The sequence below is a fragment of the Rhea pennata genome, chromosome 3, assembly GCF_028389875.1.
Source record: "Rhea pennata isolate bPtePen1 chromosome 3, bPtePen1.pri, whole genome shotgun sequence".
In the NCBI taxonomy this organism is placed as follows: domain Eukaryota; kingdom Metazoa; phylum Chordata; class Aves; order Rheiformes; family Rheidae; genus Rhea; species Rhea pennata.
The window spans coordinates 23,137,094-23,209,182 of record NC_084665.1 but is presented as its reverse complement, the minus strand read 5'-3'; the positions used below and the strand labels follow the sequence as shown (position 1 = coordinate 23,209,182).

The 72,089-nt window shown below is 37.3% G+C and overlaps 1 protein-coding gene across 2 annotated transcripts; it reads left to right on the top strand.

Annotated features, from left to right (window-relative positions):
- The first annotated feature begins 29,134 nt into the window (after positions 1-29,134).
- Positions 29,135-56,421, top strand: LYPLAL1 (lysophospholipase like 1). Of its 2 annotated transcripts, none has more exons than XM_062573563.1 (5): positions 29,135-29,254; positions 33,242-33,341; positions 43,797-43,966; positions 55,421-55,536; positions 56,171-56,421. In XM_062573563.1, exons 1-5 carry the CDS (start codon positions 29,170-29,172, stop codon positions 56,396-56,398), a joined length of 699 nt encoding a protein of 232 aa, XP_062429547.1. In that variant the 5' UTR covers positions 29,135-29,169; the 3' UTR covers positions 56,399-56,421. The 2 variants fall into 2 exon arrangements, with proteins under 2 accessions (XP_062429547.1, XP_062429546.1); XM_062573562.1 differs by having other exon boundaries at positions 56,153-56,421.
- Positions 56,422-72,089: the final 15,668 nt, after the last annotated feature.

Below are 72,089 nucleotides of genomic sequence, written 5' to 3'. Positions count from 1 at the left end.
AAAGCATTCCAGCCCTGGAAAACTTCACAAGGAATGTCTCTCTGAAAGTATTTTTAAAGAATAGTTCATCTCTGGGTCGGTGCTTGTTTAGCTTAAAAAGACAACTGTTGAAGCAAGATGGATTATATGCATTTTCCTTTACCACCTTTTTCTGTACCCTAATGTATTCACTGAGTGTGGCCACACACAAGTACCTGTGGAGTTCTGCTAGCGGATGGTAGACTTAAATTCCAAAGAGGACACCCAGATACATGTTTAATAGAAGTCAGCTGAGCATATGTGAAATCAGTCCAGAGCTGGGCACCTAGGGCTTCCACACTGCAGATCTTCAGACAGAAGGGAACAAACAGGCAGCATATCCCACTAATTTGGTCACCCCAGGCACTAGCCACCCATGTACACCACTAGCCCCTGAAGCACATCTTAGGTAAAATTCACACTTGGATTTCAAAGCAATCTCTTGAAGAATCTTTACCCACATATCTTCTCTCAACTTATATCAGGAAGAATTTGTAGCACTAGGTGCAGTTTCTGAAAGTGAAATTCTGGACAGCTACCTCCCGGACCAGATCTCCTCAATGAACTCATGTTTTTCACTCTCACATCTATCAGAATTTCTTTCTATCAGAGAATTTCTCCTATATCACAAGAAATTCTTTCCTTCTCTCAGAAATATTTATAGAAGGATGGATAGGATACACCGCAGGATCATTGTAGGTATGTGAAAAAATATCTAAAACTTAACTTAAGCCTGCATTCTTTCAGGGCTGAGCTTAAGGCTGTTGTGTTGTGGCTTTTAGATCTTCATACATGCTTGCGTGTTGTCACTTAATGAAACTATAGCATGAATTTGCGAAAGGCCACACTTAACAGATTGTGTCACTAGCTGAAGAGTTTCCAAGAGTATATTCCCTGTTTCTGCCTGGAAATTTCTCTGGGCAGTAAAAGATAATTTTTCCCATTTGTAAGTCAGCCTAGAGAAAAGGTAGCTCTCTGGCTGCCAGATGTCCAGCAGCCCCAGGCAAGAGCATGTGCAGATCACCAGGTGGATGTGTAGCTTAATGCAGTAAGTCAGATGGACCTAAAATGCACCAACTCTATTGTGCATAGTATCTGTGCTACTCTCCAGTTTGGGAAATCTAGGACAGAAATATGGGAGTCATATTAGCTAAAATTCCTTGATTTGGCATGAAATAGCAGTATCAGGAAGTTACATCCAGGAATTTCTCCAATTAAAACACTTGTGCCTGATTTTCTGCATTGCCAGCACCTCTCTTCCACCTAAAACTATCAGCCTTAGTGCTCCCTACTGCAACAATTGTTTTACACTAGTCTGATGATAAATAATAGATTTAAGAGATCTCAAGAGCGGGAAAATCCCAGCCCATGTGTTAGGGAATAAGGGGATTCTGGTAGTGTATTGCTGCTGGGGTGGCTCCTATAGCACCACCTAATCAATTCCATCAATTTTTGGCTGTTTGAACAGCCTGAGGTTGTTGGGCACCAGGCCAGTGGCTGAACAACCGAAGGCTGAAGGGTGGATCAGCAACATGTGCTCCTGACCTCTAAGCTTAATGAAAAGCAGTTCAGATGTTGATCCAGGGTCTGTGGATGTATAGAGGGAGAACCTGTCTGCTGAATTTGTGATTCTAACTATCTGTAAGGTTTGCCTATCTATTTGACATATTGCCATAAACTGACTTAACTTGCATTCCTAGTTTTGGTCACAAAGTCCTCAGTAAGAAATTGGCTAAGTGCATGTGGAAATGATGGCTCAAAGGGCACATAAAAGGACAGAAATGCAAAATGGATACAAGCAATATGGAAAATGAAACCTAAGATGTGATGTCCTAAACAGTTCTTTACGCTTCACTATGAGTGCTATTTCACCCTGCAGGGTGACAGGGAGGTGCCTGGTATCACTGCCTTGTAACTGCTGTAATAAAATCTTGAATTTTCTGTGTTTTGTCCTACACAATTCAGCTAAATTCTGGCTATTATATACTTTTTCTAGTGAAAAAGACTAAAAGTCCTTCTTTTCTTTAAAGTAATAGCTACAGAATCTACCCTACTTTGTTATCCGATGTTTTCCTTGAAGCTGTAAATTAGCCTCACAAATTTTATTTGTGCACCAGGAGCTAAAATGAGCTAACCTCCTGTCAAGCAATGAACTCTGGGACTTTTTTTTAACTTTTGCAAACATTAGCCTGTGTAAGTGAATCAAGTACTTACCATGGCATGATGAGGAGGAACCCAGGGGAAAAACCAGTGAGCTCATAGTCCAAAACTGATGCAGTCATAGTACTCAAAGAAAAAGAAAGAAAAAAGAACACTCAAATTTTCCACTATGATAAAACCAGAAGCAAGCACTAGAATAAGTAGGTTTTGATATCCATTGTTCAGTGTCACTAGACACTATTTTTTTCTATATAGCAGGACGGTGGTTAATTCATAGCTCTTGGGATTTTTAAAAAACATAAATCACTATAGTTTTTTTTCCTACATCAATCAGTGGTTTGTAAAAATCCGCAGGGAGAAATAAACCATACAAGCTGGCAAGTATCTTTAGTGGCATTTAAAACAACTGTGGTAGTTATAAACAGTAAACAAAACATAGTAACCAATTTAAACACTAGAGATTGTTGTATCATAGGAGCATAAATCATTAACTTAGTAATTTCAACAGTAGTGACTCAAATACAAAATTAAGCCAACAGTACCCCCTGTGGCAATAATGAAGTACTGTATTCCTTACAGAAAACAACTGACACAATTCGTGGTTGCAGCTTGGAAATCCTCTGAAGTTGAAGCTTTGGAAGAGGTATCTCCAAGTAGCTTTAGCACATAGTATTTTTGTAAGGAATTGTATTCCAAACACATTTTTGTAAATACAAAAATAAACCTATGCACAGTGGAGATGAGGTTAGAGGGTTTTAGAGAAGATTTAGATAATATGTTTTAGATAACATCATTAATTATTTTTCTGGAGAACCTAGTAATATATCAATTTTATGCAGTAGGAGATTAAAATATAGAATGGTCTCAGGCTAAATTTATCTTATGGTAGGACTGAAGTTCCAAGAACCCAGATAGTCATTCAAGAAACATTGAAGCATATTTTAAATGAACCTACTTTCTCCTCTCTTCAGGCCAAATCCATCCTACATCTCTTCCTACTGTCTGTAAATGAAGCTTAGAGTGACTAGTCTTTTCTCTGGCATTAGTCATGGGTCTGAAAGTAATCTCAGCTTTAATTCCCTTTAATTTACAAGAAGAATTATAGAACTTCTAAGGTACATGAACACTGCTCAGCAGGAATTTCTTTTAATTATCATTTTCAGATTTTGATATCTCTTCAAAGAGATGAGGATATTTGTAAATTGTTGTTCTTTTTCTTATGACTTTCTGCTTTTACTCCTTCCAGTACAGCAAGAACAGGTCTTACATTTCTGATAATGTGAGATGCTATTACAGGAAAAAAGTAATGGGCTAATACTTCAGAAGAACCTTTCAACTACGGATCTCAAAATTCTTGTTCCATTCCTCACATCTGGATTATGAAAATATATAGAAATATTATGAAAATAATACCCTTAGTCAAATCTCAGGAAAAATAAATTAGGAAATTTCCTGTTGAAGAACAGGAAATTTTCAGGTGGAAGAGACAAAGGGAATACGGGTTCATGTTCACCTTTCAACTAGCAGTTGGAATCCCACAATGTTTTCTGTCAGTTTTAGCTCAAAAAGAAGACAGATATGAGTGGGTCTTAACGCTGAAATATTTAAAAAGGCAAGATAAGGAGTGAAATGTAAGCATTCACATAGGAAAAGAAACAACAATAGGAATCAGGCTGAAGTTCTGATCTTTGTTGTCTGCATGCTTAACTCGTGGCCCAGAGTAAGTGCTGTCTTCTGTTTGCTGAAATGTCTAAGAATCCCAGTTATAGAGCAGGGCCCTTGTACAATGTGGAAGATGATAATCCATGTTGTAGTGAAATTATGATCTAAGTTAAAGAGATTAAAAATGGAACTAGAGGGGTGCAAAGATGCCTGCTACTTGTGTATATATGTACAATAACAATTCTTCAGTAAATACTTGAGTATACTGTTTTTCTTCATTAAAATCACCCAAGTCAAGCCTACCTTCCTCAGCTGTCCTTTGTGATTTTGCTGGGTGGAGATCTGTATTTTCAGCTTAGTCCCTTTTTAAAAATAACTAGACTTTTATTCTGTATGCGTCATGACATACATTACTGATCATAAAAATATGAAGTACTTCTATGTACTCTAGGGAAAATACAAACTGAAAAGTATGGGACTGATTGCAAACATTCCTGGATATGGATCCAGACTATTGATTCGGGCCTACATATCACATATAATGCATACATTAGCAAATAAAGCTGATGAAAAGAATCTGCCAAAATGACAGGCTGCAGTGCTGTGTACTGCAGAATTTCCCCTCTAATTTCTGAGATTTAATAACTATCCTAAAGGAATCATTTAAGAAAGGAACATTGTCCACAGTATTTTTAACAATACTGCATTATCCTCTTAAAACATGGCTAAAAGCTGTGGAGCAACTCATATTGTCTTTAACATGGTGTCATTTACATACTAATAGGTCACAGATTAGAATCCTTCAGCTTCAATACCCCAGATTAAATTCTCAGCTTTAAATACAAATGCAGAATGATCATTCAGATTTATATCTGTTTACTACTACTTACAGGATAACCAGTTGCTGTATGTCTTTCCAGTTGTTTCTAAAGCTAAATTGTATATGAACTGTGGGACTGAGATGTGTCAAACTTTGAAAGGGATGAATCCAGGCCATATGCAAACATCTATCCACTATATCAAGCAATAGTATGTAGAATAATTATCAAGTACCTTGGTTGGGTTGAGATTTTCTCTTTCCAAATGTGCCCTAGTGTTTGATTTATTTCTGCAGCAGCATTAGCCAAGAAAATCCTGACAATGGCCAACTATCATTGCTGTGTAGCCAGAATTAGAATTAATAACATATTTAGTCAAAACCAGAAGGTTTAAGGATATTTCACAGATGAAATATTTTTCAGGTAGGGTGCATACTCATAGCAAAAAAAGGCTATAGGTCTTTATATACAGAAGAATTCAGCATCATTCACCAGTAGAAATTCCATCATTACGAAAATTTCTTGGAGGAGACTCAAAACTAAATACATGACCTGGCCAATTACTGAGCTCTAGCTACTATTAAAAAGCTACTTTAAAGGAAGAGGTGATTTGTGGAATATTTTTATTGAACAACACATCCCGGGCTTGGACTTTTCTACCCTGAGACTATTAGAATGACTGAATCATTCGTAATTATCTGAAAAATCATAAATATTGATCAAGATTCCAGCTGGGAGAGACGATTTTGGGAGACACTTCAGGAGACGCTGGAAAGAAGGAACAATTCACAATTGAGTGCTCTACCATAGGGTAAGTAGGACTTTTCTCACCAGTGGAAACTAGCTGAAGCTAGCTCAGACCCAAAGCCATCACTAATGAGCCCTGAGGTGGCCCATTATTATTATTATATACACAGCCATTCATCAAAAAAACATTAAGAGCTTCCTTGAGCTGCAGAGTTCACAAGTTTGTAAAGCAAATCTCTGTTATAAAATAAAAATTTCTCTTCAAAATGTAGGCTAATGCTGTTGATCATAGAGAACTATGGAGGCCTTGTTTTGCTGTAAATGAACAGCAAACATCTTCCTAGTCTGGGTCTAGTTTAATATACATGCCTGGAAGAAAATAATTAGGTTGTTAAGTGTGAGTCAACTGTCACGTTATGAAAAGTGCATGTCTGTGTGATGAAGAAATGCTGACTGCATATGAGTTCAGTCTCTCAGCTAAATTTTTTGCCAAAATTGCTAGAAGTTACTTAATATGTGTGAACAACATAAACTGTAAACAAACCTAAAGAGGGAAATTTAGTCCCTGAAATACACCCTTTTAGGTTCCAGGGATTATTAATCCAGCAAGTTAGCTCTACCATTAGCCTTTCTTGAACAAAAGCAGTCTATTGGTGTCTAAGTATATGTTACTATTAAATAATGTCCTATCAAGAAACAGCAATCACTTTTAAGAAGGTTTATTTTGTAAACATTGTGTGAGATTTTTAACAAAATAGAGAGATAAGTTAAAGTCATAAAGATGGTACCGGATAAGAGGCAATGTATTATCATTCACAAAATTCTTTATAAACTCCCATAAATCATGTTAATTTATTTTTAGAAATCCAAAATGCACTGTATGTGCCATATTACTTAGTCACTATGACAATGTACAAACTGGGAAGCAGGTCATTATTTAATAAGAACCTTCCTGAAATCACATCCACACTTCTCTTCCAAATTTTCATCCCAGATGATATTTTACTGCAAAGTAATTCTTTTTTTCCCCTTTCTTCACCATGATCTCCTTTCTCCCTTTCATCTTTCTAAAGACAACCTAAAGAAAATTTCATCTACAATGACAAGTCTACTTTATGATTATTCCACTGATGAACTACTAGCAAGGACCTTCGCAAGCACTTACTCTTGGTTGCTAAGAACATTGTTCTGAGCATCTCAAAACACAGCTCACCACCAGGAGGAGGTAGAAAAAATCCTATTGTAATTAACATGCTATCATTATTTTGGTCACATGAACACCCTGTTGCAATGCAGCTTGCTTTTATGCCTATCAACCCATTAACTGCCATTACTGTAACTCCAAGTGTATCACTAAAACTCACACAACCCTTTTTCGGTATCTCTGTAACAGATAAAATTTGATATTTTTATATGCCATAATTTTTGTGTCATATTATGTGCCATATTTTAATGGCTCATACAAAATGAAACTCCAAAAGCCTGGTATGCTTACAGTGATAAAGGGAAATGTGGCTACCGATACTTTCAGGATTATTAGAATGGGAAGATCTTTAGCTTGCAAAAATTTCCTTATGAGGAATGTTACACTTTTAAAATATGAGTTTTCTTTCTTTCTTTTTCTTACAACTTACAGACAAAATTCTGGGATGGCAGCATCAGAGGTTGTACCGTGACGCATACTTAGGAATAGCATTTCAGTATATATATAATGTGTTTGAACCCTGTGAATAGCCAATAAGGTAAAACATACCACCCTTCCAGGCAAAGAGAAGCTAGTTGTGATCCTTATTTGTCACTCCAAATTTCAAGTAAAAAAAAAACTATGCTCTATATCAAAATGCAAGGACAAGCCACAAATAGAGATCACTTCAGCATAATTTTCGAAAGTCCTGCATGAAACCAGGAGTAATTGTAAAAAAGATGTAATCAATAGTTAATGCTATCTTTTGATGTTGTTTTGAAATGTCAGATATGTCCAATACAATCAAAATGAAAAAACATAATTGCGTCTAGAGGTGTTACAGGTAATCTTTTTTTTGAACGCTATAATCCACATGGTTGAACACTCAGCATTTTAAACTCGCCTGCTCTGTTGAAACATTCATGAAATACATCACAAATATACAGTGTAATCATTTATTATCAACATCCAGATATGTTATGATAGCATTTGTGCTGAGGTAATACCTGAAAGTCCCCATCAAAGTCAGACTGCACACAAGGCAATATTCAAAGAACACAGGAAAAAAATGCCTTTGCACTGTCTTAATAAGACTAATTGATATTTCATGCTCAAAATGGTTATTTTGTGTAATTGGAAAGAACTGATGGGGACTGTATGGTTTGGAGCTCACGTAAAATTTCTCCTTGAGGTCACTCCTCGGTTCAAGTCTAGTCTGGGTAGATTCTAACCGATACTTTAAAGCATGATGCCAACACAGGGCCTGCCATACGATCTTTAAAGGACTGGTAATGGCAATACTCATCACAAACACAGTGTCTGCTACGAGATGGTCCTGCTACTCACTTCAAGCCATCTCTTTGCATACATCAGTCTCAACCAGCTCAGGCCTGGGACACAGGGTGTATCAACACTACAAGATGTGCTCTCTGCCATGTTCCCCTGCATGGAACGGGAATGCCTGGAGCTGTTTGAAGAAGTCAGTCAGTCAGCAGTCAGTCAATCATCCCACTCAGGGCAACATGGAATGATTTTACAATATCAAAAAGTGCAAAGTGAATAAATCTTTGCTAAACCTTCTCATCTATTCAGCACTCTTGAGACTGCGTTTGGAGTACTGTGTCTAGTTTTGCCCCCTTCTCCATATAAGAAATACATTGACAAACTGGAGTGAGTCCAATGGAGAGCCACCAAGATGGCTAGACTGGAGCACATGATGTACAAGGAGAAACTGAGCCTGTGATGTTTGTCCAGACTGGAGAAAAGGAGGCAAGGGGGGGATTTAACTGCTGTCCTCCACTCCCTTAAGAAAGGGTGACCATGGATAAGACAGCCCCAGACTCTTCTCAAGGTGCTCAGCAGATGCGCAAGAGGCAACAGTCATAACTTATAGGAAGAAAAATTCTGGTTGGACATTAGAAAAAAAAATTCACAGGGAAGGTAGTGCAGCACTGAAACAAGTTGCCCAGAGAGGCAGTGGTATTTCCATCCTTGGAGTAATTTGAAATTGAACTGGACAAGGTTCTGAGCAGCTTAATGCAATTTTGAAGCTAATCCTCTTTTCAGTAGGACTAGAAGACTGCCCACAATCCCCTCCAGCTGACATTACTCTATGGGCCTGTGATACAACTACTAAAGTTGTAGGTCAACTCAATCACTGGTGCAAAAGTATACACTTCTTCTCTTTTGAGAAGAGCCTGGTCAAATTCCACTAGCAGAGGTTTTAGTCTGTATGGCCTGATTTTTCAGAGGGAGTAAACATCAGTGGTTTCCACCAAAGTCCATGTCAGTTGTTATTATTTTGAGGGAAATAAAGGTAGGTCACAAAAGACTGAAGGACGAGATTTTGAAACTTCCTTTATGGAAGCTACTGAGCATTGAGGGCACTGATAGACACATCTATTTCATTTAGGTAGCCTAAAATTGTTACTATGGCTCCACAGAGAGTCAGGTCCTCGTTGTTTCACATTGATGTGTCTCCTTTATTAGTTATACAGGTCACATTTTGTTTGATATCCCACAGTGCTATCTGCGGTGCTGTGTTTATTTTCCAGGTCAAGTAGTTTCTTGCACTGGAAATTGAACTTTGAAGAAATCATGAGAAAAAAAAAAGATAATCTTAAATCTACGAAGTTTAAAGGGAAGAGAAAAAAAATTCAGTTCACATGATTAACTGTCATAAGCACAGTACATACCATCAGAGGTGCCAAAGCCCAACTTGAAAGGTTTTAAATGTTTCAAGCTGTGCAAGCATGCGTTTCTTCAAACAGGCAGAACTGATTATGATGATCACAGGCAAAACCTTAGTTAAACAGAGGATGTGCAATTTTTGTAAATCATTATACAGCGATTACTAACTATTGAAATAAATGGCTTGAATGTTTATTAGTATTGGACTTTTTTTCCCCCTCTGTATCCATGTAAAGAATAAGGAATGTTGCAGGTGATGAAGACAATTTTTGTTATCTACAAAGGCTAGGCAATGAGTTCTGAGAAAATCAGACCTGATCCTAACCCATCAAGTGCTCTTTGGCTTTCAAAGTTTGGTAAACTTAGGGATATTTTTCATTTCTGAATAACTTTTTTTCTAACAGCTGAGATCAAAATACCACAAAACAATGCTATATTTGAGATATTTCTTACTCATTTGTTTTTTGAAATATATACATTCTGATAGTACCGAAAGGCTGAAATGACCATCTGCTCCCCATTGTGTCCGGAGCTGTGCATACTCCTGTACACCCTCCACATTAGATGAATGGATGGAAAGAAGCACTGAAAAGAAGCACAGGAAATGCTGAAAGTAAAGACAGCATTATGAAGTTCATATTATATTTGTAGTTCCTGTTCCTAACTCTAAACATAACTTTAATCAGCCAAACAGTTTCTGTTGTTGTTAAAATCATCTTATTTCAACTGTTACAGGTCATTATTTAAATATTTCTAAATCTTTTAACCTGCACAACAGATTTAATTGACAGTAAGAAGGTATGAACTAAACTAAGTATTTAAACAAGGTTCTGTAATGCATCAGTTTTGTCAATTCGAAACATAAGTTAAGCTCATATCACTAAAAATTAATGTGCATACTATTCTAGTATTATTCTAGCTATGTTGTATTTGTTAAACAGTTAGCTGCTCCCAGCCCACTTCCAAAACATTATCTTCACCATTCACCAGCGGATCAGACAGGTGAAAACCTCTGGAGGTGGACGAGGCAAACATCGAGGGTGCAAAACTCTAGCTTCAGAAATGTATGTAGATGACGGGCCATCAACATCTTCAGTTTAAAGGACACACTTCTGAAGGGGTAATTCTGCCCCTTGCTGGCAGGCTCCTCCCATCATACAGCCAATTTCATCAGCAGTTCATAGGAATGGAAAGGTCTGTCTGTGGAGACCAGATTGCAACCTGAGATTTAAACATATGCTTGGTATGTTGTGCCTGTCATAGCCAGAAAATTCAGGAACAGCGTTGTGAACTCCAACCTGCCAATATGACAAATGATCTATATTCCTTATTTTCCACAGAAAGACGAGACATTTTTTAAAATGACCAATTTCAAAGTCCAATCATTTGCTCTCCCAAATGGAGATACTTGAAAGGGTCTGATTTTCAATAAATGGTGAGCACTTGCCCTTTGAACGTCTTCTTCTTTTTCAAATGTTGCAAATGTTCCTCTTCCAGAATAAAAAATAGCATTCAGATTGTGATTCACAAAAGTGTCAGTTTTTTGGGCAGACCATGCTTAAGTCCCACTAAAATAATAAGGTGTTCAAACACAATCCTCACTCAGATGTCCATAATAATTTCCTGGCTTACGTTCCTGACCAGGTAGATTCAGAGTTCCTGCAGTAAGACGAAATTACTTGCTCTATTTTTTGGAGTAAGAGTAATTTAAGTTTGTTCATGTTGACATAAAAATTCTGACTCCTGTGCCTGGATCTTACTCATAGTTTCTCTTTTCTTCCATTTTATGATCTATTACGTGAAACAAGATATGTAACCAGCAATAAAAGATTTAAGTTTTGTTTATTTCCTTTAAACTGAGCATCTCATAAAGAACTGAGGCACCAGTTTTCCAGCATCTCTCTTCCTCTCTACATACACTTCCATCTATGTCTATTTAGCTATGTATTTCTCATAAATATTTGCAGTCTTTATGAATATGTACCAATTTCTGACTGTGTTACTCAGAAGGATAATATATTCAAACTATAGTATATTGAGGTTGTCATTCTAAAATATCTTTAAATTTGTAATGGAAAAAAAATCCAGAGGGAAATCTAAAAGGTTGATTAATACCAGAAAAGGAATAAATAAGATTGGAAACAGAGTGGATGCCTGAAAATCTTACTTGTTTCTACCTAGGGTCACTAATTTAATTTTCTCCTACCGTCCATGTGGTTTTTGTTTTTCAATTTCCAGGAATTCCTGACTGTTTATTCTATACAGCAAACCAATGGGATTTTGAGGCCATGGTATGTTGTGGGAAATGTCTCAGTAGTATGTGTTCTTTGTTAAGAGTTGCTGTGGAGCTGTGTTGGTGTAATTGAATAAACACTAACTATCCCACTTTCAAAAGGAAGTATAATCTGCACAGCAATTAAAGCCAAATGTCTGCTTAATGGTTAAGACACTGCTGTGTGTCATCCTCCCAAAATTCGGCAAAGAAGTGTCCCATAAGTGCCTTGAAATCAAATTTTCAGTGTCAAAAAAAAAAAAAAAAAAAAAAAAGTCTTCAGATAGATGTGTGAAGGCAGATGGCTTGTTTATGCAGGCTTTTAAAAAGAACAATGTTTTTCTAATAAAATCGTGTGTGATTCATCTGCCATGTAAAGCACAACAAAGGAAAACAAGGGGCAGGCTAAACACACACACACACATACCAGGTTCTCATTCTGAACACGGCTCTGAAGCCATCCCCAAGCCTGGCTCGCCCTGCGCTCCCTCCCTCCAAGCCTCATGCCTGCGCTGCCTCAGTGAGGGTGGGGAGGCTGCACGGAGCCCAGCGGAGAGTAAAGGTGTTTGTCACCCTACTCAGTTTCCTCTCTGACACATCTCTCCCCACTTCTAACAGAACCTTGACACTAAATATAGATGCAATCATGAAAGAAGTAGCATAGGGGCTGCCACTGGCACCGGGTAGATGCCTGTCCCTGATCTACTTCCAACCTCATTTGTCCTTCCTTGCCTCCTCCCATCACTAATATTCTTCCCAGAATTTCACAGATGTTTTCTTATCATGCTACTGAGTGGTTATTTTTCAAGTGGTTTCTTAGAGCAGATGTTTTATGGGCAAGTGCTCTTTAGTCTTCTGTTGACATTATTTTTCTTTCAAAAAAGCACACTGCTGTGCTACTTAGAAAAAAGAAAAAAAAATAGAACTTCAAATAAACAAACAAATCATTGGTGTTTTTAAATACCTACATATATTACAAAACATCCCCGATCAGTGTGGATACTGCAGTTTTTGTAGCATACTTCCCAGAACAGTTCTTCCCAAATGCCTCTTGCTCCAAAAGCTCTAGCCCCCTACCTTGATGCAGGACAATTCCATTGCATGACAAATAAAATGTTATGGTGAGCACACATATACCCTTCAGACATACGCTTTTTTTATGGCTGTGCTCTGTTATTTGCTTTATCAAAAGAAGTCCCCAAATAAAACATGCCTCATTTGGTTTTATGACAGCAAGTGAATTAATTTGCAGTTAGTGAATCTTGCCTCTTCTCCCTCCACAGAGTTTATATATTGGGGCTCGGTCTTTGCTGAAGGTGATGTTTGTTCTTTTATTTAGACCTACCATCTTCTATTCCATTTTTAATCCAGCATTTCATTCGAGTTACTCATGCAGGTATATGCAGTAGCTACAATTGTGCTCCAGTTTTCACATGGCGTTTGGAGGTTCTGCACTTACACCCCACTGGTTCTCATGTCAACACTTCAAAATTAATGAGAAAGAACTCATTGGAGGCTAGATTTCAAAAAGAAATGTGCAATAAAGTAGTCATGTGGAAATAAAACTGGGTTGGAGGCACTATCTGGGTGGAGAAAATAAACAAATGTAATATGAGTTTGGGAGTTTCAGCCAGCAACCAGGTTTCTCGGCTGGTCTAAACTGAAATTGCTCCGTGAATTAAAACTTGATTTCTTGGGAACTGTGCCAGCTAAAACCAGCTGAAGAGCTAGCCCACAGCCTTTAGCTTTGAGAAATTCTGCACAACCCAGAATATGCCCTTGCTGCAGACGGCCTTCAAGAATGAGTAATAAAATAGAAAATCTTTACCCAAGTCACCTCATGCCTCTGTTCCAACTGGTCTTCCTATACAAGTTGTTTAATAATCAATACTTAGAGTGTCTGATTCATCCTCATCCTCTTTTGTGCCAGTGAAACCATTGGATCTGAACCAGCAAAAACCCAGAACCACATAGTGCTGAATTAGGCCCACGGATTTTGAAAGGATTGATTACCTAATGCTTTTTCAGCTCTTGTTAGTATAAAACACCAAGTGTTATTACTACTTTGAGAGACTTCTTAAACTTTCAGAAACTTAGAATTTGGGGTGTGTGTGTGTGGGGGGGGGGAACTATAGTTTCATAATGATGAATAATTAGGGAATAAGTTTTCAGGACATGCTCTCTACTGGGTAACCTTCTCTGGTTTTCTCAGACTTCTGCTCTGAAATGTAGCTTCAGTGCTGAACACAACAGTTTAGGAAAAAGGGAACCAGCATTTTCTGTTTACAGTCTGTCTCCCCTCAGCCTAATATCACTCCTTTTGCATAGTCCTACACACCACCAAAACATCTGGGGTGGCGGCCTGTGCCAGAACTCACACCAAGATGTCCAACTGGTCAGATGTCCCGAAGGATAGGTCATATGCCTCATATCATACGTGTCTCCATCCCACTAATAGCTTTGTCACACCAGGAAAAACACAAGAGCCCAAAGACTTAAAAAACACACTAAAAAAACCACAAAAGATGAGACAGAAGGATATAAGCAGTTTGGAAGCTGAGATAAAGAAAGAAAGAGAAGGTAAATATAGTAAACAAGTGCGTGTGAGCATGTGTGTGTGTGTGTGTGCGCGTACTTACACATAGATATAAAAATATATAAATATAAATATATACATATATATAAAATGTATAAAATGGCTGAACAATTTCAAGAGTGAGCACTGAATATTACCAGAAAGAATAAGAGAAATGAAGTAGCTGACTTTGAAAGAAGTGGAAACTCCTTTCGATTGGATTTCTACTGAAAGAAGTGGAAACTCCTTTCGATTGGATTTCTACTAACTGTGGGAAAGCTACTAGGGGGAAAGTGGGAAATGTTTAAGCAATTGTTGGAAAGAGTGCAATTGAAATTCTTCCCACTTCAATCTAAACAGGGAAAAGTGCAACACAGGCCATTGTGGTTAGGTAAGGAATGAAATGCAAAGAGTTTTACAAGCAGAGAGCTGAAAGCTTTTAAAAAAGATAAACAAATCTAGTGCAGAGGATTTGGAGGCACTGTATGTAAAAATAAGCAGAAGTAAGTTAAAGGATCAAATTAAAGGAGCAAATGGAATTACTGAATGCTAAACTACATAAATATTTCAACTGACAACAATGGACTCTTTAGATATATTCACGTCAAGGAAAAAGGAAAATATAATAGTGCTCTCCTAAAAACGCACAAAAAAATGAGAAACAGGGACAACGGAAATGATCTAATAATAATATAGGGAAAGAAGGGAAAAGTGAGGATTATATTACCATTCTTGATTTAGAGCCCGGTCCTACAAGGAACCGAAATGTGTCTCTACTGTTCAGTGACAGATGTTCATCTGTACCAGGCGGAGGCAAAGACAGAAACGGAAGGAAAGTGCGCGCCACTTTGACCTTTTCTCTCACTTCAGACTCTAGGACTAGTTCAGGCTGCTGTGCAGTTTAGAGGCATGAAGCTCCTGTAAACTTCACCTGGCTGCAGTGATCCTGAGGGCATCCCTGTGAATCACTGGGAGTCAGCCGTTTTCCAAATACTTGCTAAATATAGCCCTAGGTTGATGCTTGAGAGCAGGGCTGCTATAAAGCCATTGTGACAACTTTTGTCACCTTTTACTTTAGGGAAATCCCAGGCAGCTCAGCAACACTTACATTAACTTCCTATCTATTTTGTTTAAACCTTATGTCCCTGAAAGGAAAAAATGGATATTTTAAGACAGTATTAAATCTCAGTATAGCATAAAAAAACTGAGAGCACTATGAATGACTTTCAAATAGTCAGTGACCTAAAATTTTTGGACCTGGAAGACTTGTGTGCCTAGCACTGCTCACTTCTATCATATGGACCTATAAACACAGGTTCTTAGGGCATGCAGAGGAGGATTTACAGAAGGAGTCAGCTACGAAAGCAATATCCCCCTTCGCTTTACTGTATGTTCATGTTGTTTGATGGAGAGGCCTCTGCATTGCACTGCTATGGATATACTAGCACTGTTCTTTTGAGCTCCCTCTCCCCATCTGGCTCCACACCTGTTATATGTTAAGCTTATTTTCAATGAAGAAGAAAAACATTTAAGATGACCTAATAGATGTATACAAAATAATGAAGGAAGTGATAATGATGCACATGCTAAAACATCCTCCTATCCAAGAGGCTCAACAACCATGAAATATGGCAGAAGCATTCTAAACATAAACATGAATAAAATACAGGAAGAACCTTTTTCACAAAGAAAAATAAACACCTCGAAGAAGTGGTCACACTGGGCAATAAAAAAAATTGCAATAGTGATTTAAGTATTCTCATACAGCAAATGGATACATAAAAAGTTGGAAAGCAGGAACAAGATAAATATAACAACGAAACAGAAAGAAGACACTTGGATATGTCCAAGTGCAGGCTACATATGGAATAAAAGTAATTGTAAAAGAGTGACTGTTTATTATTATTAGAGTTATCATTATTTATTTGTTTGAAGCCAAAAGTCTACAAAGCCAAAGCCATATACCTACAGTGTAATTAAAGTACATACTTGCTTGCAAGGTTCACAAGAACAAATCTTGACTTCTTACTTTGGGCTATCACTGCTCAAGCTGTTAGCAGTGACATAGCAGGTAGGACTACTCATGAAGGATGTTAACTTTCCAGAGTTAAGCCCATTGTTATTAACTCTATTTTTTGACTTGAAGAAGGGTCCTCGCCTTTCAAATCAATTTACTCTATTTAAAGTTAGATCTGAACCTGAACTCCAAATCTAAAACCATAAAGGTCTGGAACTGTCCCTAAATTTAACACTTCGCTCCTTCTCTGCACCAGATCTTCATCAGCTTTATTGGTGCCACATTAATTTATGCCTGCTGAGTATTTGTTCCTATATGTTTATTTCCTAAAGACTGAGCTGAAAAATACATATATCCAATACTCACGCATGTTTTGACACAGGCTTTGAAAGTGGTGTTAAACTTACCACATTGTTAAAAATAGGGAAGTAGAATTCAGTCTCTTCTTCAAGGGCTCTACTTTCTCTCAATTCTGCTAATTCTTGCCCTAAGGCACCGCGCTCACATGTTCATATGCTACACATATGCACGGTGGATGACGACCGTCTGTTGAAATACAAGGCTGCTATCAGCCCAAGTTTCTCTTTTCAGTCCTCGCAAGATGTTGTTCTTGACAGACTGACTTGGTGCAAGAAGCAGCACGGTTTCGCTATCGCTTTGCCTGGATGATTGTTGATTATTGGCCTTGAGGGATGTGGGGGCTCTGTGATGGGCTTAGTCCGGAGTGTGTTGAAGCTCCCACCTCACTTCCCAGAACCAATCCACCAGAGAGCAGGGAGGGCTCTCACTCCCCACTGCCCTTTGCTGCCTTGGGAAACAGCCACCTAGAAGCTGTATCTCATTACCAGCCCCTAGACAGTGCTGAATCATGTTAGCATACAATGATTAATTCAATGAATTTCGCACGCAGGAAAGAAATGTATCAAAATTGCATTATTCCAGTGAAAACACCTGGATACCCTTAGGAAATAAATATAACAACTCTATTATTGAGAAAAAGAATTGCTAGGAATTTTAAAAGGGGGAAATAATTTGAAGTCATAGCTTTTATATATCAGAACCAGCTTCATAAAACATAACCTTTTGAAGTGTTATCAAATATTCTGACACAAGGATGACACATAAAGTACACGTTTCCTGTTCTGCTAAAATATTAGGGCAGGAGTTTGTTCATTGAACAAATAGATTTTGTTTTAAAATTGAAAGCTTTGATAAATATTTCTTTCTATGATGGCATAGAATAAAATTATATCAGAAAGAATAATGTCTCATAAATTAGATCAAATCTGCAATTCTGATTCACAATAAATAATGTCTATCTCCTCCTTCCTCTCCCAGCTATTTGACAAAAGAAGAGGTTGAAGAATTGGGGCCTCACTCAGTTTTCTTGCTCCTCTTTTAATAAACATAGTACTATTGGCAGCTTCAATAAAGTCCATAAACCTCATCCTTGTATACCAAGATTGAAAGGTACTAGCCAAATTCACAATTCAAGCTGCCTAAACCAGTAATTCTTTTACATCATTATCACAAAGGCTCTAATACTGAACTACTTCAACTGATTGAAAGTCTCACAGTGGCTTAGATTCTTGAAGCCTTTGTAAAATTGAAGTTCATATTTACAAATGGTCTTTTCCACTCCGCAAAGAATCAGCAAAAAGCCTTGCCTTAACAGTTCCATTTCGCATTTCAAATAAATAGGCCACATAGAATGGCAGTGACCAGGATAGAACGGGGCAGAAAAGAATTTCACCTCATTTTGGATTTTGTTTGTTGTTTTAATTAAACAGAGTAAAACTCTGCATTCCTAAGCATTGGCACTACACACAGAACAATGTCATGTATTTTGAGATTCCAACTATATTATCTCTCAATTCCATTTGAGGACAATAAGGCGTAAAATCAGTACTCCGAGCTAATCAGATTGGCAGGGAGTGTTTCCAGTACTTTTCCAAGGAAATCTCTTGTGGTCTATTCTACTCATAAATATTCTAAATCTGTAATTTCGGTATTCAGTAAGCAGAGCTAAGACCACAGATGATCTTCCAGAACAAAAGAAAAGGAATGTGAGAATATGACAAAGGTATTTATTTTTCACTTCCACTGCTACAAAGTCCTATCTTCCTAACCCTACTGCTTAAAACACCAGTTTAAATGAGATTCAACAGACTAAGTCATAAGCTTTCTGCAACTTTGCCCCAGCTTGCAAAATCCTTTTCTTTATTCACTTCTCTGAACTATTTTTTCAATTTACTGGTGTGATAAGAACATCTTGTAATTCAAGGACCCCTTTTCTATACTCTTAGGACTAACCCTTTTTAGTAAAAAAACAAGGTTTCAAAACTTGTACTGTTTCCATAAATGAAATATGAGAACAATTTGCAGATATAATCACCATATGGGTACATACAAAGTACCTGATCAGATCCTGAGTTGCATCAGTCTTGCCTAGGCAACTGTACCTATGTATACAGATGACACAGGCATGTACCATGTTATGGATCTGGGACTCTTCCTCTGTATTTAAATAGCAAAACATGTAACATAAAAGACAGAGGGTTTAGCTTGGTTGGTTAGAGCATGGTGCTGCTAATGTCAAGGTCGTGGGTTCAATCCCTGTATGGGGCTATGCTGAGGGTTGGACTAGAGGATCTCCAGAGATCCCTTCCAACCTTCCCATTCTGTGATTAGCATCTGAAAATCTTACAGATGCAAACTGCTGCTGAGCACTTTTAAACTGCTATTTGCTTAAGATCTGAGTCCAACAATTTTGTATGAAAATCTGCAATGTAGATTGACCCAGAATCCCAAACTAATTTTTCCATTATAGAAAAGGACTATGACAGAAATATCTTACCTGACCCTAAACTTTTAACTTAAACAGAGCTTAGACAGTAGCCACTTTTGTTTCCAAAACATCTCTACTTAATAAATAAGCTGCTGTGAAAAAACTTCACCCCAGGTTCCTCTTGGTCCTTTTCTTAAAAAAGAGGTATTTTTCTTCCTGACCTCTTTGCTAGCAAAGACAGATAGATTGTGTGCAGAGTTTATTACAAGATCGATCAAGATAATTGAGGTATAATTTTCTCAGCTATTTCTGTCATCATTTTTAAAGGCAGAGATGATTATGTTTCTTTTTCACCCATCTGGGAAAATGTGTTCTCATGTAATTTGAACAGTTCTGCAAGGATGTGAGACCATCTTTTTGGATGTAGCTAATAGCTCTGCCATTAGGCCGTCCTCTCTTGAGACTTCATTTTTCGTATTAATAATTGTCAACACTATCTCTTTTTCAGAAACAACCAACCACACCTAAGACTTCTCTTCCTCTGTGTTTGGCATACTACAACCACTTTTAAACCTGAAATGTAGCTTTTGGTTATGAAGTTCCTTAAAGATTCACTTGCTCCTTATGAAAAACTTCAGAGATAATCCTATTTCTGTATTACATATTTTTAAGAGTGATTACTGAACATTTGCATGAAAGTAAATTTTATTTTTTTCAGGCTACCTCAAAATTAAACTCCAAGTTCCGTATCTTTGCAGGAGTGACCATACACAAAGTTCTCTTCTCACTTGGTCAATTTTCCAGTGCCGTAATTTCAGTGAATTGCTCTTAATTGCATCTAACATTTGGGAAGAACTTTGCTTTGTTACTTTTCATTCTGTCCGTTTTTTCCCCTCTGCTCTATTCTGTTTTGGAAACTGTGGTATCAGTTACCATAAGAAGCATCCTTGTTCTGAAATACAATTCCTTTGATGAAATATTAGATAATTTTCTGGATCTGTTATGATGACTCTCTGTGCTACTGTGATCACTAATAATTTAATCTATTTCAGCCACAAGTTTTCTCAGGCATTTGTAAGAGCCAACTTCAGTCTCTAACACTTGAAAAGGTTAAGATTTCAAGACAAAGTTTTGGGCTCTTCTCAATATTGTTAAAACCAAGACACAAAAAAGGTTAACAATATATGCATGAGTGCATATTATTGCGCATATAGTTTGTATTAGTGTTTGAACCCTGACTTTGTTATTTTTCTGTAACTGGCAGGGATAAAACATTCCTACTGGATATAAAATCAGTGGTTTCCAAGTGTGTTTGTGACATAAGCATATTCGAGTTTCAGGCAGGGATAATTCACATTAAACATTATTTGCATTGTATATACACAGTACATTTGATGTACATTGTACACCAAATCCAGTTATTTTCTAAACATCATCAAACATAACTGCTTTCTATACATTTGACTTAGAAAAATAATAATAATATTATACTGCTTCAACTTACTCTTTGACAAAAGATTCTCTTTCTACTACCAAAACAAAGCATTTGAACCAAATTGCTTCAGGAAAATAGTTACAAAACCTAAAAAAAAAAATCAAATTTAAAAGTAAGCTTTGGAAATTTGGATCATAACAGTGTTTTTTAGTTAGTTAAGCAGGACTTTTTTCAGGGCTGTCAAAATCTCTTTTAAAATGAACTATAAATTATTCACTATCTGCAAAGTTCAAAGCATTCAACATTTTACCTAGGAGTCTGATCTGATTGGCAGCAAAATAAATATGATGGGTGGTCTGTTTAAGGCACCTGTCCAAGTCCAATCACATTACATTTTTATAGTATCAACATTTGAAAACACTATAGCTGTTGCATCAACAAAAGTGCACGGGAATACTTCCAAAGCAGATGGCAACTAGCACATCACAAAAACATGCAGATTCATGAGCCAATTTCTATAGCTAAACAGTATCTACCACAGAGCAAAGGAAAGAATAATTAGCATATTCAAACTTTCAGAACTTCCCAACATCACATGGTTTACGCTAGAGACTATGAAGAGTAACTGCTCTCATATAACCCTGGCTTTCATTTGTACACGATCAGTTTATAGAAGGGTTTATTCAACTAAGTAATTTACTTTGAATCTGAAAGCATATTCAATTCATTTAGCCAATATTGGCTAAATTTAGTGTAACAGAAAGCATATAAATCCAGGCAAAGATCTTCTTACCCCAAACACTTAGGTATTTTGGTCTCTGCTTTTTTACAAGGATGTGGATCTAATGTCATTAACTTACCGAATTTTATTGTAATTCACAGATTTCTAATGATGATGCTGATATTAAAGATATAGGTGCAACTGGGAAAAAACAACTTTGTTGTCACAGAGCCATCAGACACCAGCTGTGAGAGTTTAGAGGTCCAGACTACATTTGTATTAGACCTCTGAAAGACATCATTTTCAATGATCTGCAAATAATGGTACGGCCATGACCTGGAACAACAACAACAACAACAACAAAATGAGAGTAGAAACTTAGAGTATGATTAATCTCACCTAACTTTAGACATCAAGACTTCAGATGGGTATAACCGAGCTAATCATCATAAGCACCCTCTCTAGTCCACAGAGAAGACCCACTGACTGTATTGACTGTAAAGAAGGCCAGTGTTACTGACTCAGAAATAGGTATCTACAACCCTAAATTTCAATTAAACAAATCAATAAGGAACAACCACAGATTTTATTATCCTTAGCACTTGGAGAAAAAACAGTACCACCAGAACTTGTTATCGCAGAATAGAGAACTACTCTTACGGCATATAATCCTCTTAAGAAAAATAAATAAAATATAACATATACGTATTGGCTTTACATTCAAACATGAATTTTTATGTAGAAAAAAATGTATTGTATGTCCTTACATCATATCTCATCTATGATGAAAAAGATACACCACAGTTTTATCTTAAGACATCACAAGCCTTATCTTAAAAGCTTGGGGTATGTTATTGCACCATTCAACTTAGGTCAATATTATATATATAAATATATGTATATACACACACACACACATATATTGAACACTCTTGGCTAGAAGAGTTTTCTCTACTAACATTAAAATAATTTTAAATACAATACATTCCATTTAAAGAAATGGTGTTTCCATTAGCCCGCTGTCTAAAAGTGGAATTATGTATCTTTAGAATACCTTGAGATTACCAGAGTTCCAAAGGTCATGGTGGTTGATCTTGTCAAATAATCACAAAATTGCCTGGAAATGTGAATGACAGACTCATTCTCCCAAATGAAATGCCACAATTTTAGACCAACATAAACTTGTCAGAATTATGCTTCTATTAGTTTCACACCAGGGTATGGTGCTTTATGATTGAGCAGCTGAGCTAATAAGCTTTGAAAAATGAAAAATACTGCTTTATGGCATCATGTAAATTGGCAAACAAAAAATGCTTATACCTACACCCTCAATTTTGATAAATAAATGCCAAAATGTGGAAGCCATGAGAATATAGTCCCAGTGGTATGAAAGCTAGAAGAAAGCAACAAAAAGGCCTATGAAGGAATTCTATATTCTGCCTATTTCCTGTGATGACACAAATTTGGACATTTTACCTGCTCAGGCTCAGAACAAGCAAATTTAACAAAACATTGTCAGGAAACAGTGAAAATATGAACACAACATTTTCCACTTACAGACTGAAAATGTGATTTCTGTCATTACAGTGTTCTAATGTGATTATAAAGTTATGAGTCCAAAAGACTTTTCTTGGTTTCAACTTATGTTGGGTAAACTAGAGGGAGTTATTTCAGATTGATAGGAATATAGCCAAAATCATACTTTAGCATTAAGAAAGCAAATTTGGATTTTGTTGTGACTGCATAAAGTTTTGCCAATATATTTATGTAAGTAAAGCCCTCTTTTGGACAACCGATTTATACTGGCAAAAGAACTCCATGTTAACATGAGATATTTTGACTGGATAGATTGCACTCCTATGGAGAAAATGAGATAGCTTGTCAGCCTAACTATATTATCTGAGACTGGCATGTTTAACCATCCCAACTCAAATACACATACTTGCAGAACTAGGCAGCATGGATGTATGCACACTCATTTATTAACTCCAGTAACCTCACCAAACTGCTCCTGTTATTCTCAAGAATTCTTAATTCATAAACCAGAACTAAAAAAAAATGGGTCAAAATTAGGAGAATAATAATAAAAAAATTTGGTGGGCAGCTACTGTATTTCTGAAATTTAGGGTTCATGTTTTCAAAGTTTTTTCCTCAGTTCAAGAGTGGTTATGTCCTTATAAAGGAATGAGAGCTAGAGATTCTTATTTAGTAGCATATATGCCAGACCATAAATCCTCAAGAAAAATATTACAGCAAACAATAAAATTAAAAGGCATAACAAACTTGCCAGATACATAGTTTAAACTAAAAGGAGGATCCTTGATTCTGCAACCTGAACTTTTGCTGAAGATTCAAATAGTATTGTGGTTCCAGTACCGACATTCTCCCATAGGTGAAGCGCTAACAGAGCCAAACCCTCACATAGCATTTCAAGCTTCCTCAAGAGATATTGCACCCGCATTTCCTGACTCCAGGGTGGGTTCACCATCCAGGGTCAGCATTTTTGAGCTACCGTCTGATATACATACAAAGCAGCTCTGCTAGCGACTGTCAGGTCGGTGTGAAACTAGTCATAGAGTTGGCAGCCTAGCTCCAATCTCTAACATCTTAAAAACAGACACCACCAATCCACGTATCAATAGACAATAGCTTCGCTATTTGCTGAGAGTATTGCTAACGTGCTTTTAGTAAGCCCAGAGCACGTCAGATTCCTTAGGGGATTTGGTTGAGGAACATCCTTTCAGGCTTGAGCAGGCTATAAGCCGAACAGCACAAGCCAAGGAGTTTGCCTGGGAGATGACTGCAGATGCAGCAGCTGAATGGGTGTCCAAATGACTCAGAAGCAGCAAACCAGCTGCAGAGCACAAGCAGGAGAAACACTCAGGCACTAGTAACGTAGCCAAGCCTGGATTACATTTGCCTGGGTGTTGGCTCGCTGCAGACTGAGATTTCTAAAGAAGGGAACTGCCTCCTGGTGTCCCTGGGACCCTGCCCTCATTTGTTTTCAAACAAATGGGATGGCATGCAGCAAGCATCTGGCTTCTATTCACACAATTATCTCACAAGACCCTATGCAGCGACTACCACTTGGGCCAAAAAGAACAGGATTTGTGTGTTTATCATTTGTTTACTTTGGTGTGGTAACCAAAAGTATTAGGTAAAGATCCCATTGTGCCGAACAGTATTCAGATGCAGAACACAATCCTCTTTGAGGACTGATTTTCTCAACCAAACTGTATGCTAAATTTTATCTCCGATGCATGATCTAAGGGCCGTAGCCTAGTTAGGGAGCTTTCTTTCTAGGAAGGAGCAGAAGTAGGCACCTGAATACACTTCTCTCTGGACACAAAAATTGGCTTTTCAAGATCTATATATTTCAAACACTAACCATTTGCTAAAAAAACAGTTTTTAATGAAAGTATCAATGCAAATACATTTTCTCATTTGGCTTGGTGAGTGCATGAATAGTGTGATACATGGGCCACTAAACTGTGCACTGGATTAGCAACACTACAGCACTTCCTACCTGCACTGCTGCAGTTTCGCAGAGAACTGTTTAGAAGGACTTTCTAGAATAAACTTGACCTAGATGGAAACTGAAAAAGGAGACTAGAAATTAAAATATCTCATGTAAATTGGACTTCCTATGAATGAAATTGTCTGTGAACCTGTTCTGAGGATAATTGCTTATGGGAAAGTCAAATAAATTGAGCATTTAATTTCAGTGCCATCTATGATGAAGAAAGCGAGTATATAGTAACTATTATTCAAGCAACAGAGACTAGATATTAATGATATGATCTTCTGATAATGGTGCTGATGGTGTTACAACAGTGAGGAAGAAATAAAGAGGGAATGTGGAAAGAGCCAAACACTTGCCTTTTTTGTTTCTATACCAAAACCCATGCTTCTATCAAAACCACCTAATCATAAAAATAATCGATTAGAAATCAGATACCATTCTTCATAATAATCTACAAAGCTCTGTGGCATAACTCACCTATTAAAATAAACTTGTAAATGAACATACAGTAACTAAAAAATGTATTTTTCAATGTGGGGTGCAAGGGCCTTAGTTCTGCAGTGCTTCTGTTAAATATGTACATAAACCTAGACATAAAAATTTCTCTTTAACATACTGTTTTGAGCTAAAGTTAATTTTAAAGCGCAAAGGCATTTTAAATGACAAAAATATCAAAACAGTTGCAAGCAAATTAAACTTTTCTGCTTTCTTCTGAATAGAGTCCATGTGAGAGAAAGGAGGTAGAACAGAGAGCAGTATGAGCAACGACTTACACAAGGAACAAAACGGAGCTCACAGTTAACATTTACTTTCCTTAGAAAATTTAGATGTGGCCACACATTTACCTTTCCATATTTATTTTGTATTTAAGTCAAAATTTAATCCATTTATTTCATTAAGCCTAGTAAAAAAAAAAATTAAAAAGAAGTAACTGCAACAGAATACATGATTTTAATGGTGTGGGAAAACATTTTATTGACACTGTGAAATATAATAAATTCCTTTTGGAGATGTTAGATGTTACCAGTGAAAGACTTGTAAAAAACCATAAGCATCAAAATTTAAGCATATGTTAGTTTAACAAAATTTGCAAGCTATTTTCACATTGCCTATAATTTCCTAGAGTTATTAGCATATTGTTAACTCATTCAGGACAGTCTTTTCAACTAGTAAGGCTAGGTTTCTGCAGCAGATGTGATTTTTGTGAATTTCATGGGTTACTTCTGTCTGAATATAAGAGGCATCACACCTCTGGCACAGAGGTGTAGTTACAGCCCTTTTCTAGTTTTTAATCCTCCCTCCTTTCCCTCCCTCTTAGGATAGAACACAAAACTGGCAGGGGAAGGGAATCTGTTGTGTTTCTAACAAGAGAAAACTCCCCAAAACGAAAGAATCATCTCCTGGCCATTTCTGAGCACTTAATTCACTCCTATCATATATTTTTTTATTATTAAAAGAAAAAAACACATAAAAAGATTTTCCTCTTGTATAAACAAGTTATTAAAGTGAATTAATTGTCAGTAGAACTGTAACTCAGTTCTTTTTCATTTATTTGTGTTCACTGCAGAGTGCCTATTTTCTCTTAAGTTTCTATGCTGTTGGTTCTTTTGGTTTTAACTTTTGAAAAAGACTAGCCTTCTCCCTGAAGCATCAGAGTCCTTTCCATTCAGTGAAAAACAAAGATACTGCTTTGCTTGTTTTCTAATGGAAAGGAAAAAATAAATGTTATGCCTTGGCTGTTTGTCTTTAAACACAAGACACAAAATCCCCCAAACCTAAAGTACTGTTTGTGCATCATTTGATTGTTTTGCTCCCAGCATCAAGCTTTATTTGTTGGCACAGATAAATTTTGTACCTCCAAGCTCAAAATTCAGAGAGGCAGGGAATAGCAAACTATGGTCTGAGGGTGGTTTGTTGCCATAACTGTGCAGAAGTTTATCCAAAGCTGCACAGCAGTGTTGGATTTTTGTTTGGTCATCCTTCACATACAATAGTTCTAGCAAAATTAAACTGCTCATAAAAGACAGCAAGATAAATTAAATGATTACAAATAAGTATGATTAAATGGGTGACTGTCCTATCATCAAGATTAAATTGTCCAGCTAAACTGATTTTAAAAAAAGAGCCTTGATGTCTCTCATGCTACAATTATTTCTCTAGACTGAAAGTCGAACAAAAAGTAAGATATTTCTCAGGTATTATGTACAGGCAATACTAACATGTGCATGGTGACCACTACTTTGCCGAGATTTTGTGTTCTTCAGCTGGGCAACTGTGATCATAAGAAGTTTTGGACGTATCCTTCATTTCTCCCCACCATGCAATTTTCTCATTTTCCATGACTATCGGACTTTTTTCCTTGCATTTTCTTGATGGATCAGCTGCAGAATGCTTCTAGGTATATCATAAAGACAGCTGCATACCTTTTGAAGAGGCAATATAACATGCTGCTTTGTCATTTTAAGTTTAACTGGTGCTCTAGGATTTGATAGCCTAAATATATAGGAAAATAGTAGTCAGGACAGTAATTTAAACAGAAATACAAGCACAGCATGCTCTTCATATTACACACATACTGATGTTTCATCTATTGAACCCACAAGCCATTCTTAAGGTAATAACAGCTACCTCAAGAGGCTAAAGTTTCATTACATTTTTAAGGACTAACAGGTGTGCCCCTATGGCTTGCCAAAATACTTCATGACGAACTGCAAAACTAATCTGCAAACTTGTTATTCACCTCCTGGATCACACTGCACCTGGCTAGTGAAATGGCAATACTGGACTTTATGCTTGGTCATCTTTATTCAAATGTTGCAGACCTCAAACCACCAGGGCAGGCGATTAATCTACACATCACTGGAGAGAAGTCTTAAGACCTTGATGGATGTGTGTATGTTACATAGAAGTGAAAAAGAAAACTCCTGCTCCTTACCCCTCTATAGCAGTTCAGTAAAGGCTACCACAAATATCAAATAGTTGCACTCAGATTAAGGTCAGACAAGCTTTCAAATGTCTATTGGACGTTTTTTAGTTCACTCTATCTAGGCCTTTCACTTTCTGAAATGCCTAAAAGATCCCACCAAAGAGTCCCTTACCACCTTAGTTCATTTGCCAACTAGCCTTTATTCTTGAAAATATGCACCTGGCGATACTGCAGCCAAATTGTATTTCCAGACCTACGTAGCTACATGAAAGGGACAATTCCCTTTTTACTGTTTGCTCCCCAGTTTGCCTACCATACGGCATTTCTAAATACAAAGATATACAGTATTTTCTATAAATAGATTATACTAACAAAGGCATGGAATTAAAAGTGAAAACTTCTGATCAGTTATAACTAGGAAAACCTGGCAAAAGTTTCATTCATTCTAGTAAAAAAGGCAATTTACAGAAATTTAATTCTAAATCTATGACACAATTATGTTTGGTAAGTTAAAGAAGTAACAAAACAGTGGTAATAAAATAGTAACAGCTCTTTTGGGGAGGGAGGACGAGAGATTTTGTTCTCCTCCTCGCTCATCTTTGTTCCAAATCAACAGGAGAGGTGACTGTGTTCATCTTTGTGACCAGTTACATAATAGGTAACTTATTGTTTAGTGTGAGTTTGGAAACGTCCCAAGGAGCTGGTATTCAGGAGAGTGTCAGCAGCAAGGTATGATTTGGATTTATTTTTAAGGAAATGTGAAAGATGCAGCGGTGCTTCTCGGGGCTCAGTGAGCCTCCTCCTACCTCTTGGCTCTTGGAAGTGGCTTCCAGTGGTCTGGAAAAGGCACTTAGCTGCTCTTCACCACCAAAGCGCTTCACAAAACAAAATAACGTGGCATGCTCCCTCCTCAAAAAGACGAACAGCAGACGCTGCTGGGGTAGCTGAGCACCTCTTCCCGCACCCGCACGGGACGTGATGAGGCTTTGCCTCCTTGGGGCTCGCACACAACCCAGAACTGGGAGCTCTTGCTGCGGCTGTGGTGAGGCCAATGCAAACTAAACTGAGGGAAATCGCTAACAGAAGTTATTTTCAACATTAGGCCCTCAGCCTTCTCGGGCCCAACCACAATCACAGAGCCACACGACAGCTGTTGCTGCAAAGCCTGGATGTCACTGAAAAGTGAGAAAAGTTGATTGCAGGTATTAAATCCTGCACCTGCCATTGTGGCTTTAGCCCATAATTTACTCCTCTTAAAAAAAGTCTCTGTTCTCCCTCTTGAAACATGTACGCATACGTATCGCGTTTAATTTTCCTCACGCAACTCCAGTGACACGCGTGGGCCGCAGCAGGCGCCTGCCCTGGATTTCGGCTCTCCGAAATCACAGCCCCCCTCCCCCGCGCACACACGTGCGGCCCCTCCTCCCCAGGCCGCGGGCCGGCGCCGGCTCCCTCCGGGGGCAGAGCGGGGCGGGGGGCCGGGCCCGCAGCGCGGCGGCAGCGCGGAGGCGGCGCCTCCTCGCAGCGCGGCCGAGCGGGAGCGAGCGCGAGCCCCGTCCCCGTCCCTCCCGCGGCGCCGGGCCCGCCTCTGCGCCGCGCCGGCGCCGTAGCGGGGCGGAGGAGAGCGGCGGACATGGCGGCGCCCGCGGCGCTGCAGCGGAGCGTGGTGGCCCCCGCGGGCCGGCACACCGCCTCCCTCATCTTCCTGCACGGCTCAGGTGCGCCCTGCCGCCGCGGCAGCGGGGGGCGGGACGGGGCTGAGGGGTCGCGACGGGGCTCGGCCGCCGCCGCCTCCCCCCTCCCGCCGGGTCTGCGGGCCCTGCCGGCCGCCCGGCCGGGCGCGCGCGCGCTGCCCCCCCCCGCCCCCGCGCACGCACGGCGCCTGCGCAGCGCCCTCAGGCCGCCGCGAGCCGGTCTGGACCGGTCGGGCCTGGCGCGGCGCGGCGCGGGCGGCGGGAGCGGCGCCGTGCGTGTGCCCCCGGCGGCGGCCGCGAGCTGCGGGCAGCGGTCGGGTCCGGCCCCCTCGCGCCTTTGCAGGGGAAAAAGAGAGAAAAAGAAACGCAGTTGGCTAAGGCAGTGTGTGTGTGTGTAGGTTGACCTCAGTGTGGGGGCTTTCTGTGTGCCTGAAGTTGGTCAGCGGGTTGTGTTGTGAAGGTGATGTCTTAACACCAGCCGAATTTCTTTGCCACGAGAACTGATGTGTTCGAAAACATTATCTTTTAATTCATTTTTTTTCCTTTTTTTAAGGGTAGTCGTATGTAGAGGATGCTATCCAAACATAAAATGACTAGTTTAAGCCATAATGTCTAGAATGAGATTGCGATCACCATTTCCTTAAAAAAAAAAAAAAAAATCTTAGGTAATAGTTCAAAAAGATTCCAGCTCTTGTCCAACCTTTACAGTTACCATATGCAAAAGCTGGTTAAATGCATCAGCAGTCTTGAGGGGAGAGTTTCCCCCTCCCCCCTTTCCTTAGAGGTTATTTTTAACTAGGTAGACTTTGTTATTTATCTGACCTAAAAAACAAACTAACTGAAACCCTGCATAGGTCTTGGTGAGATCCAGGCCTTGGGAATCTGTTCCACTTAGCTGTATATATATCCATATGTTGATGTGCTTCACTCCTTTCGTGCTTTTCCTTAGTTACCTTTGTAGCTGACACTTCTGGTTTAACAAATAGATATGTGCTTATTAAATTAATTTCATTTTTGTAGTCTAGTTTAACTTTGTTATTCCCCATTTTTTTAAGTTGGAAAAGAATAAAAATGAAGGAGAGTTGTTAAGATGTGTTCAGCCCTCTTGTTAACCCTAACGCTTTAATGCTTGGGGAAATACGTTCCTCTCATGTTGGAAGAATAAGGGAAGATTATGGTTAGAGGTTGATTCCACATGTGGTTTAAGTACTCTACAATTTTTCATTTTTGATATGATTTCACTCAGTATTTGCAATGGGGAAGTAGGAGCGTGCTTTTATTTGGTTTTGTTTAGCAATTCTGCAAAGCGGAATTAAAAGCAGAAGTAGCCACAGTTCTGTTGCTGTGGCCTGGCATATGAAAGTGAATTGGTACCTTTTACACACCACTTGTGAGGGAAAGTGGCAGTCAAATGGCTTCAGTCCATTTAGTTCATTATGCTTGTCTCAGATGAATTATAACAAGTGGAGAATGTAAATGCAAATTGGAATAGGAAAATGAGAGAGAATTCTCAGTGCTGTACATCTAGTTTTAGATAAAAGCTCTATGTGGTAGTTCATCAGGGAAGGCAAGTGGATCTAAGTGGACCTTAAATCTATAATAATTTTATAGACTAGATTACAGCTTTGCATGTATGCATGAAAAATAAGGAAATAAAATTTGGAAATTCAACTAAAATTTGAAAGCATTAAAGTTCATATTTTACTTTAAAAGGGGGGAAAAAAAGACAACAGTGCTGCCATTAGTTTATTTCAGGTTTGAAAACAGACTCAATACAGAATTGACTCTGCTTCTTTTGCCTTTTTTAGTATCATTCAGAAGAACAGATAATGCTAAAATCTACGAACAAACTGAAAGGCAAGCCTTTCTGAACGCTGTTGAGTTTTGTTTGGTGTTACTGTCTCTTCTCTTCCTCTTTTCCAAATTCTGTACTTACCAAATAGTAATTCATTATCTACGCATGCATATATGGGCAGAGTCCACAAAGCATTTGGACCATGGGGAGACTTGGCGTACTGGAGATCACAGTCAAATTTTCTTCTACTTAATGAGTGTTTTGCAAATTGTTCATTGATGAACTAGCTTCATTAACTGTAGGTGCTTCTGCTGATAATGGTAAAGCTTAAGAAATATAGGAATATCCCTTCTCCAATGTCTCCTGAAACATAATGAGTTCATAAAGACCCAAGTCTTCATCCTATATTTAGACAATTGACCTACCTAAGGGCCAGTCCCATGCAAGTGTTTAGTCAAAATAAAGTAAAAAAAGGGGGAGGGGGGAGGTTGTAGAGAGAAAAATGTATATTTGAGCCTCTTTAGGATATGTTGTTAATGGATTGACAGCAACTCTGAGGAAGTCCATGCATTCCAACAGTGTCTACTAAGAATCAGAGATGCATTTTGATTTCAGATCATGTTACTCACTTCAGCAAAGTGTATGTAGCAGTGTGACCAAAATGTGTTCTGAAGCATCTTTAACTTTGATTTTACTGTTTAACATAACACAGGATAAGAAGCATGGCATTTTGGGGATCCTATTGCTGATTTGTCACTTGAAGTATTTAGGTCAAACACAGAGAACTTCATGGTTATGCCATTTGTGCTTGACAGGAAAAATACGCTGTTTTGGGGTCCCTTTCGCGTTTCATTTGTTGTTCTGAAGGCATAATTAATTGTACATGCAAATCTCTGAATTTTCTTTGAATACTAAAGCAAGAAAAGACCTCTTCAGGTTGAGGAATTATCATTGCTGTAACAATAAATTAGTATGTTTATGTGCCTATGTTCAGATTAACCCAGGTAATATGACAGTAAGCCTGGGTTAAGACAGTAACGTTACTTGCAGTATGGACAGTTTATTAGAATAAAGTGAAATCTTAAGTCAAAATGACCAATTTGAGATAAAATAATATTGAAGACTGTTAACTGAAATTGGCAGTTTGAGTTGAGAGTAGTAAGGGAGCCTTGACTTCAAACAAAACTGAAGTCCTGTAGCAGAAGTGGCAGTAGTAAAGTTGTGGTTTGTTGAATCCCTGCAGAATTCGTGGGTTGAACTTCTCTGCAGGTTGTACTGCTGCCTGCTATAAACTGTATTTCTTGATGGTCAAGGTTACACAAGCCTGCAGCACTCCTTGTAAGAGTTTAACCTTGTAAGAGTTTAACTCTTAAAAGGGACTTCTGTGTGGATGGTGTTTGAACAGATGACTGTGAACTGATATTTGAAGATACTAGTGAAGCAAAGACAAGCTCAGAGGACAAGTGTCTGATGTATATATGCATGTTTGTCTATAAGCATCTGCGTAAGAAGTCATTCTACATATCTGTTCATAGCACTGAAGTTGACAGAATTTTTGGCTACAGATTGAGTTGATAAGACAAAAAACTCCCCACATTCCCACTCAGATCTGGACTGGTTTCCAAATGGAACTTGAAAAGATTTTGAGGAGGCTACTAGATACTGGAATCCAAACACATCTTGAATGCTTTTACAAGAAGTTTGGAGTATTTGACTGATACTTCGCTTGAAGCCCTTGTATAATAGCATAATTAAATGTGAAGATTCTTTTTATAGCTCTTGAGTGAGTTTAGAGGTAAGTTAATATAAAGTGATGTAGTAAAAAGTAATTTTCTTAAGGGGAATAGCATTTTTTTAACTCATTTTTGAAGTCTTCTCTCCTGTTTTTTGTTTATTGTTGTTACGAGCAAATAATGTAAGTTGCAAGTAAGAGGTGAAGCTTTGTGCTTGATAAAGTGGTGTTTCAGCTATTTGATGTACTGAATTTAAGCTTATACTGTGGGGAATCTTAAGGAGCCTGTTCCTTGGAAGCTTTGAGTACATCTTTATAGAAAAGGGAATTGAAGTTATCCTAGAAGGAATTTATTTTATCATTTTGCAGGATTAACTTTGTGGTTTATAAATAAAGTCAATCTAGTTTAAATATTTTTGACATTTTAAAATCTTCCTTCTAAGTGCACAGAATAACTCTTGCTATACTCTTCTGTGTGATGCAGGTGATACTGGCCAAGGAGCAAGAACATGGATAAAACAAATTTTGAATCAAGACATGGCTTTCCAACATATAAAAGTAATTTACCCCACAGCTCCTGCCAGGTATTGTTTAGTATATTTTAGCAGTAAGATTATGTTACTTTATTCCAGTGCTGTAAAATACACCTGTGAATGTTGGCATAGAGATTATGACATTTCCTTGTTCTTTCTCAGTGTATATACTTTTTGGCAAAACTAGAGTTGAGCAGTGCTTTGCTGCCCTGGGACTATGATTCTAAATGGATAAGATTTCCTGTAAGTCACAGTTTCTAATTCACATTCAAAGATTGCCCTCATATTCTTTCTCTCCATCTACCTGTTGTAAATAAGTTATGCCTAGGTGTCTTGTAACAGTGTTACAAAGCCATATTCTGGATTACCATTTCATCTGTAATAACTTTGTAAATTAACCAATTAAATTTTTTTGTTGTATTTAATTCCAGGCTTCAGTTGTGATAGGTAGTCAGTCTTTGTGACAGGGAGGATGTGAACCACAAGAAAGGATGTGAACCACAAGAAAGGCCTTTAACTGTTGCAAAAAGGACTGGGAATTAAAATTACATGTTTCTTTTTCTTTTAGTTTAAATCCTGACACAGTTGTTCCAAAGAGACTTAAACTAGACTGTCTCATCCCAGAAGGTTATAGGCACAGATCTAGTTAAGTGACACTTTCTGTTCAGTGGTATACTGGAAATAGAGATAAAAATACTTACCCTTAGGAATTTGAAATTGAATGAGGTCAAAGCTTAAAGGCAAAGTTTAGGCACCTGTATCCTCCATATTTGGCTATCTAAAGACATGGCCTTTTATTTCATAGATGTTTAATTTTTCTTAATAACACATAATTTTTTAAAAAGTTGTCTGTAGTTCCAGATTAGGAAAAAGGTTTCCTTTAAAAGTAGAGGACTTTAGTTTCCTTCTGAATTTGTGCCTATGTATAAGTGTAGTGCCGAAAAGAAAAGGAAACTGTGACATTCTACATAGATTTTCGAGGTACAGAGGTTTGAAAGACAGAAAAAAAATTCTTGGAGGGTATAAACAAGTGTAATAGCAGATGATGTCTGGCAGTTTTTTTCACTAGTATGTGGAAAAAAAAACTTTCCTTGACCATGTATTTTTATGTTCTACTTAGGCAGGAAAAACAATTGAGAGTTTGCAGTTTAATTGTACATACTGTCTTGCAGAAAAATGATACCTGTGAGTAGACGTCTTTGAAGAAATTATGTGTTAGGTTAGTAAGTAGTGAATACGATTTTCTGTAAATAACATGCTTATTACTTCATTGATGATGGGCTGAAGCAGTGACTAGAATTATCAATAGCATGTCTCAGATCCACAGGGTCCCATTTCTTACCTATCAGAAGTAGATACTGGAGAAATGTAGAAAGTTTTGCTTCCCTTTGGAATGATCTTTCTTAGCATGTTATTGGTAGCCAAAGTACCTCAGATAGCATCATCTGCTAGGCTTGTGCTTCACTTTTCCATTACACTGCACTTCCGGGGTCCATTCTCATTTGCTTGATTTTTTTTTTTTTTAATTATTGTAGATATAAACTGTGTTAAGATGATAAACAAGATCTTCGGGGTAAAACAGATGCTGTTTGTAGGAAATTTGTTTTTAACTTAAGGCTGTGGATTTCAGTTCTCCAGTAAATACAGGTGAAGAAAGATACTGTTGCAGTTAAAAAGTGTAAACAAACAGTTGACTCTTCCTGCTTTCTTTAAGTGGAGGTGGTTGTTTGTTATTTCCAAGAGCAAATTGAGGTCATGCATGATTTAATTCAAAAGTGGCTTTTAGCAAGGCTCTGTGAAAAGTTGAGCATTGAAAGATTAAAAAATGCCTACACTGTGACTGTCTTTGACTGGCAATGGGAAGTACACTTAGGAATATTTGTGTATAGCCCTCTGTTGCTGATAAGTGACATTAGTTGACATAGTGAGATAAAACAGATGCTCAGAACAAACAATGTTTGTTATTGTTTGCAGCAGTACAGAAGCAAAGTCTTTGAAGATACGTGTTACTGGCTGACATATAAATAGCAGAAACCTTTGCGACCAATATTATTTTGGTATTTAAGTACAAAACGTACTCTTTGAAATGTTTGTAATGGTTTCTTTCCTTTATCAGAAAAGAAGAACACGGCCTAGAACATCCAAACTTGATTAACATTAAAATAATAATCAGATACTTGACCACATGATCTGATTTTATATTTTTTTTCAAGAATTCCAAATGTTTCTGGCACAACACAGGAATTCAGCATCCTTAAAAATGGGATCTGTAGGTAGAGAGTTGTGGGTATGCAGATATGCTGAAGTAGGTTCTGGTCCAGTCTTTGGTCATAGGGAGACAGAGGGATATGCCAGTGAAAAGCTGCACTCACATGAGTGAGGTTCTTTTTAGATGGCACAACCTGCCACTACATTGTCAACTATACGAGCAGAGTGCAGAGCTTGCCAGCAGGTTTTGACATTGATGATGAAATCAAAGGAAAGCTTGAAGTTGGACAAGACTGTGTTGGGATTGCTTGGCTTATGTGCTCTTCTGCCAAAATGCTGCTAATACAGATGTGGCTCATGCTGTACAAACTCCTGTCTTTTCCAGCATAGCTTACCACATACACATTAAACACTCTCAGTAAAATTAGTTATGCCAGTAAAAGCAAATTTGATGATACAGCTGCAATGCTAGAGGCTTTGGTGGGATAAACTGCAGGTCAGGAATTACATCTCTTCACAGGTTTGTTATGATTGTTAGTTTGCTGTTAGTTTGATTGGCTTTACATTATTGAGTGGCCTTACACTTTCTCTTGACTGTAGTAATAAGGGTTCTGAAAAGCAGTGGAATTTATATTTTTCAGCCAAACATAAAAATTTCTGTTCTTTGTGCTGAATGGGTGGGTTTTGTGTTTGGGTTTTGTTTTCTAAATTTTATTCCAGGCACTGAAATATATGTATTTTTCATTTACTGTAACACCAAACATGATTTCAAAAGTCAACACCTTTGAGAATTATTTGGGAAAATCTGCCCAGCATGTAATCTAGAAGAATTTGAAAACATGTCTTCTGCTTGGCTAGTACTGATTTCAGCAAATACTGGAGAGAACACTTTTGTCATATGGGTAAAAACAATAGAATATTATTGAAACACATCTTATAAAAATGGTTAGGGCAGTTCTCTATAGGTCTCTATTAAATGTTACAGACAATTTTTGGGAAAAAAAAAACATTTTTAATCAATCACTTTTGTAATGTATAGGGTCTGAGTAGAGACTGATCACCAGCTGTCCCCTGAACAGGTAAAGCATTTGCATCATTTTGTCATACTCCATTTTAAGTGTTTCCAAAGCCCTAAGAGTCTCAAGTTTACCTGTTTTCTCGCTAAAAATGACACAATATAGTTAGAAGTTACACCCTTCTTTTAATATGGTCAGTGCCACTAAGTCAAATTACTATGATAAGAAGAATGCTTGAATAGAAAGGGGAAAAGTCTGTGAAGTCTGAATGTGATGCAGCTGGGGCCAAATTTTGACTGAGTTGCTTTGAAAACTAATATTTTTAGATTTCTCAGAGAGTATTTTTTTTTAGCACCTCAACTGGATTATGGAAAAGTAGCAGAGAAGTTACTTCATTCTAATAGGTTGTTCTTTTAAGTTTGTCTTCTTTCAAGATCAGTGATACTATACATAGATTTAAGTTGATAAATACAACTAAACTTGTTTCCTCCCCCTTGTAATTTTAATATGTATGTCCTAATTAAAAAGGAGAAATTCAATTTGTTGTGCTAGTAGCTGATGCAATCCTTAAAGCCACGTCTACAGTAACAGTTTTGAAGGAAAGGATTTCCTTTTTCTCCCCCCCCCCCCTTTTTTTTATTTGGGTCAGGATGGCTACAGTTTTAAATACTGCTTCAGCTGCTGTAACTGTGACTTAAGCATTCGGTTTCTGTTGAGTTCCTAAATCAGAACTGAATACCGCCCAATATAGACTTCTTTTTTTTAAATAGAAAGTGATAGTTTAAATTGGCATTGCAGGAGCTAACGTGGTAAAATAAAAACATTTAGGCTTGTTTTAATAAGTATACCTTACCTTTTATAATTCCCTTAAAAATCTAGGTCAAAGATTCTTTGCATTGTCAAGCATTCCATTCTGATAGCCTCTCTCTTCTGCAAGTTAGAAAGTAAGCTAAAAATACTGCTCGGGCTATTCTGTGGATCTTTTTGACATTCAGTCAACATGCCTTTCTTTGGCCAGTAGGTCTCACTGCAGAGTTGGTTGCCTATTTTTTCAGTATGTTCTAACTTTTCATAGTCTATATGGCTGGTAAGGACTGTTCAGCATTATGTGCATTGATACTCCATCCTTTCATCTAAGTTCACATCGTTGCTTTGCTTCTGGGTGGAAACGAGCTTCATCTCATCGTAGTCCCCATTTGGCCATATCACAAAACCACCAGACAGTTTGGCACCGTTCAGCTACATTGGCAGTTGCTGCTCGTGAGAGGCCCAGAATTGGAAAAGCAGCAGGGGTACTGCAGGTCAGACTTGAGATGGATTGGCAGAGCTGTGTAGGGGAGCGTGCGTAGTGCCTATCATACTATGTTTGGCTCAAGCAAATGTTATTAATCCTTCCCTTTTTTGAGCCCTAACCTCATTCATAAATTTAACACAAAGAAGGCTTTTTAGAAGAGGAATTCTGAGGGATAAATGGAAAGGGGTTAGGTTGGTATCATGGGGCTGCTCTTTAGTCTGTTCCTGCCAGTAGAAATACACTATATTCTACATAAAAATGATGAAAGCATGTTTGGAGGAACATTCTATTTTCATTTTTATTTTTTCTTGCATTAAGTAACATATATATTCAAACATGTAATGCTTACATTATATACTAAATATCATGCAGAATGCACTAAGCGTATAGCAGAGCTGCTTGACATTTGATAAGACATGCTTGAGAGAGACAAGTTATATTACAATGGCAGTGATCTTGGACTACTAATCCCTTTAATTACATTCCACTCCTTTTTCTCCTTTCTCTCAGCCGGTTTTTAGTGCTGGAGAACTGGAAACAGTATTTTTTGTATAGCCCCTCCAGTAAGCAGGTGCGGGGTTCTGAGTTATGTTTTGTCATGTGCCCTTGTTTTACATTCTTCCATTGTGCATGGGTTGGAAGTGTCTAAATGTTCAGTTTTGCATTGTAGTTCATCCATCCTCAACGCTCGTTGTTGCCAGCTTGTAAAAGATACCACTCTGAATCCCAGAGTGCATTTCAGATCCCTTAATGGAATACTAATTCAATTTGACCCCTGGTTTGCCACTTGCTGTTTTCTTTCACTGAATTTATGAAGCAGCCACTAATGGCTGGTTGCTATGAATTTGGCAGCATGTGGAAAAGGTCATTTGTAGTCTACATAACCATAGCATTATTGCTGTTTCTCTGATTAATAGAACAATCTCTATAAATGGTCTCTTCCCTCCAAAGAAACAACAACAAAAAGCCAGAAACAAACTCTTTAACATAAAGCTCAGTAGGTCAAATTCCATTTCTGTTGCAGCTTCCTTTGTCTCAAGATGAATAATATTTCCCCCAGGTAACAAAAGTCATACACATACTATTTCTTTGAGTAACTACACTGTATTGGTTCCATTAGGTTTCATTTCAGATGGTATAAATCCAGAACATCTCCATTAGTCATTTATATTTACCCTGATCTGGCTGAATGAACAGACCCAGTATGTTCCATGGAACAGCTGGAATTATTCCTCACAGAAATGACTATTCCCTTCCTTAAAAAAATTTTTTTTTTAAGTATACTTTCAAATTTAATTTCTTTGAATTCCTGGTACATCTTATACTGTCTGTGTGTTACCATAGAATTTTGAATTATGCTTCTGATTTGAAAAGGTGAATTATCTCCCCCCTCCTTTACATTTTAAAATTCACTTTCTGTTTAAGGTAGATGATGGGAATTGAAAGCCAGAATTATGGAGCAAATTTTCTCTTACAGTGTACTAGTGTCAGCAATGAGATTATACTAGCATTGAATTTGAGACTAGTGAGTAAATTTGCTTTCTTTGGAAAAACTACCACCAGCTTTAATACAGTCAAGGCTTGATTCTAGAGCTTGAGTCATCTGGCAGTGTTCACTGTAGATTTTCTTGAAGGGATGCATAGATCTGCAAAAGGCAACATTAGAATCCCTTATTTAACTTAATGGTTTTTATTTGAAATGAGATGGGTATGGGAAAGGAAGCAAAAGCGAGAATTTAACAAATTTTGAAGTATCTTTCTGTATTTAAATCCTGAAATCTGGCTTCAGTGGTTCTATCTGACATCTCAGGAAAATCTCACTGGAACTCCAAGAAAGCTGTGAGCCAGCACCAGTGATCTGGGTTATATTTAACTTTATCAGCAGAGTGATTATAGTGCTGAGTTTAAAGGCAGAGATATAGCTGTGTACCAGGAGGAAGAGTAGGGGAAGAGTATTTGCTATATATCAACTGTCTGCTGTTCTGATGTTTCTTATATAAAGCAACTAGTAGTCTTACTGGCCTGTCTTTTTAGGTCTTCTTTTAAGTTAAATGTTGGAAAGGGACAGTGATTTATTGGATAACCAATAAAACACCTGTCGTTTTAAATGAATTGCTATACTAATAAAATCATTTTAGAAATAGAATTTTGCGTATTTTTTAGATCTGAAATTGAACCTTACATGGCATCATCCAGATGCTCTCCACTTCAGTTTGAAATTACTTCAAATTAACTTTTTAGCACAACTTACACTCTAGACCTTTTTATATATGTTTATAATCCATGCTTCAGGAAGGTGGAAAAAGATATTGGCATTGCTGCAAGCCTTCGGTATATTTTTGATGCTTATATATAACTAGTTTCATTAGCAGGGGCTAACCTGTCTTTATTCTGTTAAAATGTAAATGTTCTGTATTACTTTGGAATTTTGCCGTGAAATCTACGGAGAAAATTACCTTTGTATTTAAATACAGGTGTGAAGGTTAGAAAGGATGACACATACTTGTGAAGATTTTTACATGATATATTTTCTTTTTCAAGACATTCAAGTATCAAACTCTGTTAGATCCCTGTGAAACTATGGCCTCATATGCTCAGTCCTTCAAGTATTTGTATGAGGAAAGCATTACAGATCAATACACACCCTTAAAAACTAAAACTTACAAAGTAATCAGAAAAAATGATCTGGAGTAATGCTGAGGATGTTGGGAAGCTTTTTAAAGATTCTGTCCCTTAGGGTGCCTGGAGTTTCTCCATGATACTAGGGGTTAGCTGTGACTCTTACCCTCCCTTCTTTTCTCTTCATTTTTACGTGTTCAGAGTTATTTCAACTTGCAGGAAGTGGCATTTCAAATCTTAAAAGTGAATAAAAGTTTGGAAGGTGTTATACCTGCAGGGAGGATTCTTCTTCTCTTGTATGAATCTGAGTCTTCCGTGTGTTAGAGGCTTAAAAAAAGAATAAATAAGTAAAGGCAAGCCAATTCTATCCCCCTTTTGATTTGGCTATATATTTATATTCAGGGTTTGGTTATATATTTATATTCAGGGTTTGAAAAGCCCAGGTTTTAGAGACATGGAACTTTAATACCATTAAAAAAGAGAATAAGAAAAGTGAACCACACACACAAAAAAATCATTGGGACTAGCATTAGTCTTAAAAAAAAAAAACGGGGGAGGGGGGGGGAAGGAAAGCAAGAAATCTGAACTTCAAGCAGACAGTTTGGATTGACACTGTTGTTAATTGACCATGCCAACCTTACTGGAAGGAGTTTTCACTCCACTCTGTGTTCCTTTGGTTTTGTGTATTTCAGGCCAGCCCTTCATGTCACTGTAACATAGGAATTTTTTTTTCTTTTGTGATTCAGTTGTATGAAAAAATTTTGTGCTGTATTCTTGGAGCTGTACAGATGGTTCCATGCCAAACATATTTGTTTACCGTGGTAATGTCTGAGTTGTAGCATGCCAGTTAATAAAGGGATTTATTTAAGGAACAAGGTGAATGACTAAAACAGATGTACCAGTTGGGTGAACCATTAAAAGAATCTTACTTCTCAACTTTATGCAAAAGTTATTTTTAATGCATTTCTGAGAAATCAAATGTGGTTGCAAGGATGTTTTTGAGACTGCTGAAAGCATCTTCCCTATTTGCTTGAGGGTCTTTTCCTTTGGGCTTAAATACATCAGTGTTTCATCTGTCTCACTGGAGAATTTGAAAAGACAGCAGGTAAAAGTCCTGATTTTTGACGTCTAGTGAGGTACTACAGTCTCTTTTGGGACTTTGTCCTTATTCTAAATTGTACAATTTAATTCTGTCATTCTGTTGCAAGGAAACCTATTTTAATATTTCTTTAATGTCCCATTTCCATTTCGCATGAATGTGTCTTCAGTCCATGGAAAGACTGGTTCAGCCTGCTTTAGTAGTGCTGAAGGCCCATGTATCTTTTCTCAATCAAATGTACATTACTCTATTGTCACAAGAAAATAGAGCATTCTGGCTGCCAAGTATTTTTACAGAGAGATGGATGTAAAGGTATTTGAGCGAGAAACTACAACTTTTAATTAAATGTTACTTGTCTGAGTGCTTAGTCTGTTGTACATCCTGTCACCCAAGTGACTTCAGAGACTCCACTGGTTCCACGGTTGAGATTTGTTTTGCCTGGAATGTCTCCTTTTACAGATTGACAACCTTTTGTGTATTAGAGATTTGTAATCTTGTTCATTAGGTGTTGATCATTTTGTTTGGGAAGAATCCTAGAGAGATTGGTAGCACTGAAGAGAAGGAGGAAAAAAAAGATTATAATGTTTTCTTAAACTTAGCTTCAGCTTGTTGGGTGTATGAAATACTGCCACGGAATTTCATTTAATTTAGTAATTATCATTTTTTAATTGAAAAGTAAAGGCTAGTTTGGGGGGAAAAAAGTGTTGCTCTTAATTCTGCTGCTTAAGTCCATTAGTTTTGAATTGAGCAAATGAGGGAAAATGGTAGTGCATTGTATGCCTTAAGTTGACCACATACTTGCATACTGTTTTGTGTAATTGTAGATTGTTTTGGTTTTACATACTCTTTCCTGGAACAGTGCCCAAATAGATGGAAAAGCATAATTTGTATACCTTTCTGATTCCATTTGTTGTCTCTTTATCCTTGGTTTATCAGCTTCTAAGTTGTGGGCCATATTTATTTCACATTCATGGCATCTAACAGAATAAAAGCTGTTTTCTGTCATTTTTGACTTGTTGACTGAGTGAATGCAAATAATATACTACCTATTGTACCCTCCTAGTAATGGCAATATTTCTGGTTTAGAAATACAGCTTTAAATATGTGAAACCTGTCTGGTATCAGTAAAGGCAGAATTTGTTTCTTCATTTAAAATAATTGCCGTAGTGACTTTCTTATTTCAGGTTAGTTTTTGTTTAATTCTACTAGTGAAAGAACTCAGAGAGAACAGAAGTCAGTGTTTGCATTTTTCACTGGGTTCCCATCCAGACAAATTTATCAAAGGCTGTCTGTTTGTAGGCAGCAACTGTAATCTGATCTGAGCTCATCTGAGCTTAAGTTAAAATGAAAAATGTGCCCCCTGATTAAAAAGAGCAATTAAGGATTTTAGGAGGCTTGGTTTTGAGAGGAAGCATCGATCTCAAAGCAGTATGTTTGGTATTGAACTGTGGAACCATTGCAAGGCAGTTAGATCACCTTTCTTAGGATTTCAGGGCTCTATTCATCTTCCTTATTTATTTATTTATTTATTTTTAAAAAAAGCTACTTTGGATTGTAGTTTCCTTGATTAGTTGAGGTTTGGGCAGCATTTTAAGGCATTTAAGATACTAATCTTGACAACACAATATTGTGGGGAAAAAAGTATCATTATATCTCTAATTCGGTGTGCATCAATCTAATAAACACATGGCATTTCTTTCAGTTATTTTTGAGATATGTGCCTTGTTAAGGTGGGGATTGTTGAATCTATTTAAGGAAAAAGGGAAAAAAAAGATTAACAGAAGGCAAGTATTTCATAAATACTCAGAGGTTCACAATACACAATTCCTGTCAATTGCAATAAGAATAAGACAACTAAACACCATAGAGCTAGCTCCTTGAAAGCCTTATTTAGCAGTTATTTATTATTTAGCAGTTACTTATTTAGCAGTTTGCCTTTTTGCCAGGTGAATTTCAACCCTGACTTTGTTTAAGATGAAGAAACTTTTGGCAGGCTTAGAAGTTAAAACGTTTAGATGAACTGTTCAACCTTGACTGAACTGACTGAAACTTGCATTTTATCTAGCTTCCAAATGCTATTCCCATTCTTGAAGGATAGCCTTTGAAATGCAAGGGAATATGGTTGGAGGTGAATTGAATTAGAATTGATGGAGGTCCATCTCTCCTTGGCCAAACAGTTACTGCATTGTTTTTATTTATCATAGTCACACCAAAGGCTTTTGATCATATGCATGGTTAATCATTTGAGTTTTTCCCTTCTACACCCCCAGGCCATATACACCTATGAAAGGAGCCCTTTCCACTGTTTGGTTTGACAGATACAAGATCTCCAATGACTGCCCAGAACACATTGAAACCATTGATTCTATGTGCCGTGGACTTACAGACTTGATCAATGATGAGATTAAAAATGGCATCTCAAAGAATAGGATACTAGTAGGTGAGAAAGACTTATGTTTTGATTTGTTTATTCTAATGTTTCTAATCAATCAGAGATCATCTGCTCTTGAGTTTACTCCATTCTGAAAGCATATGACCAACTCCTGCAGCTGTTGAATCTCTTCACCAACTGATCCTCAAAAATACTGAATTCTTTTTTAAACTTTCTTCCAGTAGGGATTGTAGCAACCTGCAAGCAGTATTCTCGAAAATATAGTTTAAAAATGATTTTGTTGTAAACTAGTCTTTTGTAATTGTCTTTTGAAACATAGGATGAGCCATATTTTACTTAAAAAAAAAAAAAGAAAAAAAAGAAAAAAAAATATGTACACGATTTTTTTCCTGATTGCTTTTAGCCTTTTTGAAGGATAGGAAAGCATGCATGCCCAAAGCTATATGCATTCTTGAAAATGTATATGTAGCATATAAGTAATTGCAGGCTTTTCCTTTCTGCTGTAATACTTCAGGATAAATTAATTCATGGAGAAACAACAATCTCTGTGTTAAACATCACTACAGATTAGCACTTGGTAATAAATGACCTGTTAGCTATCATATTTTATATGTGTCTGTCTTCCTGCCCATCTTAAATTTCCACAATTTCCAGCGACTTTAACGCTATTTCTGTGAAATAGGTAGTGGGAAATTGAGGCACAGAGGTTGAGGCCAAAGGAGTAGCCTGTGTCAGAGAGGAGTCTTTGGCTCCCTGTCCCATTCCTAGACCGCAAAGTATTTCAGGTTGGGGAAAAAACTTTTAATGTGGGAACGTTTGAATTTATGGCCAACTGAGTCATGTCATCAAGCTCCTAAGTGGTGGAGCCACTAGCATTCAGCCAGCCTGTTTTCTTGTTCCAGCCCCATGTTGCTCTTTGAAGGCCTCTGTTTACTTTCCCTTTCTGGCTTACGGCCCTGGCTGCAGAATGCATTGTTTTGGATGGCTGTCAGCATAGTCTCTTTGATGTGACTTGCCTGTGTTATACCTGCTGGCTGGGAAACAGCTGAAGAAGAGCAGGTGCATTCTGTAGGATTAGCTGAGGGATACTCTGTTTACAGATTCACTCTGCTGTTAGGCTTTTTCTTTTTTTCCTTTTTTTTTCTTTTCTCTTTCCCTTTTAGCAGCCTTCAAAATTAATAGTGAGACTGCAGACTGTGGAAGTTGCTTTACAAATTATAAACAGAGTAAGGAAATTGATTTGCACCAGTTACTTCAGTCCATAGATGACTTGGAAGTATTGATCTCTACCTAAATTCCTCACCTGTAAATTGTGTATAGTGATGCTTATTTTGTCCCTCTTAAGAGCTTTAGGTTGAGGCTTCTTGAGAAAGGTGCTGTTTGCTTGCTTCTGTGATAGATGCTACATGCATACAGATAGCATCGTCACAGTTAAATCTAATACAACAAAAATTAGGCAGCTCTGAATTAGCTCCATTGAGAGTACAGAAAGGGTCTGGATACATAAGAAATCAACTAGAGAAAATCTGAGTGTGTCATCTGTGTGTGCACAAGACAATGTCCTTCTATGAGGACTTGGTGCTCTCTCTGTGCTAATTTTGATGCAAAGTAAAATGAAGCTCAGAGATCCTGTGAGATTTCTGTGTGTAAAGATTAGTTTTAATATTAGTCTCAAACAGCATAATGTGACATTCTTAGTTACTGCAGATGGGACTTTGTGAAAATTCCATGCCCATCGATTGGCATTGTTTCATATAGAAAATAAATTCTGTAAAGGTATCTCACAGCTTTGTAAGTTTTTCAATTGAACAAGTAGTATGAAGTTGAGGTTTAGTTATTACAACATTTACAGTTTACTGCAGAAAGACTGCATAATCCACTGGAAGAGGAGAAATGGATGGCCTAGGATTTTTCTGAGATTGTGGAAGGCTGGTTTGCTGAAGTAATGCAAGTCCTGTCAGATCTGGTTAGATTTTTCTTTAAAAAGTCAGGAATATCTCTCTGGTAGAAGAGGAGTATTGAAGTAATCAGGCAGGGAGCAGACAGCAGATTGTGGATGCTGGTGCAATAAAGTGGGAAGAGGTGGTCTTCAGGAGACGAATGGAAAAATAAGATAGCAGAGGAAGTCAAAGTGGAGTGTTGCTATGAATATTTCCCCAGTGCAGTTGCTGATGTTGAATAGTGATGGTGATCAGTATTCTGAACATACATACCTACATAATAGGTATATATCTTATTGTGGAAAAAAACAGAAACAATAGAAGGGATTGGATATCTTAGAAGTCTGTGAAGGATAGTGTGAGACCTTTTTGAATAAGTTATAAAAGCTGAGAGAACAGTTGCATGAATGAGGATTTACAGGAAGTGAGATGGGTTGTTAAAGGGTTAAGGAGAACTATGTTGTGAGACTGTTTTGCAATGAGTGGGAGTTTTGATGAGTGGAAAAAAGCAAAATGAGGGTGACAAGATTGAAGGTTATGGTTTTATATGGAATACTCAACTAGAAATCACAGGCTGAGGATGAGTTAGGCAAGCAGGAAGGTGGGTAGCTGCTGACAATTCTGAGGTGTGGGATAAGAGGCAAGATCCGAGGGAACACTGTGCAAAGAAGAGTGAGCAGGAAGGAAGAAGAAGCAGGGGTAGGCTCTCAAGCACTGGAAAATGAGAAGCCCAGCACCTGGTGGGGGTTGATTCTCTCCGTTCGAACTTTTCACCTGCCTAAGGATTGTGGGTACAGTAAGATCATTTGTTCTCTGAGACGCTGCAGCCTGTGCTGTTTGCTTCAGTAGCATAATCGGCTCTGAAATCCAAAAGCGGCAGGACTCTATTAATAAAGTTGTGAAGGGAGTCTAGGTTGTATGATGCCACTCTTCTGCTATATCAGAAAAAATACTGGAGCAAGTTTGTTTTTAAGAGCTGATCTATGTATTGACTTTTAAAGAATTAAATAATTTACTGGAAGTAAGCAAAGGCCATCATTAAAACTTCCCTATGAATTCTGTGCACCAGCATATCTGTAGTACTCAGCTCATCTACCCATTCCTGTTTCTTGATAGTTCTCATGAGTGACTTTCCTAATAATACAGAAGTCCTTTGAAGGTAGCTGCCTTCTGGTTCGTTAAGGTTTTTTTTTTTTTCCCTAACCTTAAAGGGAAAAGAAAAGACTGACTTAAATATATAATTATTCAAAAATAATTATATCATCGTCAGAATTTGATAATGGAAGTCAGTTTCTTGCCAAACATTCCTGTGGAGTTACTCTTACTGGTCTTCCTGACTAATGCACTTCTTGTAAATAAGCCTGTAAGTAAGTTCATATTGGCTTTTGAGATAAAAGAAAATGATGAAATTGGTCAAATTCTGATGCTTGGAGCTTTGATAGTATCACTTCTTAAATATTTGATCTATTTCTTCTTTATAGATGTCTAGATGCATTGCTAAATTAGTTAGAAAAGCAAATAATCACATTTTCAAAGCTGAGAGAATCATTTTTTTTTTTCTAAGTAAAGCTGAGTTGTCTTTTGGGTGGTGGTGGGTTTTTACTGCATCTGTGGTGATAGTCTACTATTAAATAACTTTACTTACGTGGGAATTGTCAGAGATTGTTTGAATCTTAATCTTGAATAACTCGGAAGCTCTTTACAGAAATGGCTACTTTACATCTGAAGCATTTTAATAGTGCTCACTTTTGTCAGCCACAGTTTAGAGAAAGGCTGTCTTGTTACTCTCTTTTTTGGTCTTGATTTAGTGCTTCTTTCCTACTTTTACAGGTCACTTTCTATATAGCGCAGAAATGCTGATCCAAGCATGTTGGTCTCTGCCACCTGTAGTCACTTGTGTAAGCAGCCAGTAAAAATAAGCTTTCAATAACAGTCCTGTAGATTTGACTGTTTGCCAGAAAACACATGCTTGATTCCTGACCCCTTGTACTATAACAATAACATAAGACACACAACCACTTTTTGTTTATTGCTGGACTTCTTACATAGCTACTGAACCATGGTGGAAGTACCATGAAAGTTCTGTGCTTCTTGTAAATATTAGCATTTTCATCTCTCTCAGTACGTGCAAAAATGGGATGGGGAGGGAATGTCTTGGCTTTTACATCCCAGAGAAGGAGGGTTCTGTAAATATGAGGAGATGAAAAACCAACAATAAATCACAAAAACATTGGGCAAACTACACCTTCAGTCTTGTTGCTTTTATGTCTTTGGCATCTAGCCTTTTGCTATCACTTATGTCATCTTGTATCTGTTGTATTTTGTCTCCCATTTAAAAGGACTTGCTATCTTGCTTTCACAGGGCATATTTAGGGGTTTATGTTGCCATTTACCACTGCAAGTATAATTCAAATGAGGTTTCCCTTTCTGTGCCATCCATTATGTGGCTTCATTGTTTATCTAAATCGTGTTTATAAAATGCTTGGCTCAAACCAGTACTGTTGATCCATCTTCCCCATAATACCAGTGAACTTTTCATTAATTTTCAGTGGTTAAATGTAAATTTGCAGTTCATTTCTACTAATGATATATTCTAATATTCTCTCTGCTTGTTTGCTTGCACATGAACTGATCATTTACTTTTTTTTCAGTTCTCTGCTCTTCTTTTAACTTCCTGATGTGCAAGCAGGAAACATAACAAATGATGTTTGTATTTCATTCATTAATCACTCAGTAGGAGTTACAAATGGCTAATAGCTTAGCTCAGACGATAAGTTCCACCACTTGTGACTTTGTTTCACAACACCTGACAGTATGCTTATTAGAGCTCCTAAAAAAGAGAGCTTTGCTTCCAATCTGAGCTTCCAAGGTAGCATGTTCTCAGTTTTGATATGCATGGTGAGTAACAGGCTTAACAAGCAGTAGTGAAGATTTAGAGTAAACAAAATTCACAGTAGTAATATCAAAGATAATTCAGTCATGATATATCAGTAATCATACATTGTCATTGTAGGATAATGGCTTTGGAGAGAAGAGAATTATAAAGTGAATCAAATTGGTCCTTCAACCTGTGGTAGCACCCCTATTGAAAATATGCTTAATCATCTTTAATAAATGTCAAAATTCAATGGATAAATGAACTTTCAGAGTGCTTGAGAGTCACCTGGAGACATGCCACAGGGCCTTGCACTTTCTTCATGGTTGTGCCTGCAGAATCATAGGTGTAACAGAAATGTCAAGTTCTCTAATCCATCTTTCTGCATCAGTGCTGGTGCAGGCAGGTCTAGCTAGGCAAATCCTTTCCAGTGCTGCTTTATTTTTTAAAAAATTTCCTTTTCTGGTTTGTTTCCTCCTTTTATTTGAGCTGCCCTCAAAGGTATTCTTTTGCACCACAGGTAAACTTCAGTCAGATATTCACATTAGGAGAACAAAGTTTTTCATTTCTGAATATCTCCTGATGTCATGCATCTTCCTCATTTCTCCTCATGAAGTTTAAGAGCCAAGAATAAGGAGAAAAGATATTCATGTCTGAGAGCAGTGTGCCATAAAAAATGCAAATGAAGGGATCTACACATACAGATATTTAAGAAATAATCCTCAGTATTAAGAGACTAAGCTGACTGTAAAAATGACAGGTGGAAGTGTTGCAGCAGGACTGTTCTGTCATCCTCAGAAACAAACCAGGAAAATATAAAGGTAAATAAAGCCATGGCTGTGAATAGGGTAACATCTGAACGAAAGCTAATTTGATGCTATTCATGGATTTTATTTTCCTGCTTAGTGATAGAAATTATTCTGTCTTAGGTACCCGTTTTGGGTCCCCTACTACCACTTGCATCAGTTGAAAATAAATAAAGCATAACTGGGTTGTACTGTGAGAAGATACATTAGAAAATATTGTATACTTGGTTTTACAACAAAACAGTAAAACTTGTGTCACTTATATATACTTTTATTAAATGTTATGTTTCAGCTGATGAAAAAGTTGGACAGCAGATTTATTCGTGTTCCCAATATGTAAAAAGAGGAGGTGTCTGAGACAGTTAATGGAAGTTGTCTGTTCTTGTAAAGACACTAGAAGTCACTGACTAGCAAATAGAATAAAAAGACTACGAAGTGCTGAATCCATTCATTTCAATTTTGCTAGTATGTCAGGTCAGTGTTTGATGAAGTTTTACAAATAGGACAAAATTGTTGCTCTGAGGAAGTTTATTCGAGATAAAGTACATGTTGCAGCGCTTACACAGGAGTAGTGTTCTGAGAATTCTGTAGAGAAGGGAATTTGCTGTTCAAGTGACAATTGTACTCTTCTCTGATACTCATATATGAGCACTGTTAATGTGTATAATACTTCCATTCATGTGTGAAAAAGGAAGGCCTCAACAGAAAGTCAGCTTCTTTGCAGATGACATGTAGAACAAGGTTTTGCTGTTAACTATTAATAGAAGGTAAATCACAGAAAATCACTAGGGAGAGCAGAAAGTAAACTGAAATTCAGTTTAGGGGAAAAAATCACAATAATAAAACTGATTAAAATAATTCTTAAGCTGAAATATCAAAAAGAAGGGATAAATTGAGAATGAAAAATACTGTGAGAATGGCAAGAAAATTAAACAAAAGTAGGTAATGTATCATGATGACAACAGAATGGACAAAAGCAATTTCTAACTGTGCTGGTGCAGTCTCTTAATACAGAGAGGTAATTGTCTCTTTACTTACAGTGTTCTGTCACAGATACCCAGGCACTATAACATGCATCTCTTGCCACTTAGCTACCAAAGGTATACTGATGAATCTGAGGAAATGCAGGGGAGATGAACAGCACTTATTTAAGAGAAACTAAGGAAAAAATACTGTTTAAAAGAAACACCCTAAAACTCACCCATTCTCCCAAATATGAATCCTTATCTCCTGAATGCCTGGGGCTTAGCTTCTGTGCTTCATCTTCTAATGCTGTGCCATAGGCATCTTTTAATGCTGAGTGAAACAGCCCCTACCTCTCACATTCTAACCAGTGTGAGAAGAGCTAAAATTCTGTGTCTGCAAGTAGCACGTACTCAATGCAGGTGGCAGAATTAGTGTGATAAATGTGATTAACATTTTAAGATTTTTTTCTACCAGTGTAATTTTTAATGTGACTCATTGCTTTGATCACTTAATTATACTGGAGAGACCTAAAAAGTAACCTGATTCATTGTTTTTTTAATCCGTAATCATTATCTACAACAAATTGATTAAGTCATTTTACAGTCAGATTTGTATGGTTCAGAAAGCAATCAGCAATGTAGAAGGTGTGGGTTTTTTTCTATGAAGATTGAAAACCTAAAGGGCGTTCTGAAGTCATTGCAAGCCCTTACATGGAGCATGGGGGAGAGAGGGAGAGTTGTTAGCATTCTGTTTTATATGCAGGACACTTCTGAGAGAGAGAGAAGTTAAATAAAGAAGCCTTTGTTTTATATATTAATGTTAGTCATTTTCTTAGATACAAACCCATATATTGTTAGACAAAATACAAAGAAATGAATAAAGCTGAAGTTTGACAGTAGGTAAATATTTGGTTTCCTGAACTTAATGTACTATTGAAGTATCATCATGGACCAGATTGTCATTTCATACGGATATAAATTAGGAGCAAATTAATAGAAATCAAGATATTTAGGGGAAATGAGCTCAAAGTTTGATACAAATATTTTTATTTTTTAAAGATTCCTAAAGCCTTTGGTAAGCGCAGAAGGAAGCTTTTGTTATCACTGAAACATGACTGCTCTGATGAGGAGTTCTGTCGTCTTCAAGCAGGAATAAATTACACACGACAAATTCAGTCTATATTAATTCTACGTCACATCGGTATGTGACTGGGTTACCTTCAAGTATTTACTTACGCATGATACTCCAGCAAAGAATGTTTTGTTTTTAATAACCTATCATACTTGTTTAAGGTATAATGTGGGAGTTCCCTTCTGATTCACATTTTTTAATCTGAAAAGTGTGAAGATCCTGCAATTTCAGCCAATCTTTTCAACTAGCAAAGCAAAGTACAAGCACTTTCTTCCCACTAGTCTTCAGTGTGTATGGTATGTGTCATGATCTTCTCTACCTCCATTGTCAAAGGGCCTTGTGTGAAGTTTCTCTAATGCTAAAAGAAGTGCTTTGCTGAATTGAGTATATTTTGTTTGTGCTTAGTTTTTAGTCTGTGCGTAAACGTCCTTTGCAAGGCAGGAAAGCTGCAGGAAAGCTAAAGTTAATGTAAATGGTTAAATGTTTCCTGAAGCAGTCCATAAGGAATAACGTAATTCAGTCACTGCTCCTGCGCAGTGTATGAAGCCGACAGTTTTTTTAACTGTGTCTAAGCATTAAGATCGCTTTAGATATAAGTATAAGGAAAATAAATGGGGGAAAAAGCATACTTGCAGATACTATATGTGTGAAACCAATTAGCAAGATCTGAACTTTCATGCACAGTCTTTGGGAATACACTGGTCTCAAGCAAAGGGCTGGCTGCGATCTACCCATCTAAGATTGAAATGTTGTAGTGTTCTTTTTGATGTTGATTAGCACTCATAACACAATCTCTACAATAGCAGTTCTGTAAAGCTTACATATTCTTTATGCTGAGATTATTGGTGTATATAAGCATACCTGTACTTTATTTTGCTTACATCCTGTCTGTTGTATCGCTTTGGACATTTTATTTAGTGTAATATCTATGCCTTCCTCTTATTTTTCTTTAATGCATATATTGAATTCTTTCTGTAACTGAAAATTTTAACCTCAAAATACAAATACTTATTCCAATTGTTGTCTGTGAAGCCTTTACTATACAGTATATGCTCAGAGATTATTGTGGTATCAAGTGATAAACTGCAGGTTTTCCCCTGGAAAACCAAATTCAAAGAACTAGTCATTTGTGTTACATTCTCTCATAGTAGTATGAGCCACATGAAAGAACCATTACCTAATATTCTTCTAAACAGAAGGTGACTGCATTGTCAAAGACTGCTGGTGAGTAATTGCAGATAGTGTTGCCAGATTGTGACTAAACGGGTACAAAATTTTAGATTAAATCATTTACAAACTAGTAATGAGTTTTCAATGCAAACTCTTTTCTGTATTCTAAAAATAGGCTTCATTTTATATGTGGACAAAGAATATCTGTTTATTTGTAAGCAAATGCAAAATATGTATATAAGTGTAAGTGCTATTTTGGGGGCTTTGAGATGACTGTATCCTTCGGAATAGTCGCAAGGAAGTGATGAAGCAAATGATCAGATTCCACAGAAGAGCATAAAGAAAACTTGAGCACAAGACATGTTGCTGTTTATTTAAGAACCTTGTATTTTATATACTGTTGTGTTTTATATACTTTCTCACATGGCTGTTTCTTTCTCTCTCTATTTAGGGTCAGTGTTGTTGAAATGTTTGTGATTTCTTTGTGAGTCTTGAGCAATGGTCCTTGAGCAAACTGTCCTGCATGTGACAGAGAGCATGTCTGGTAGGAAATGTTGATGCAGGTGAAAGGCTTTTAGTAGTATTTTTGTTATTTTTATTTCTATGAAGGCAGATTTTTTCAAAATTTCAGGTGGTATGGACTGTGAGAGTTTCCAAGCTGTGCTCTGAGTTCATCATTAATGCTTTTCCTTAACTGCCTATATTTCTGAGCTGCTATGGGGCACCTAGACATACTGCTTTTGATTTGAAACAGGTGAAGATTGATGCATAGAGTAATACCAGGTCGCAGCTTTATTTACCAAAGGTAAATACCAGGGTATTACGAGACTACGGGTACATAGCTACAGGACTCAACGTGTATGCTCTAGTTTGAGGACACAGTTTTCTTAATTCAGTTAAGGATTGTGTTAGCAAAGGAAGGAAAGACTTTAGTCTTCCAAGTTGTGTGTTGTTGTTCCTCCTCCCCAAGATTCAAATTCTGCAACTCAGGAGTCTGCAGTTTACCACATTTTGGCCATATCTATCTCTTAGGACTGCAAGGTGACAATAAGTAGAAAGAAGAATAAGAAATACAGTGTAAGTTCTGATCAGAAATTGATCAAAAATCAAGAAACATGTTGTGAAGGAAGAAGAAGGAAAGCACGTCAAGTCTGGATTAGTCTAGTGTTTTTTAGGAAAATTTCCTACCTAAATCCAGCCAAATCTTCTAGTCATAACGTAACAAAGAGTGTGGGCTGAAAAGGCCTCAAACCTGGTGGGACCTACAGTTAAACATACTGGAGAGAATTAAGGATAGCCTTACCAAGGCCTAACTAATATATACAAAGTGCAGCATTCTCTGCCTGTGAATTCATGTGCCCTAGAGATTTACTGTGTGATTCCAGGATCCAGTCAAATACTGAAGTTACACATTTTGTGTTAAGCTTGGGTTCACTGGTAGATACACACTGCTTCCTGGCCAAGCTCTGATCAGCTGCTGTGTAAAACTTCTGTCTAGCATAGAACTGAGTCAGCCCAGTGGGCTCACATAATCCTTGCAGAAGAGCCATTCTGAATTTTGGAGTAATGTTTTAATCACTTTAAAAAGACACCAAGTTGAAATGGTTTGGTATTTCACCTATTACTTTTGTATTTCTCATTCAATCTGTAATTGGTGTCATTTGTATGGGTGTATGGGTGAGGTGTGGGCTCAGAATTTCACCCTGATTAACACCAGTTAACTAGCTGGCACAAGGCAATTGTATCACCATTACTATGTATGCTGATGCTGTTGTGAGTTGAGCTGCAGTTATAATCTTTCTCGGTTTCCATCTCTGCACCAGGAGAGATTTCAACAGGCCAGTTATTCCTCATGCTGGTCATTATCTGGATGCAGCCAATATACTAGCCTCTGTGCTCTATCCTTGTGAAGTAATATTGTTGTCTGGATTTCTTTCCTAATGAATAAGGATCTGTCCTGTAAAAAATCGTATCTGAAGAATTACCTCATTTAAAGAATTATTGCAGCTTAAAGAGACAACTGGACAAATGACAAATGGAACACCAAGTCATTAATTTAATGATCCTGTTAGAACTCAGATGAGATATGTGTCTCTGTTTCCTTGCTACTATTTATTACCTATCCTAAGGAGCAAGGACAACAAAAAGACCTCAACCTGAGTATAGTAGTCTAATGTGATGAATATTCATTACTTAGGCACAACAGTATGCAAAGATCTTTCACGCATGAATGGTACTATCCTAAGGGAAAAACAAGTTGCATAAAGAATAAGGAGAATTCTCTGTTCGTGGAATTTTGTTTTATTACTGTCAAAGAACAGTGTTCAGGTACTTAGCAGGGACTGTACATGAATAGATACACTCATGGCATTTTTGTTTGATTTTGTTCTTACTCTCCCAGTAATGAATCTTCAGTTCTTTAGCTACCCAGCTTCTTAATTTAATCATGGTTTGATTTAAGATCTTTGTAACCTTTAGGTTATTCAAGATGGTTTTGGGGTACATTATGTATAAAAGGAAAAAAAAAAGTCTGAAGATAAAAGTAATCAAAATGGATGCTGGATTACAAAGATATAGCAAAATCCAATCTTTTTTGTCTTTTGTTGCATCCCAGGAGGCTTTTCAATGGGAGGTGGAATGGCAATGCATTTAGCATATAGGTTTCATCGAGATGTGGCAGGAGTCTTTGCACTTTCAAGTTTTCTCAATAGAGAATCTGCTGTTTACCAGGTGAGTGTGTGGTAGGCTTTACAGAAATGCTGCTTAGCTAAAAGATTAAAATCAGATCTGGCATGTTTCTTCATTTGGAGCAATTGATTAATATTCTAAACATAAGCCGCTTCCTGAAAATTGATAAGAAGAGTATTAAGAAAAAGAGGCTTTAAAACTATCCTTACAAGATGTTTCATTACTTTTTGCACAGACAATACCATTATTTTTTTTCAAAGTAAGTCAGTGCAGAAGGCACATTAACGAATAAAATGCTATGTAAGTTGTCATTAGTTATCAAAGATTTCATGTAACTGTCAGTATTCTTTGAAAATTTGTAGTGAGTTATAATACTCATAGGCTCCATTTGCTGTCATGTTTTTTTATTATTTTTTATTTGGAGAAGGTTGTAGCCCTAAATTTAAAACTTACCATTTTTCAGAGTTAGCACATTAGAATAATTTGAAGTGCAGTTTTTTCGCAGTGATGTTTCATTGTGTGCTTTTGTACAGACAGTACGATATGCCCACTAAAGGGCAGATTAGTAAATGAAATGCTATGTAAATTGTCATTGCTTTGTTATAGAGACACCATGTAACTGTAACTATCTGAAAATTTCTAATGATTTGTCTGATAGTGTTTCTTTTCCATCCAGGCTTTGACAAGAAATGATGGTGTCCTTCCAGAACTATTTCAGTGTCATGGAACAGCTGATGAACTAGTTCGTTGCTCTTGGGGTGAAGAGACCAACAAGATGTTAAAATCACTGGGAGTATCAACGTCATTCCACACTTTTCCAGAACTTAATCATGAATTAAACCAAACTGAAATAGAAAAGCTAAAAACCTGGATTGTAAAGAAATTGCCCATTGAAGACAAATGAATAAAAGATGTAGCTTTCATTTACTTTCGGATTTTTGATTTTTTTTTTTTTTAAGGTCATGCATGACAAATAGATGTCCCATACACATTTATATAAACAAAACTTCATGTTGACACTGTTGTATTTCACACAGTTCACTAGATTGTGACATGGTAGTGCTAACTGTTACTACCTATTTTATTGTATGAGTGTCTCTTTCTGCTCTCTTACCTGATTTTTAAATATACCTCCATGTCAGTCTATGGAAAATAATGACTGATGATATTAAAACCATTCTTAAATAATCAGAACAGTATTTAGGAAGAATTGCTCTGAGTTTTCCAGATTCATTTTCTTTTGTGTTCTAATGCAGAAAAAATACAGTGGCATGATTATTTCTAATGATGTTATGGCTGACAAAAGGCAAGTTACTCTCAAAATGACGGGCCTTTACCTGTGGAAATAAATGTTCGACTTAGTTCACTAAGAGTAGCCCTGTTGGCTTCAGTAGGATTTTCAGCTTGGAAAATGAATGTGCATCAAAGCAGAGTTGTATGTCACTTCCAAAAAATAACTGAGGTCTGTGTTACATTCAAAGAAGTCCTAATTAGGTGCTTGCGGCTGTGCTGCAGACGCTGGTTGATACCTACTGTCACTATGGTTCTGGGTGAACTGCTTGAGTCCTCTGTGGCTTGTAAGTGTAGGCTTAAAAAAAAAAGTCATGATGATTGTTAAGATGTATCCTGTTTTGGAAGAAATCATTCTTTGGGCACTGTTCCTGTAGAAACTTATTTTTGCCAGCAGATTAGTTTTGGCCTGCAAGATCATATTTTAAACTAAAAGATGGGAATACTTGAAATCTCTGTGAATGTTTAAATGGATTTTAAATAATGATTTTGATATAAAGAAACCTTGTGTCCCATTATTTTAGTGGTGGATGATTCATCTCTATCAGCTTGATAAATTAACTCAGTGTATAAATATCTATTCTTATGTAATTTTTATACTACTTTTATTTTACTTTTGCCCCATTTTTTCCTCCTCAGATTCAGTAATTTTATTAGCATGACAAGGGATTCAGGCTTTTGCCAAAGTCAATACATCCAAGTCTATTGCTTAATCTTCTCCTTCCCCCTTTACCAAAGAGTGGATCTAGGACACTGCTGTTTGCTTTGTCACAGCAAATTGTTGCCAGTATTGGCTATTACTCCAGAAGTGTCGGCCAACTCCAAGGGACTAAGTTTTGTTAGTATCCTTATGCACTGTAAGCCAGCTTCTTTTACCTATCTTGAAGAATTAGCAAAGGGCTAAAAATGGCACTGTTCAAGTGCGAGGCATGTAATTGGCAGTAGCAAGTAACAACTTCCTGCTGCTAAAAATATTTTACTTTATTTCGTTTTGCTAGCATTAGCAAGTCAGCAGTCTGTTCTGAAAAACGGGGTTTTAAAGGGCACATGAAAATTCTACTATTTGAAACAGTAACTGAAAAGCACTTTCTCTGGTGCCCTAGGCTTCCTAATTATTACAAATTAAATTGAAACAGGTGTGTTTGGAGGCAGCTGAGCTAACAGTGCCTTAGTCCAACTCTAATAACAGTCTGTGACAAGTAGCATTTTAACATTGTAGTGATGCTACATCATTTTGAGTTTTGCATCATTTTCTACTCTTGCTGCAGTTACTATTGGGAGGCTTTTTGAAGCACGAATGCAAAATGGCAATTCATTTTGGTGGCAAATGCAATGAGATGGGAAAATGACAGACTTAGCAAGGTGACTTAACAGTATCAGAATAGCTTAAAACCACTGAAATACCATAGTGGGAATAGAAGTTACTACCAAGTCAAACCCAATTTTTTGACTATTCTCTACAGTCTCAACAACTGCAAATGCAGTGGATGCAGTTTTGTTCTCTATGTAGACAGGGAAGCAATTATGAAGGTCAATATTTTACCACATTCTTATTAAAAAAGTCAGATCCTTAACTTGTCTGTTTTCTTCAGTCTTCCTCAGCTTACGAATGAAACACCAACTAATCAGGTGATATATTATGACATAAAATAGGTCTTATATGCTGTAAAGGGTTCCCAAGTCATCCAATGATCTTAAAACTCTTGAGAACTTTTGGGAAAGTTAGAAAGCTTCTAGATAATGTTTTCCTTTAGCCTGCAGATACAGTATACAGATAGTATGAGTTTTCTAGCATATTTGCTGAGGATGGTGTGGTTCCACATCCCAGTTGGTGCCTAGCTCAGGTTGGACAAACAGATTGAAGCCTAGCCCAGAAAAAGTTGGACAGCTGGTTGGTATTGAGAAGCAGCCAGAAGCAATATTAGTCCTTGAAGACAGTGGCTCTGCTGTTAAATCTCTAGTCAAATGAAAACTTTAATAGCCAAAGTTAGTGTAGCTGTTTGATAGCATATTACAGAAGTAATCCAGATAGATTTTTGACTTTCTGGGCTTTCCTTTTTGACTTGGATCTCTTTCACTGCACTTAAAATAATAAATCATTTTAAAATTGATACTGGAGCGCGGTGCAGTGGTTCATTTGCCAGAAGGGTATCTCAGTAAAGCTTATGGCACTACTTTTCTGGGATCTACCTGTTGATTTTTGGGTGGAGTTTGAGGTACTTCATAAAATGTTTAATAATTAAGAACGGTTCCCATTTGAATAACTGGTTGCATGTTGCTGGGATGGGATTGAGTGCTAGGGCATCCAGAACCCTGAATTGGTGTGTCTTACCAGTTACAATGTAGGTTTAAATAAGGAGAGGGTAGGGCCTTTTACATTAGGGAGATAAAAGCCAAGTGCTTGGAGGGGGACTAAACTTAAGGCCCAGTCTCTTTTCTTTTTTTTGTACATTAGTTTTCTCCATTTGCTTCTTTTTTCAGAGTGAAAGAGAAAACCATGATTAAAGATACTTACATACATAATTTTAATAAAAGGGAAAATTTCAGATCCAAGTATTCATCAATATCACTTGAGCTACTGAAGATGCAGCAACATTAACTGCAAAGAGGAAAGCTCTGTGCCTATCTGGAGAAAGCAGAAGCAATTAGTTGGCATACTATTCATGTTCTTAGTAATTCTTCCAAGGTCTTTATTATTATTTTTCAAACCTAGAATAGAATTTGGCATTTAAGTACAAACTTTTAATACCACTTAAAAATATAGCTGAAGTAACTGAGTGAGTAAAACCATCCAGATTGATGTCATTTTGTTGAAGCTTGGTGCTGTTTTAGGGAAAAACATGATTCAGTGAGCAAAAGAAAATGAGTTTAAATTAAACTTTAAATCTCCTGGGCTCAGTAAGTGTGTTCTGTACTGCTTCAGAAACAAAGCACTAGTGTGTGGACTTCTTTTGGTTTTTAATCTTCTGACATTACACATTTGTATTTCAGACATTTGAAATTTGTGACTAGATCAGTGTTGTGAACTTTGGTGCTTTCTGAGTAATTTATGTGGTAGTACAGACATTTAGAACCAGAGAGCAAATGTAAATAGGGCAGAAATCAGCTGATCAATATGGGAAGCCAAAAATCATTGGTAACATAATTTTGACATTAAAATAAGTAGTTCTGTACTTAAATTAATCTCTTCTCCTGTTAAATCTTTACACTCTAGCTTTTTTAGTAAATCATCTTTAAAGCCATTTAACAAGTCTCTACAGATGAAGTGAGCCAAGTGGGTGAATGTAGCTTGTATTTATAAAGATGAGATCCAGATGGCAAAACATGGAAATGGAACCTAGTGGAGTACGTTAGAATGAAGTTTGTTAAGACTTAGATGGAGGAAAGCAGTAGGAGTTTACTTTCCAGTTGACACATATTCTAAGACAGTGAAGAAGTTTATTTGGGAGATCTTCAAAGAAAAACCTTTTCTGTGACTTTTTCAGCTTGAGTCAGCCTTCAGTTGTGATGCAGCTGGTTAAAGGTGCTTCAGAGAAAAGAAATAACACAAGTGCCAACTCATGCAGTTTCCTACCTTTTTTTTCCTTTCTTTTTTTTCCCCATTGGGCATAACTAATATCACTACTCAGAAGAAACAGCTATCAGTTCTATTTTCAATATCAGATTGCCTGCTCAAATGTTTCCTTAGATGCTGCCATGGGACTTTACTATATCCTGCTCACATTCTTACTTGCAGACTGATCGGTAGCACTCGCCTGGATGTGTGAGATGATTGCTTTTCCTGTATGAAACTGTGAGTGAGAATATCTGTCCTTACAAATGAGAGTCAGAAGAAAAAGGCAGTGGTACCTCTGTCCCCGTTCAGTGCTTAGAGTGTTAGCTTAAGACATGAGACACCTGGATTTAGTTCCTCTGCCCAGCTTAGCACGTTCACTGCTGTTCCAGGCCTTGCTCCATTACTTAAATAGCCAATTTATCAAATATCTTTTAACTAAAGACCTTATAATTGTTCACTAGAGCAGAGAGAGCCTTAGGTGCGTACCTGGGAAAGGGTTACGTTTGTTCTCCATCTCTCTTTTAATGAGTATTTAATTATTAGAGTTGGCATAGAGAAGACAGAGCAACTTATCCTTCATCAGTCTGCGGATCACTGGTTAAAGTGATCTGACATTGCGGGATACTGACTTGCCTCCTCTCAGGTAGAGAAGGAAAATAAGTTTATGTTCCCTATGTCTCGTGCGAGTACTGTGTTCACCGAATGTCTGGAAAAAATAGTGCCAATGGCGTGGATCTAGTAAGTCCTCTTATTCCCTAGGCACAACCTGACCCACTTAGGTTACCTGCTGTGACTGAGATGGCTTTCGTGAGTTTAATCTGAAGTACAGAAATCTCCACTCATTTTTTTTAAGCATGTGAGGGCTGTAGATGCTACTTTGGTGATGAAAACAGCACCTGAAATCTTATGTGGGTTTATTGTGTAAAAAACTCCTTGATATTTATTGATACATTTTTTTTTTCAAAAGCGTGCCTGTATATGAGCATACAACATTATTCTTTAATCATGTGACATTCTTTGAGCAGTGACAAGGAAGTTCAATTCCTGAGAATAAAGCCGATGTGATTTTGTAAACTGAGCCTTAAAACATAGTGAAGACAGTGAACATAGGTCAGGGAAAGTACTCTTCTGACTTTTCCACTACTGTGTGTGACTGGTATGTTGTGCTTCAAGAATACGATGATACACAGAGTTCTGTAAAGTGCTTATCGTTTTAAATTAAATACAATACTGAGGAGTAATGCACAGAATAAAACCACAAAATTTTTTCTTGTGCACTCTTTGTGTAGTTGGAGGAGTTTGTTAGAATATGTACTCGTAAAGCACATCAGACTAGTTTGAATACGCAAGCAGTCGAGAGACATAACTATCATCTATGCAGTAGAAAATTAATAGAATGATTTTAATGGTTCTTGGCCTTTGAAGTATGCAGAACTACAAAAGAGTACATCAAACCACAAGGCTCACCTGTGGTAATAGTTGGTCTTGGTGTAAAAAAATCCTCTCTAGGGCTCATTTCAGTCAAATCCTGATACTCAAGCACATGACCAACCCCTACTGACTTAGATCACGTGGTTCCCTCTGATGGATCTATGTAGAAAGTCTGGCTTCAAAGATGGAGTTTGTTTTATTTTAGTTTGAAGGGTTTGGGGTGAAATTCCCAATGTAGCCAAGGTCTTACAGGGGGCAGCCAAAATAATTATGAACCCTGGTCACAGTAGTATGCCAAAAATGCAAAAGCAGTGATTTAATACTTCCAGAGTAATAAGAATGGTTGAATGCTCTACCACCCTTCCCGTTTCATGGCTGTGATTTGTGGTTGATAATATTTAGCCTGGTTGAGATATGCCTGTATCTGACAAAAGATGCTCTTTTATGTTTAGTTTTTCATGAAGTTTTAGTTAAAATCATTTGCTAGTTGATGTGATACATCATTCTAGCAGCAAACTTCATTTATACTTAAAACAAAATGGAGCTTCCCTTCATTCTGTTTGCATTGCAGAAATATTAATGAATAACTGGTAACCTTCTGACCAAGAACTATTGCATTGCGTTCAGTAGAATTTTCCAGATAGGCAGTCATTCAAACCAGGCCCCTCACGTTCAGGTTTTTTAAGCCTTGACCCTCCACCTTTCCCAGAAATTAAATGTTTTTCAGTGATCCTATTGAACAGGTTACAGTGTAAATCAACAGAATAAATGCCAGTGAGGAGCTCGTGTGTTTGAAAATGGGGGGAATTCTTTCTTTGTTATGCATCAGGGTATTTCCCAGTTTTGCTGTTAAGCAATCAGTCTGCGGAAAAAGTTAGGATACCCCGACACAGTTTACACTTAAGAACCATGCTGGTTTTTTTGTAGGAAGAGATTTTTATATTTTTGTTATTGCCACCTGCAGCAGGTACAAAGGAATGCTGACTGCTCATTTAAAATTGTTTTCTCAGTAATGTACCAAATCAAAAATGAAGGATGGTACTACATGTATTTTTAGTAGTATATTGACATATTTTTTGGAAACAACGTAGTCCATGCTTGCATTTGTATTTGTAATTTAGCATGACTCATAACCAGAAGTCAGAACTGTCCTGATGAAAAGAGAAGACTGTGATATGAAGATTACAAGTGCCAAGGCAGATTTTGTATATCGAAAGCTGACAAAAAAGACAATTTGCAGAAGTTTCAGTAAGTGCATCATTAAATCATCCTTGGCTCCTTCTCAAATGTTTTTTTTAAAAATGATGCTTCTCTAAGCAAAAAAATAAACATCTGAAACACTGAAGGTGACTTTCTTGGAAGAACTATTTTTTCCCCACTAAAGAAATATATTTTTTTTTCTGAAGATGTCTAATAGATTAATGCCAGACCACATGGAATTATTAAATGAAATCCTCAAGATGTTCTATTGTTTTTATAGCACAATTCAGTCGCCAGTGTTTTTCTGTATGTGGAAATATTTGGCAGCTTTGTGGACAACATAGGCAATGGTATATGAATTTTGCATTTTATATAGGAGTCCTTGTTTCACATTGAAAATTTGAGGGTTAAATGTTCAGTTAAAAGAGTAACTAAATGAGTGCCTTCATAATTTCTATAGGGTGTCCTGAGAAACGAGAGTCTCTCATCATCCTCCACGCTATGAAAACTGGACATGCATGTTGCTTTTCTTAAAAGCATTTTCAGACACAGCAAGCTCTCAAGTTTGGAATTATCTGTGGTCCTGCTGGCCTCAGGAACTCGCTGCATTGCCAATATGAGATTAGGTATCCTCTCCCTGAATTATAAGAAAGTTCCATCTTCTTAGCGGAACCCCTTACTACATTTGGCAGAGGCAGTATTGAGAAACATATGTATTGTATAAATTCCCTTTTTGAAGCACTACCAGTACTTTGGTTAAGCCACTGTAAAACTACTGGTATGCATTTGTTCATAGTTTGGAAAATATTGTTTTCATTACAGTAAACCAATATAAACATCAGCAATATTCCTATCAAATAAATTAGTTCTCATGTGAAATGTATGGTAAGTAAATTTGTTGCGTAGCTGAATACAGTATTATTTAATGGAACTTGATTTGGTGCCAATCAAACATATGGATCTTTAAATGCATTCCCCTTGTGGCTGTGTTGAAATCATCCACACCAATAACATGTGCTGAATTCCATTCCAGACTTGCAGGCTGGCTGCCCTTATTGTATGAAGTTTTGAAATATAACAAATAGTGTTGGTAGAAAAAAATTAATCAAAATAATTTTTCAGTGCAACAGTTTCTGTTTTGTTAAAATTATTTTTCAAGGAATTTTTACTTGACTAAAGTTTTTCTTCCCTCCTCTCTCTCTTTCCACCTGGAAAAGAATTTTATCTTCAAAAACCACAGAGGCTTTTTTGTTCCTTTGAGGTTTTTGTCTCCATTTCTCTTTTCTAATTCTTTCTTATTTTTTCATTTTACCAATTAAATTGATTTAAAAAAAAAAAAAGGAGAATGGAGAGATACAGGGAAGGCAAGGAAGGACTGGGAAATACTTTTCTTGCCTTTTTCCAGTATTAAAATTTACTAATATTGGGATAAGTAATATTTTTGAAAAATTAGTTTTTCAGAAAGGCTGTCCCTTTCTTTTCATTTAGTTGTGACAATCTGTATCCTTTGGCAGAAGGTAATGTTGGGCAAATTACTTCAGCCATCACATTTTTAATGGCAGAATTTTAATGGAATAACATAATAAGTTACATTACACATGCAGCGGAAATAATAACATAGGTCTGTGTCCTTCAAGCACTACTTTTATTTACTGTTGTTTATAGCTGTATTTGAAATCAATGTCATTCAATGTCATTCAATGACACTCAACAGGTGAGTGTCAGAAAGTTTAACGTGATATTCCTCTGCAGCAATCTGCTTTAAGGTGGTCTTTAAAAATGACTATGCTGTAATTATCTTAAGTCATTTAAATTTAATTGGAATTTTTTAAAAGCTTTCCCCTCACACTTAATCCAATATTAATGTTTGAAGTATTGCTAAGAATGATGGGCCTCATTTTACTCTGTCAAATTCCCTCCAGTGCTGTGACCACAAGTGTATATGTTATAATGATTTACATGTATGACATCTGTGTGTGCTAATGTCTCTTGTAGACAGAATTTGTTTTGGTTTGCAAAGATAATTAAATGGCACAAATTATGCCCCTAAATTCTTGCCCAACATCATATTCAGAATTTTGAATGAACTTAAATACTGGTTGGCCGAGCAAATTTGGTGTGATTGTGGCACACAAAATTTAACTAACGTTCAAAAATAGCTTAACATCCAGATCCAGGCATTGGTTTGAGACCACCTTGGAAGAACTTGGCTTTCGAGTGCAGCAGGAAAATAAAATGTTCTTTCAATAAATAATTAGGAGGACCTGTTAATGCTATACAGAGTAGAACAGAGTTATCTGTGCCAGTTCCTTCTGTAAATTGGTGTAGCTCCACTGGGACCAGCAGATCCATGCCAATATACATCAGCTGAGGATCTGACATTAGTGGAGTTACTGTGGATTTGACCCAGTGCCAGCTGATTCTCCTGGATAGTACATCAAGTAACTGAGGATGTTGAAGAGTCAATTCAGCAATGTAATTTTAAGCCTTGAGAAAATGTAGGTGAAATGGTAGTAAGCTGCTGAGAGCTGGGGAGGGGTGACCTATGTTGCAATTAATACAGCATCCAATGGCAAACCAAGAAATGTTCTTACTTGCTTACAAACAAAATTAGGGGCTAATTATAGAACCACTGACGTAACGGGAATGTCCTGACCCACCATTATTGTCTTATTCATAGCTGTAAGTCTGGTAAATTAAATGTTACACTTTTTCCTTGCTTTCTGCATACAAATCCCATTTCATAATATTTTGAGCTATTTCAGGGAGGTTACTGCAGTCTTTACATGATTATACTTAGTCATTGGTTTCTTGACTGGTATCCCACCCAGGGGCTGCCTATAATAGTATTTCTTCATTTAGTTATTTCTCTTGAAAATGTCTTAATTAAAGGTGAGGTGTGGTCTAGAGAACCTCAGGTACCCATTAGTGTTCTGTGCAGCTAAAACGATCTCCTGGGAATTTTGTTAAAATCTAGGGGGAATGAGGAAAAGAAGCGGTCAGTGGACATTCGAGTGTTGGATGTCATATTTTTACAGTGCAGTATTGAGCAGTATTCAGGTAGCATGTACAGTTTATTTATGATAACAATGTGCTCTGTGGGGATCATCCAGAGCAGTGACAAGAACAGGGAAATCGTGCTGCAGGAAGCCTGTGCAGGGGTGAAAAAACACATGCGCTGGCAGAAAGCCCTGTTGTGGAGGAGTTTGAAGCCACTTTGGAGGTTGTGCACTCCAAGTGATGATGCAGCGGAGCAGCATGGTTACTTTTGACCCCTGTAGCACCAGCAGGCAATATCTACAATATGTATCTCTCTGTGTGGTTCAGTGATGTAGACCCAAGCTCACTCATAACATATTTGCTAACACAGAAATTCTGTGTACATCTTGACAGATTAGTGCATTTTGTTTAAAATCTTATACTTAGGCCCATGTTTCTACAAGTCTTTTGTTTCTACAAGTCACGTCTCAAGCTGTCTCCACATGTCTCAAGCTGTCTCTCTAATTGACAACTGACCTGTTCCAAGGCAAAATCAAACTTTTAGTGGTCTTACCTTAGAGATTATTTAAGTTGATTCGGTTGACTTTGCTCTGAAATGGATTTGGGATGCTCACTCTGAGCTGTTTGGTTTTATTTGGAAAGAGGTGTCTCATCCATTTCTGAACTTGTTTTCAGATCAGAGCCCGGCTTCCCTCCGTCCATGTCCTCCCGGTGAGAGAAGTGGATTCATCTTTCAGTACACGTGTAGAAGTAGTAGAAGCCTAGTGATCAAGTAATGTTTATTGTGCACCAGCCTATTTGGCATGTGAATGACGAAGGTATGACATCTCAAGTCAACATCAGATTAGTAGGAACCTGTCAACAAGCTGCTGCTATGGTTGACTGTGTGTTGGTAATGATCTTGCCTATTCAGTCAGTAATAAGCTAGGTTTAACTTGCACAAGCCAATGTGGAAATAAAATTATCTGGGTCTCAAATCCATTTGGATCCAGAGTTGAAACTTAAGCTGTACTGAGTGAGATAGTGTCATACTGTTATGCTTGGGAAACATGGTCTCAGAGGATTTAAACTCCTTGGAAGAAAAATAGCAATATCATTGATTTCATATCACTAATGAATGTGTAGTACTTTTTTTTTTCCTTTTTTTTTCCTTTTTTTTTTGTTGAGAATTAACAGCAGTAAATGAAACTGTGAGCCAGATTAGATAGTTTTTGAATTGACAGCCAGTGTTTGGGAAGCAGATATCACAGGGATAAGCCTGATGCAATTTGATGAGATGTGGCTGCAGAGGGAGCCATAGGGAGAGCAGAAGATGTCAGAAGCCTTTAAGAGGTGCAGAAGGTAGTGATATTTTCCTCCAGCACCACTTGGAGATAAGCCTATCTGATGAAAGAATCAGCAATACCTTATTTTATGCACATCACAAATTGTAAATGCTGTATCAGCTGATCCCTCTGCCAAAAACCTATTCCGAAGCTTTTCAAAGCATTATAATCTTTTCAATTATAAGTCAATGTTTTTGTACTGTATTGAGATTACCATAAAACCTTTGGGATAAGCTACTGCAGAAATGACTGGAGATCAATATTTTTTGCTAATAAGATTAGAAATTTCTAATTCTTCCTCGAAATTTCTAATTCTTCTTCAAAAGGTTGGAAAACTGTATTTTAAATTCTGTTCAAACCAGTGTAGATTATTCTGGCAGTAATCTAAAGTTTTGGTTGTATGGGGAACAGTTCTTTAGGTGAAGGTTAGAATATTGCTGGTTAAAAGACACTTGAAATTACATTAGGTTAGCATAGCAAAGTAAAACAAAAGTCACATTAAAAAAGAGAAATTTCTCTCTCTAGTTTCTCTATCCTGAATAAAATGTGGAAAATTAACCAACTGCATAATGGGATAAATGCACTGTTACAAATTCAGCATTTTGTTGTGAGTTTAATGATTTTTTGATGTAGTTCTTAAAGCTCTAACTCCTATACGGTCATGTGAGACTTTTTTGGCATATTTGATTAAAAAATTTTTAGGCCATATGGTTACAAGAAAAGTTTGAAAATATACTCTAGAAACTCCAGAAATACAAATTTAAAAGACCACCCAAACTCTGAACATTCTTCAGTGAAAATCAAGTGATTTTTAAGTTGGCCTCAAGATTTGTGGGTAAGTAGGAATAGCTGGTTCAATTTCTTTAAGCACAAAAGATAGACAATGCTGGAAGTATATACTGCGTATTCAAAATCATTTCTCTCTTTTTTTTTTCCATAAACCTGAAGTGACTCAGGTTCCAGTACTCTATATCGAACGAGGTTCTGTTAGAGCGGTTCCACTGACTTCAGTGGGCCTGCTAGAGATAAAAGTATTAGCTGATGGTATTGGCATCTGCCAATAGTAGCAAGAGGGGTAACAGCAAAATTTAAAGCATGGCAAAAAAGTTAATGTTGTCCATCCTCTTTATATTTGAGTGCTGAGTTTCACCACTAACTTCAAAGTAGATTATCCAACCTCAACGTAAATATTTGCTAAGTCGCATGACCAGGTGGATCCAAAATTCAGATAAGCCTCTGATGAGGCTTCATGCATGAGAAACTCTTACTGATGTACTTGGAAAATGTTTGAGCCAAATGCCTTATCTTCGTGTTGAAAGAATTAGAAGCCAGGTTTGATTCGCGCTTACCTAAGCATTTTAGATGTGCTGGATGTGTGAGGCTGGAAAGTGTCTGATGTCATCAAACAAGGGGTTTGGAGAACGGACTGAGAAGAGAAGGAAAGATACTGGCAGTGCTTTAAAGACTTTTTGGAGCTAGACTTGTAAAAAACATCAGTTACTCTGTGCTTTTGTGATATGCAGGTATTACAAACCTGCTGTAAACGGAAACTTCAACATTTACTAGCATGATGCCCTGCAACTGGAATTAATAGGGGGTATATACACCTGACTTTTCAGCTTCTTTTTGTATTTTTGTTTGCAAGAATAAAAAGCACTTTTAAGGGCATTATGAAAGAAAGAAAGAAGATTTCCTGTATTCCTGCTGTTCTGTTGTTTAACTTGTTGTTGATCAATTCACTACAAGATTTCACTGCCATGTATTTAGAATTTTTTTTCTAGACATGTAACCTGAAACACTTTTCTTGCAAGTAAACTAGTTCTTTTCTTATTCTTTCTCAAGTGAACTTGAAAATCATCTGATCATTTCCCTGCCATTTATCCCTTATTATTCTGTATATAGATGATACATAAGTTCTCCAGTCTTTCCTCATATGTCATATATTGTAGATTTGTAACAATTTTATTGTTCTTCTGTGGCTTTATTCCTCCTAAAATGTGATAGTGTCAAGTTGGGCAGAGTATTTTAGATGAGGCCTTACCATTGCAAAATTGCATAGGATAACTACTATCTGTCTCTTAGGAATGACACTCAAATTTTTAACATAGACCAGAAAGACCTTTGCCCTCTTGCAGTGCAATAATTTTAAGGTGTGTTTGGTTTGTTATCCGCTATGATTCCAGATCCTTCTAATTTAGCCTACGTTTTGTATTTATACAGAATATGACAAAAAAAGTGTTTTTATTGAACTGGCTTAAAAAATAAGCAAATTCAATTTAACTCTCTTCATAAAAAATGGGGGGATAGAGAATTAGTTTTTGGGTGGAGAACTTTTATTTCTAGTTTCATCTCAAAGCAAATTTTTATGGCCAAGTTATAAACCCCTGAAAATTGCAGTTCATAATGGAAACATTGGCAGACCCTGAACGGCGCCGCTGTAAAGTAGTATGAGGCTTTAAGTTTTTCCACTTTTAGACCTGGAATAAAACTAAATTACAACACTTTCCATACAGGCATTTAATTTTCCCCCCAGTAATTTTTGCTGGATCCATCCAGTATTTCCTGACTTCCTATGTTGCCATTGGACTTTTTCCTATTGACTAGGCAGTTAGTTTCATTCAGTCAATAGATTTACCAATGGAGATACTCAAACAAAGTGTTGTTTACAGGGGCAGAGGGTGTTAGGAAATATAATGCTGGCTTAAGGAAAGTTACAGTGTTGCTGTATGGAAGAAATTTACAGCAGATGGGGCTGGAACGCACATTATGGGACTCACAAAACATGGGAAATGATAAGGGACTGTACAGTGTTGTTCTGCAGAATGTAAATTTTCTTCCAGGCTCCTTCCAAAGCCACCGACAAAGCGGATGCAAGAACACGCTAAGAAGAGAATGTAAAGATTGTTTTCCTTTCCCAAGGCAGGAGAAACAGAGCGGTAATGTAATTTTTTCATAGCATTGCAATATGCTAGGATATTCCAACCAGGAGCAATTTTATCTTAAAGTGGATGTGAAAGCAAAAGGCAGAATAGAAGTCAGCAAGTGGACAGGGCTTTTTTCTGGAATTATTCCTGGAGTCATTTCTGTACTGGCACAGGCTGCAGGAAGCCAAAGATCAACATGCGGGTTATTTATAGCCATTCTGTAAATGACTTCAGTGCAAATGAGCTGTTTAGCTGCTTCACTCCCTAGGGCAAGAGTTGCTTTGCCACTCATTCTTGCTTGGCCCTCATGGTGTTCCTCTTAAAGTTTGTGGAACCAAATCGAGAGTGTATCCTTGCCTTTGTCTTCTAAGTCTCTCCCTGAAGATGAAAATCTTTATTATTTTTTATTGTTGTTAGCATATCCCCACCTATCTGTGGTGATTCCTGGTCTGAATAACTGAATAACTATGATATATTCTTAATGTGGTTTGTACCTAACTGCCTTGTACAGACAGTCTTGTCTGCAGCCCTGTGACAACTCTCCAGGCTGTCAAGACAGCTAGGATTTTGGCATGTTGATGTGCTCACTGGCCAGCGGGTAGATTTTCTTGGACTGTAGTGGGAACGATTCTAGCACAAGATATAGGAGACAGGTGCCTAAAGATTAGATTTTGGGCTTCATTCTTTTGGGATGAAGAAAAGTGAGGTGTATATCCCCTAAATGACTGAGTATCATTCCTGAGTACTGAATTAGCCTAGCTTGGATTAACATTCCCACTGAAAACTTTATTTGTGTCCACACTGTTCTTGTATTCACTTTTGCGTGGAAGTAGGGACAAAGTCCTTTGTAGCAAAAAACTCAACTGTTCTTTTCTGGTTAACTGGAAAGCTTTATATGTCTTTGCAGGGGAACTGTGGCTGTGACAGTAAGCAGCTAGGAAACCTGGTAATTCTGCTTTTCCCCATTACAAAATGAGTGAGTTTCATCATAAAACATCTCCAAACCAGAACCATCTAAAAGGAGTTCAGACTTAGACAGTAGACAAAAAAACTCTTCCAGATGTTGCGGAAACGTTTAGTTGTCATTTGCCAGAAGTTGTGGTATCTGTAGCTCTTACCAATTAGAAGTGTGTGAAATCTCTATAATCTGCTGTAGGCAAAGTTAACTTACACCCTTCACTGATGAGCTGAGCTATTCCATTTGACATTGCGTGCGGTAGGTGAGGTCGTGTAGTTGTATCATCTGGCATATTGTGTCTAGGGTAGAGCCCCTGGTGAAAACAGTGATAAAAGTGAGCCCAAAGGAGAGCCACCAAGATAGTTAGGAAGCTAGACCATATGACATGTGAGGAGCTGCTGAGGGAACCGGCTTTGCTTAGCTTCGAAGAGGCTAAGGGCAAATAGGGGATTCACTAGCCAAAGGGAGATTATAAAGAAGATGGAATTAGACCCACCTAATAATAACACTGCAAAAAGACGAGAAGTGATAATAAAAGTTACAATAAGAGAAAGTTTTTCTGGAGAAGAGGAAAATATTCTTCATCATGAGAGCAGCTAAGCACCCGAAAGAGTCTTATCTTTGGAGTTTTTTGAACTTCAGCTGGGTAAGACCTCAAACAACCTGATCTAACTTTGAAGGTGGCACTGCTTTGAGGGGGTTAGACCAGGTGGTCTCATGAGGTCCTTTTCAACTTACATTTTTATATGAATGTAAGTTCATTTTTCCATAATTTCAAACAGGATGTTAAGAAAAAGTACCAGAAATGAATATTCAGGTGTTGGGAACAGAGAAACAAGTGTGTATGTGACCAACTGAGAGAAACAGATTTCCAGCTAGTCAGTTCTAATGGTTTAATTTTTCCTTCAGAA

Excerpts from the sequence above, each read along its gene's own strand:
- LYPLAL1 (XM_062573562.1), top strand. The coding sequence starts at position 29,170 with ATGGCGGCGCCCGCGGCGCTGCAGCGGAGCGTGGTGGCCCCCGCGGGC. Across the intron at positions 29,255-33,241 it reads CATCTTCCTGCACGGCTCAG|GTGATACTGGCCAAGGAGCA; the intron begins GTGCGCCCTGCC and ends TGTGTGATGCAG. Across the intron at positions 33,342-43,796 it reads TACCCCACAGCTCCTGCCAG|GCCATATACACCTATGAAAG; the intron begins GTATTGTTTAGT and ends CTACACCCCCAG.